Here is a 72,089-nt window from a genome sequence, read left to right as displayed (position 1 = left end):
ATTAATCTAGGACTTATTGGCAGCTATGGGCTGCCAATAACTCCTTATTACCCCGATTTGCCAACGCACCAGGGCAAATCGGGAAGAGCCGGGTACAGTCCCAGAACTGTCGCATATAATGTATGCGGCAATTCTGGGCGGCTGTTGGCTGATATTGTTAGGCTGGGGGGCTCCCCATAACGTGGAGCTCCCCATCCTGAGAATACCAGCCTTCAGCCGTATGGCTTTATCTGGCTGGTTTTAAAATTGGGGGGGACCGCACGCCGTTTTTTTAAATTATTTATTTATTTATTTCACTACACAGTATAGACACGCCCACCGGCTGCTGTGATTGGGTGCAGTGTGACACCTGTCACTCAGCGTGGGGGCGTGTCTCACTGTAACCAATCATAGGCGCCGGTGGGCGGGGTAAGCAGGGAATACGAGATTGTTTAATGGGCGGCCGGCTTTTTCAAAACAGTAAAAGCCGCCGGAACAGTGTGAACGCCGTACAGCGCCGGGGATCGGGGATCGGTGAGTATATGAGAGAGGGCTGCTCAATTCAGTCACTTAGGAGATTAGCGGTCACCGGTGAGTCCTTCACTGGTGACCGCTAATCAGGGCGCGACACAGACAGAGCCGCAGCATGACCATGAAGTCGGGTGAAGTTCACCCGAGTTCATTCTGACAGTGCGGCTCTGTCTGTGTCTGCTGTCATCTGCCATTCACCGCTGCTACATGGCTGTCTGTGTCTGCTGTCAGCGGCCATGTAGCAACGCTGAATGGCAGATGACATAGTAAAACCGCATCCCTACACATTACACACGCTTGGCAAGTCAATAAATAAAAAAAAAAAGGGTGCTCAATGCATACGTCACAGAACACATGATCTAAAGGATCGCACACAAAATTGATCAATTTAACATAGACTGCTAACGCTCGTGTGACAGCAAATGAACGACCTACGTGCAATCTCATTCAATCGCATATGCGACCTGGGCGTGTCACATCGCATACGAGATCGCATACCTAATTGTAAGGTGTAAAGCTGGCTTAAGACTATTAGTTAGAAGAAAGGAATAAAATATATATAAAAAAAATGTTTATATTTAAACAAAGAATGTGCACGTTTGCTATAATGAGTAAGTGAAAATGTTCAAAATCAGTGATCCCAAGGTGTGTAAAAAACAATAAAATATATTATATATGGTACCAATAAAAATGTCACTTTTTCCTGCAAAGAATGCGGCCCCCCAAATTATTTTTTTTCCTCTGTGCGGCCCATACACCCAGCCAAGTTTGAGACCCCTGGTCTAGATAATGATTGTGCTTGGTGTGCTCCTGCAGCAGGCCCAGTTTGCCTTGTCCCATGGTCTCTGCATGCAGCAACATCAGCAGAACGTTCACTTTCCTGTCCCTTAATGCATGCTTTGTATATTTTAAATTTGGTACACAGCTAAGAATGGCATTATTAGGGAATATAATCTAAATTGGCCCTAAATGGACTTTTGGTTGTATGTAGTAGCAGCAATGTACGGACAGGCAATATTCTCTAATTGGATGACTCTAAAACTCTATCACTTCTCCAGAAGCTAACCATACACCAGTTGCAGACTAATATTAATATTATACCTTATGTACTTTAATCCTTGTTCACTACAAATCTGTATGCACCTCACCACCGCCACTCCAGCTATCTAGAATTCTGAGAAGGGAGGGAGGAATAAAGATCCATCATTCAGGAGCAGGATTTGGATCGCTTTGCAAACGTTTTCAGCTAAATGAAAAAGTTACAGTCACTTTGCAGCAGCAAAAAAAATATTCAATGCTGTAGATGAGCCACCCACGTTCGAGTTCGGTTCGATTCGTCGACGAACCACTCGAACACCATTGAAAACAATGGGAGGCAAACACAAACACATATAAACACATTATAAGTAAATGCAAAAAGAAAGGAAAGGATCCGGCACAAACTCCTCTGGATAAAATGTCAAAGCTTTATTAGCAAATATTAAAAAGGTTCCATCCGTGTAAAGAAAAGGAGGGAGTTATCCCATGGAAACTTTACGCGTTTCGGACTTCCATATTAAAAGCAAAGAGTCCTTAATCATAAGTAATCCATGTACACCACAGCAGGGTGTGGTGTACATGGATTACTTATGATTAAAGACTCTTTGCTTTTAATATGTAAGTCCGAAACGCGTAAAGTTTCCATGGGATAACTCCCTCCTTTTGTTTACACGGATGGAACCTTTTTAATATTTGCTAATAAAGCTTTGACATTTTATCCAGAGGAGTTTGTGCCGGATCCTTTCCTTTCTTTTTCCATTTACTTCTAAACCGGCTGGGACTTGCCGGGGGATCCCTGGCACCCGCAAGGGCTGGCAGCCCGAGGAACAGGTGAGCTGAGGATACCCTTATATAAACACATTATACATGTACACATACAGTTATTAAACATTGCCATAACACTTACAGGTCCCCCCACTGCTTTTCCTTCGATAATCACTGCATCCTCCCGGTAACCAGCACTGATGATAGGACCTATCGTGATGTCAAAATAGCATGCGACCAGTCACGTGTCTATTATCTCATTGGCTACAGACTGGTCACATGGCTAGACAGCATGCTAGGTCCTGTCAGTGCATCTCTCCGGTACGTGGTGATCGTTCCAGCATCTCCGTGTACCAGCGAAATGCTCTGGCTCATGGTCGGCTTCCCCGTTCCTGCATGTGTGTGCTCTTTACAGAGTCAGCCCACATGCAAGGACTGGTTGCCACAGCTGGTGAATAACGGAGATCACCGTTGCTATAGCAACCCGCCTGTCAGCGGTGACATCACCGCTTACAGCCCGCAGCTTCTACTCACTCACTGAGTGATTAGACTGCACGGAGCAGCAGCGTTCTTCCTCCCATGCTGTGCTGTCTGATGTAGCAGAGCTGCATGGGTTGAAGGAAAAAGAAGACAGAAGACCATGGATCGTGGAGGGATGATAGGGAGTAATAAACATGGAGCATCTAATGTGTCTGTGTATTAATTTCTATTAAGGTATTTTTTCTCTGTGTTTTGTCTTTTTTTAACACTTTATTGGAGATTCTTAATGGCCGGGTCAAACTTGCCTGACATTAAGAATCTCTTGCTTAATACTAGCTAGTAAAACAAAGCTAGTATTAACTCATTATTACCCAGCAAGCCACCCGGCTTCAGGGCTACTGGAAGAGTTGGATACAGCGCCAGATGATGGCGCCTCTATGAAAGCGCCATTTTCTGGGGCGGCTGCGGCTGTGCCATCTTCTGGCGCTGTATCCAACTCTTCCAGCTGCCCTGGTGATGGGTGGCTCGCTGGGTAATAATGGGGTTAGGGCTACCTTTATATTATCAACTGCCCTAAGCCCGAAATTCATGGTGTCATGCCAATATTAGACATGGCCACCATGAATTTCTAGTACAGATAAAAAAAAACACAACACACAGAAAAATATTTTTATTAGAAATAAAACACAACACATTTAGTGACTCCATATTTATTGAAATAAAGAACCCCCCTCCGCAGTAATCCTGGGTCAAGGGTCCCCCTCTGTCCAATACAGATCCAATATCATTTGATCGGTTTGCTGGAAGGCAATGCGATCAGATGATGTGTCAGGTTCAAGGGCCTGAATCACATGTCACATGTGATTGTATAAACGGCTTTTATACAATCAGCTGATGCATCAGTGCAAAAAAATAAAACAAACTACACACTTCTGTGCAGACTCCTGTCTGACAGCAGCAGCTGATAGTTTAGCCGGCTGGGCGGTAAAAAGCCGGCCTCACCGCTCGACTTATAGTGTCAGCTGATTCCGTCAGGTGACTGCATCAGCTGATCATCACCAGGTCTGAGAAAGAGAGAGAGAGAAAGAAAGAAGAGAGAGAGAAGATAGAGAAAAGAGAGCGAAGAGAGAGAGAAAAGAGAGAGAAAAGAGAGGAGAGAGAGGGAGCGAGAGAGAAGAGAGAGAGAGAAAAGAGGAGAGAGAGAGAGAAGAGAGAGAGAAGAGAAAGAAGAGAGAGAGGAGAGAAAGAGAGGAGAGAGAAGAGAGAGAGAAGAGTAGAGAAGAGGAGAGAAGAGAGAGGAGACAGAGAGAGAGAAGAGAGAGAAAAGAGAGAGGAGAGAGAAGAGAGAAGAGATTGAGAGAGAGGGAAAAAGAGAAAAAGAGAGAGAGAGAAAAAGAGAGAGAGAGAGAAAGGGCGAAAAAGAGAGAGGGGAGAGTGAGAGAGAGGGAGAGAGAAAGGGAGAGAGAAAAAACAGAGAAAAAGTGAGAGAGAAAAAGAGAGTGAGAGAAAAAGAGAGAGAGGGAGAGAGAGAGATAGCGAGAAGAGAGAGAGGAGAGAGCAATGCAGCCTCATTCCGTGAACTGCTCCGATTTTAGAGGTGTGTCCCGCGGCTCACAGCTGATGTCCGGCTCCTCCCCTCAGTGCATAATTAAATTAAATTATAATTATAAATAAATAATTATAATTTAAAACTAATTAAATTCTTTACCGGGACGGCCGGGAATCGAACTCGCGAACTTAGGCGAGAGCTCTAACCATTGAGCCACTGGGTCTAATAAGAAACATAGGCAGATTTGGTAATCTTTAGCTCTATACTGCAGTTGAGAATCTAGAAGCAGATTTTTCAGCTGCAAGGATGGATGGATGGATGGGCGGGCAAGCACAGGCAGTCAACCACCATCATCACCGCAAGCACTACAACCCCCATCATCCTCCCCTCAGTGCAAAATTAAATTAAATTATAATTATAAATAAATAATTATAATTTAAAATAAATTAACTTTTTTCCCGGGACGGCAGGGACTTAAACTCATGAACTAATGCTACTTAGGCGAGAGCTCTAACCATTGAGCCACTACCTGTTATGAGAAACATAGGCAGATTTGGTAATCTTGACGTCTGCATTGCAGACTGAAGTCTCTGGTGATTCACTTCAGGTGGAGAGGACACAGCGCTCGTGTTCTTCGGTGCTCCCTGTGTCATCTTCATGTAGCAGAGCTGACAGTGTCGTGTGGATTACTTCGGACCTGGAGGGGTATTTGGGGATTTTAATAAAATGGTGAAAGAGGGTGTTTTTTTGTCTTTTATTCCAAATAAAGGATTTTTCGTTGTGTGTGTTTATTTACTTTCACTTACAGTTTAATCATGGAAGGTATCTCGGAGAGACGCCTGCCATGATTAACTCCTTATTACCCTGATTGTCACCGCACCAGGGCAATTCGGGATGAGCTAGGTAGAGTCCCGGGACTGCCGCATCTAATGGATGCGGCAATTCTGGGCGGCTGCCTGCTGATATTGTTAGGGTGGTGGGCTCCCCATGACGTGGCACTCTCCATCCTGACAATACCAGCCTCCAGCTGTGTGGCTTTATCCTGGCTGGTATCAAATATGGGGGGAACCGCATTTTTTTTTTATTATTATTTATTTTACTGCACGATATAGAGCCGCCCACCGGCGGCTGTGATTGGTTGCAGTGAGACAGCTGTCACTCATCGTGGTGGCGTGCCTGACTGCAACCAATCATGGGCACCGGTTGTCGGGGAAAGCACGGAATAACAAATTGAATAATGAAGCGGCAGCCTTTTTCAAAAGAGGAAATGCCGCTGGAGATTTGTGACAGCCATGCAGCGAGGCGCCCGTGATCGGTGAGTAGGAAAGAGAGAGGGATTGTGCTGGGGACGCAGGACGCATGCAGATGCGAAAGGTGCACACATACTTACTGTGAAAAGCCACGCTTTTGGTGCTCGAACCGTTCTCGAACGTAACTCAAACTGCTGAACTTTTAGCAAATTGTTCGAGTTCGTCGAACGACTCGAACACCCCCAAAATCACCCGAACATGAAATTGTCGAACCTCGAACATCGCTTATCTCTACTGTACATAGACATAAAAAAATAATAAAACCTAAACCTGTTTACACATGGGAGAAGGTTTGTCACTTGACACTTTTTGGAAGGCAGCAGAAAACTTCTACCACTACGCTGTTTCCAATGTAAAACAAGCTATGTCAACTACTCCATTTTAGCTAAGCCACACCACGTTCAAAATTCCAGCCAAACGTTGAGAGAGTCAGAAAGTGAAGAACTATTGTTATCTGTTTTCTCTTTTTCTAATTATTTTATAGGCTTTGTATCCATTTAATTTTAATATTTGAAGCTAGTAATTTCTTGATCTCATAATATCAAAGAGGTTATTTGATTTAAGCATTCCTTTTATTGGTTTGACGGCATCTTGTCACCTCCAAAAACAGAATTTACCTGCACATATAATATTAATATGTATAGTGTTTAAATCCTGCCTGGCTTTCTTACTGTGGCAGCAGCTACAGGGCGAAAATGAAGTCATATTCTTCCTTCAGCCACTCTCTTTGGTCATAGGGGCAAAGAGCCCCTTTTACAGTAACCAATACAGTAAGAGCTTTTACAGTAACCGATCACTATACAGTGACTGTCCTGTACTCACTCCTGTGAGCATTGACTGACAGTCTTCACCGCACACATGCTGAAAGCACACTGCAAAGCAGGCTGTCAATTAAGGTGCAGGGAAAGTGATTACAGTACTCAATGTGTTGTGAGAAGTGACCATTACGGCTCACTGCACATCCTAATCACTGGAACCAAGTGCCTACAGGAAGAATATAACTTCATTTTCTACCTGCAGCTGCGGCTCCAACAAGCTGGCCAGGCATCATTTAAACACTATTTACCTACTGATTATCCCTATATTTGCAGATAAATGAGGTAGCATTTTTGGAGGTGCTAATCAGAGGGCATCCATCTTGTCGAAGCCTCAGTATTAAAGAGAAACTGCCAATTCCACAATGGTATTAACATGCTAATATGGGGTGAATCAGCAGGTATATAGTGTTCTGAAGCTGTGATGATGCCGCATTGAAAGGCCACCTAGCAGGAGAAAATTAACTTTATTCCCCCGGGCAGCTTCTGGCTTTCAGTCATTGAGGCACGGCTGATGCAACTTAAGTCTACACTCAGTATATAGGGAGCGAAAGTAGTAACTACTGATAGCCGACTCTGTACCGATATGCTGCAGAGATAGCTGTTAGTCAATGTGCCACTTATAACACATCTGAGAAAGCTCTTGCTAACTACAAAGACTTTGTACATGGACAGCTAGCAATATAATGTAAAAGTCTAATAATGGAGGTTAAATTAGCTTTGGAAATTAAAGCATTGCTTGTGTAACGCCCTGGCAAAACCAGGTAGTAACACAGTAAGGCCCCCGCATAACATCATCCCACACAGGGTTACATACAGCCGACCTGAAACCCTAGTCACCTCCCCCAGGAAAGGAAAAACACACCAGGGGGCGGAACCAGGCGGATGGAGAACGCCCACCGAGGAGTCTAGAGAGCCCAGGGCGGGAAAAGCAATAGTTGGGAGTTAAGCTTTGGAAGCCTAAGTTGAAAGTCAAGTGGAGTGGAGGAGTGAAGGATGAGACAGAAAGGAGAGGCGTCGGGGTTGGAGCCCCGGCGTACTGGCTAGGTGGCAGACGGTGGTCTGTATCTGTCAGGAGATGGGAAGACGGCTGCCGGGGACCCGAGGTGGACCGGGACAGGGTTGGAGACAATGGGTACCGACATCGGAGAACCGACCCAGAAACCATGCACAGAGGGGGTACTTGGACCCTAGCCAGGACCGGAACCAACGACCTAGCTAATTAACCAATTGAGGGCAGTGTAGCGCCCTGGAAAACCAGGTAGATGTACATTTAGGCCCCCGCACAACACCAATCCCAGGAAGGGTTAAATCAGTCGATCTGAAACCCTAGTCACCCCCCCTCAGGGAAGGACAGACACACCAGTGGGCAGGACCAGGCGGATAAGAAATGCCCACCTAGGGGTCTGGAGAGCCCGAGGCAGGAAAACAGTCAGATTAAGTTTGGAGTGAAAAGCAGGAGGTCAAGTCAACTGACAGGTACCAGAGTCGGAGCCCTGACACCTTGGCTAGGTGGCAGACGGTAGCCAGAGTCTGCAGGAGATGGGAAGATGGCTGTGGAGATCCGAGGTGGACCGGGACAGGGTTGGAGCCCGCCGGTACCGACACCGGAGAACCGATTCCAAAACTGTGTGCACAGAGGGGGTACTTGGACCCTGAAGCCAGGACCGGCACCGACGGCCTAGCTAATTAACCTATTGAGGGCAGGATTTTAGGTCCTGTCCCAACCTAAGTCCCGAAAAGTAGAGAACCACCCACAGAGAGGGATAGGGCAACTGCCAGGGCCCGTACGTAGATTCCAAGGGTCAGCGTCAGACGGGCACGGCTCCCAACCAAAGGACCGGGAGCGGACTCCCGCGTTTCGCACTCGGAAGTCCTACCTACAACACACTGAGTGCAGAGGAGAGACACTTTGACTACCAGCCCGGGTGTGGGATCAGATACACCTGTCTGCGGCAGCCGGCCACCATCACCTTGGTTTACCACAAGATTTGTGTGCTTTATTTGACCGTGAGTAACATCCCTGGCCTGGCTGGGTGCGCTGGCCCCTGCAATCACCCTCCTCAGCAGGAGGAGGACATTGGGCCCCGGGACATCCATCCCTACCCACAGAGGGGTTAATATCCAGCTGCCAGCCCAGCGTCCCCGGGAGCCCCGCAACGGCAGCGGTGGTGTTACATCTCACCACACACCGTGGGTGGCATCACAAACATTTTCCAACCAATCCCGTATAAATATGTCCCCTTTTATTCGGAGTGCCCGCGCGACCCCCGGGTCCGGAGAACCCCTTGAGCCGCACCGTAGATCCAGATCCGAGCAGCATCGGCTGCTGGCATGGGGTCGGCACAGCAGGATTATAGGTCCTCCCAACCAAAGTCCCAAAAGCAGACAACAGCCCACTGCAGGGGGGATAAAGGGCATCCGCCAGGGCCCGGTAGATCCCACGGGCCAGCGTCAGCGGGCAGGCTCCCAACAAAAGGGCCGGGAGCGGACTCCCGTGTTTCACACCGGGAAGTCCACCACACCAAACACTGAGTGCAGAGGAAAGTGATACAGACAACCAGCCCGGGTGTGGGATCAGATACACCCGACCGCGACGGCCGGCCATCAGCACCTTGGTTTACCATTTGACTTGCATGATTAATTTAATCGTGAGTAAACTAACATCCCCTGGTTTCACCGGGCGCACCGGCCCCTGCAGTCACCATCCTCAGCATAAGAGACACTGGGCCCCGGGGCATCCATCCCTACCAACGGAGGAGTTAACATCCAGCTGCCATCCCATCGTCCCCCAGGTGTCTCACAAGATTAGCGGTGGTGCCACATTTCACCACACACCGTGGGTGGCGTCACAGGCAGTTTACGGCAATTCCCGTACAAATTTGTCCCCTTTTATTTGAAGTGTCTGCACGACCCCCGGGTCCGGTAGAATCCCTCGAGCCATACTGCGGATCCGGATCCGAGCAGCCCGGCTGCTAGCACGGGGGCGGCACACTTGCAAATTTAATCAATATGCTATAAATCTCTAAAGATCCTAAAAACTCCTCATCAAAGGACTCAGATTTAGTGTAGAGTGATCCTTTTATTCATTCCATACCACAAAAAAATAAACATCTTCGATAAAGGGGTATTTGTTAAGCCCAATCAACCAGTATTCTAAATATTTTATTCATGCCAATTGAAGGTGGTATCCTGGGCCATATTTGCATGAGTTATCTCATGGGTGGTGCTAGAGGATGTTTGGCCAAATTCAGTTCTTTTTCAACTATTGTTGAAAAATGTCCTTAAATTTGCAATTTTAAGTAAACTCAAACAATTGGCGATTCAGTTCGCCCAGGCCAGAAAAAAAAATTGCGACATACGGTTAAAACCTGGTCGTGGCCTACTGTCTTGGTTTATAGTAAAGAACAGGTAGATGAGTAAGGCAATGGCTGAAAGAGGAGTTCCTAAGGGCAGAACAATGGCGTTGAGCAGCAGGGCGGCCAGAGAGGTTAGTGGTGAGGTCAATATTAGGTTTATTTTCTTTGCTTTTTGGGGGGATTTGGAAAGACCCCCAATCAAAATAAGGAACATTCAGTTTGTGACAAAAAAGTTTGCTGCGAATCAACTTTCCTAGGAAAATGTCACAAGCTAGCAAATTTGAATTTCAAACGATCCACTCATCACTGGGTCCAGACCTTGTTTTCCATTACTTTCATAGAAGATATGTAGGAAATGGCCAGGTTATCCCACTCCTACAGTGTACATATAATGTTTTATATAATGTTTTATATTGTGTCTGCTACAGGGAAGAGGTCCGGCCCCCTAAGACGGCTGCAGTAATGACTCCGAGACCACCTGTTAGTCGGGGGAGAGAGTCCATTGATTTAAAGAGACCTGGCCCAGACAGAGGCCTGGAGCATCTGAGTTACTGGTTTGTCCCCGGACACCGAGCCGTCTCCATCACCCAAGGTTGCCATAAGTGGGTCTATGATCCTGAAGTCTTTACTCTGATACCCTCTGGTAGAGAACCCCCTGGATGAGGTGCAGTGGGTCTCCCTGGTCATCAAAGGAAAGAAGATAGAGGCTTGGGTGTGAGCACAGCTGGCACCGTTGATGGCCGGGTGATCTATGGGGTGATCCATCACCTTGATCACAAGCATGGCTATGGGTTCCTCCAGGAGGACAGACCTGGATAGAAGATGTACATCAATGCCAGCTCAGTGTGCGACGGTCCTGCAATTTCCTGGTGAGACCGGGTATCCTTCATCAAAGAGGATGGCCCCCATGAGTGGTTTGCGGTAGCTGTGATCCACCAGATGGCTGACGGAGCATTCTGGAAGGCACTTCAGGCAGAAGACACGTGCCCCAACGTGAATTAGCCGGCCAGACCCAATATCCCAGTTGCGCGTCGAAGGTAAGCCTTTCAGGAGTGGCTCCGAAAGTCTGCCTGAGATCGAGAGGCTCAGCAAACCCTCCATGTGTAGTGAATGTGGCCCAAGGGGCACACTCGGCTGGGACCATGAAAGTGACAGAGTCCCAGAGCACCTGGCAGTAGAAGAATGGCCGCAAGTCTGGCGGTGTAAGGGGAAAAAACAGACTCAGATGATTTCCCTCAGTTGTGCCTGTAGCATCTCCAAACAGAACTGTGACTGTTCCACATCCCATGGGGACAGGTCTGGAGATCCAGTCCCTGAAGATAGCCTGAGCAGCCAGGTACTTTTCGTTTGTTTCTTCCCCCTCCTTATCTTTTGCTGTGCATGTTGCACTCCCCTCTGTTGGAATGTCGAATGGGATAGTGGGTGCTTAACCCATTTGCCCTTGCCCCATGCACACTGTTACTTGTCCCAAGGACCTTGCCTTTTGTCCCATGGATTTAGCTGCTTGGCCCAAGGACATTGCCCCTTTGTCTTAAAGACTTTACCCTCTTTTTCCCAATGACTTTTTCCCATTGATCTTTACTTCCCCTTGGTGCTTCGGGACATTGTTGTTTACGTTGCATTGGCATCCACAGAGAGAGGAGGAGGTGAAGGAGATTTTTGGACCCTGAAGAGTGGGTCCAGGACTGTCATGCATCCCTGCTGGAAATAAATAAAAAAATTGGTCTGCACTCAGACAAGTGGGTGGTGGTGCAAGTGGAAAATGGATCCAATCCAAGATAATAAATAAATTCACTGCACTCATAGATTGTGATGCAAAAAAAAATTAAATTTATCGAGGCGACTGTGAAGTCATTCGACGTTTCGACCCCGCCTGGGTCTGTGGCTGGTGATACAGTGTATCACCAGACACAGCGCTGCTGCACTGGCTAAACCCAGGACCTTTATCCTCAAAGTATTTTCTACCAACGCTATAATCCGCTCAAATATCCATATCCCAGTCACCCATCTTTAGGCGACTCTTGACTAAGACCTAGGCGGGGTCGAAACACCTCATGACTTCACAGTCGCCTCAATGAATTTAAATATTTTTTTGCATCACAATCTATGAGTGCAGTGAATTTATTTATTATCTCCCTTCTCGAAATAGCAGGCGTGCGGAACATGCCATTGCCAGCAAATCAGAGACTGTTGCCTGCAGGCTGCCTGTTTATTAATCTGTGTGTCCTCATTCAGTACCCAGATGGAGGAAAATGGACTCTAGCCTATGGCCATATAGACTCTTAAGTAAATAAGTGAATATTGCAAAGTATAGTGAGTATAGTAAAGTCCTGGCCGAGGACAGCCAGATGTAAGAAGGGAGGCATGTAGGAGGTGGCCATATTACCCCACTCCTACAGTGTACATATAAGTTTTTATATTGTGTCTGTCTAAGTGCTGCTGCTGGAGAATTTGGTCTGGCAATGTAGCAGACCCGGAGCAGTACAGCGGTCGGCGCCAGCAAGCAGCCGAGAGTTCCCCATCCCTGTATTAGAGTAAGAGAAGGTTTCAGTAGGAACAGTGTAACACATGCTTCCTGATTACTGAGGGAACTAGATCCAGGATGGCAGGAGTGACAGAGGGTCAGATGATTGGCTGGAGAGACAGGCCTGAGGAGAATTAGTTCTGCTGAGAATTTACACGAGTGCAGACGGGTCTTGGGAACTTGGCCAGTCAGAGAACCAGGAGGTATCCTTCGTTGTGTCTGGAGCCTACGGATGGGCAACGCATAGCTGTTCGAGGCAGCACTTGGACACAGGAAGCTGCTGAGAAAAGGAACTGTAAAGAGTAGAGGTTTTGACTGGAAGGCTAATACCCAGGGCAAAGGCTAGCCAGAAGAAATACCCAAGAGAACAGTGTCAGCAGAATGGGATAGTAATGGCCATGTCTGTCAAGATGGTTGAAGAATGAATAAAACCAGTTGTTGTTTTGACAGACTGTCTATTTGATGTGTTGCACTGCCATGTCTACAATGGTGACTGACTGCGGGGAGGTGGATGCACCCCTGAAGACCTAAGTAAGTGTCGCACCCCACAGGTTCAGTCTGGTGAAGTAGAGCGGAGCCCTGTCAGCCTGGCATTTGCTCCCCTCTACAGTTAAATAATGAGGTATGCTCAACAACCACTGTAATCAAATTCTTCCCTGAGTGGCTATGTTGGATGGGAATGATCAACGGATTTCTCAGCAATCATTGCTCCCAGAGGATAAGAGTTTATTATGCATGACTAGGATACTTATTTAATGTGGACTCTCTGGGAATCTCTTATTTATGAGATTTGTATAGATTTCTAAGTATCCATTGCAAAAAGCAAAGTGAAAAACATTTCTTTCCCATAGAAAGATGTAGAACAGCAATCAATATGCTCAACAGTGAGCAACAATTACTTTTGGGCTAAATGACAGCTCATCCAGGAAGTCGTAACGTCCCAGAGGAATGTACAAACCTGTGGGACTTTCTTTCCTCCGTGTTCATGACTTCACAAAAAGAAAAACTGGGACCTAAGCCAGTGTGATGAGTCAGAAACCATTTCTATCCAAGACGAACTTCATTACGTATCTCCCATTTTCAAAGCAATCTCTCAATTATTGCCAAACATAAAAGGTAAAAGACGAGTCACATGTAAAATTCTCTGGAGAACAATGATCCTAACGTGTGGTGTAAGGTAAATTCAGGCATCCAGAGTAGGACCGTCATACTCATACTCACTTTTATTGTATTACTAGTGTGATAGCGTTGGGATCATTTACTACATCAAGACCAGGAAAACTATGTCACTTATCCAAAACAAAAAGACTTCAATATATCTAACTGGGTGAGGACACGCTCATTATTTGCTTTGGCGTATTCAAAGTCCTTACTAACCCAAAATTAAAGCAAGAACCAAAACAGTTTCCATGAGTGAAATCAAAACGTCAGAATTCAACCAATTCTGTAAAAAAAAAGCTTGTTCTAAAAATGACCAATAATAATGTGACATACACACGCGAAATTATAGTAAGAATATAGACACAAAAATTGCTACTAAATGTGGTTAAAAACACAGCTTTTGTGTTAAAACAAAAATAAATAAAGAAACATTCACATAAGTTATTACCACATCCAGAATTACCTGATCTTAAAAATTAATATGCTACTTTTTCTATATGACAATTACCGTAAAAATAATGTATAAAAAACTCACACCAATAATGTATTTTTTTCATCTCACTTACACACAAAAAAAGTGAATAAAAAGCAATCAAAAATTCATATCTAAAATAAATGATAAAAAAGCGCCAAACCGCCTTGCAAAAATCAAGCCCTAATGTGGGCTGCAGAAAAGAAATAAGAAATATACAGCTCAAAACAAATACAGTTTTGTAAAAAATTGTCAGTGTATAAAAGTAGCAAAGCTTAAAAAATACAATAAAAATATGGTATAACTGTAACAGCATACTGCCCCGAAGATCGGTCTTATCACTTTTACCACACAATGAAGTGCAGGAAAAAAAAACAATAAGTGAATTGCTTGTTTTTGTTCACTCTTCATCTGCAAAATGTGAATAAAAAGTGATAAAAAAATGTTATGTTCACCAAAACGCTACAAAAAAAATCTCCAACTGATCATATTAAAAATAAGCTCTTATACAACCCTGATTGCCATAAAATAAAAAAGTTACAGCTCTCAAAATATTGCGATGGAAAAACTAATTATTATAAAAAAGCATTTTTACTGTGTGATAGAAGTAAAACATAAAAAACTATATATATCCGGTATCGCTATAATCATACCGACCCGCAAAATAAATTGTCCTATCACTAATACAGCACAGTGAACCATGAAAATAAAAAATATTCTTATACCGCTGTCTATTTCTTCATTCTACCTTTCAAAAATTGGAATAAGGCTTTGCTGACAATTATCGGTCGCTGTCCGCTGAGCACTTACGTTAGTGCTTCTGTGTAAATCCCAAAAACCGCAATTCAGACAAAACCCCTGTTGGAACCACTTACTCTAATGAAGTAGATGCAGACATGTGACACCCTGACCGGGCCAGGTAGTCACAAATAGGGCCCTGCATTACACCTGTCCCTCATAGGTAACACACAGCCAACCATTTAAACCCTAGTCACCCCCCTCAGGGCTTGATGGACACACCAGGGGGCGGAACCAGGCGGTTGGAAGACGCCCACCGAGAAGTTTCAGATAGCCTGAAGCGGGAAAGTAAAGAGAACAAGTTGAGAGTTCAAGTTGGAGAGTTGTGTGGGCTGTGTGTAGCTCCAGCATAGGAGAGAACCCAATTTGAGCAGGTGCCGGAGTAGGACCCCTGGTACCTTTGGCTAGGAGGCAGACGGCGGTCTTCGTCTGCAGGAGCCGGAAAGACGGCTCGGTGGAACCGAATTGGACTGGGACAGGGTTGTAGCCCGCCGGTACCGACCCGGGGAACCAACTTGGAAACCGGAGCACAAAGGGGGGGGTACTCAGACCCTGAAGCTAGGACCAGAAGCTACTGGGGGCTAGTTAGTTAACTGATTGCGGCCAGGACTAGAGGTCCTGTCCCACCTAAAGTCCCGACTGAAGGCAACAGCCCAACGAGGGGGATAAGCAGCCACCGCCACGGCTCAGAGATCCCACGTGCCAGCTCTGCGGGCAAAGGGCTCCTTAGGCTCCTTAGGTGGACTCCTGAAGTTGCAAGCACAGGCAGTCCACCATCCAACACAGGTGCGGGAGAAAGACAGAGACCACCAGCCAGGTGGGGGACCAGACTGCAGCTGGCTGCGGGCACCGACCACCATCACCTTGGATTACCAGAGACTCGTGTGTTTACTAATAGTGAGTACAACAGCCCCCACCGGTCGCCCATCTCCCTGCACCGCCAAACACCCCTGACGGGTCCCGGGGCCACCATCGCTGCCCACGGAGGGGTTAAAAACTTGCTGCCAAACATCTCCCCCGGGTGCCCCGTAACTGCAGCGGTGGTGTCCACCTTCACCACATCCCGTGGGTGGCGTCACGAACTTAACACGGCTCCGGCCGTACATCTACATCCCCAAACCACAACCCCCCTTTCAGTTGAAGTGACCGCGAGACCCCCGGGTCCGAAGACCCTCGAGCCACCCACTGAAGGTCCGGATTCGAGCGGCTCGGCTGCCGAGCATGGGGCGGAACAGACACGTTGGACTCTATCTAGTCTCTGTTCCGGCTCGGCAATGTGGACACCTAAAAAAGATGGACACCAACAAAACAGATGCCAATCAGAGTCCAAAGTGTCTCCATCGGTCTCATTAGGGTGAGTGGTTTCAACAGGGATTTATGCGACTTGATGCCCCAAAATCTATTTCAGCCAAATTTGTTTTCCAAAATTCAAATATTGCTCCTTCTGTCTCAAACCCTCCCGTTTGTCCAAACAAAACTTTTTGACTACATATGGAATATCCCCACGATCATAAGAAAGTGGGTAACAAACCGTGGGGTCCAATTTTTGGTAGTACCTCTTGTAAATGTGAGACATTTGAAGTGAAAGCAACATTTTTGTGAAATTTTTTTTTTTTTTTCGGTATGACGGTCTAATATTTTTAAATTCTGTGACGTACCTGTGGGTTCAAAATGCTCTCTATACCCCTCCATAAAATCTTTGAGGGGTCTAGTTTCCAAAGTAGGGTCATGTGTTGGGGTTTTCTGCTGTTCAGGTACCTTAGGGCCTCTGCAATGGTGCATGAAATCTATATGAGTCAAATTCGCTATTTCTTATAAATAAACTAGCTGTAGTATCTGGGCGTTGCCCGGGATAGAAACTGTTTCTCTGGCTCTCTCCAAGTTTTTGTTTGTCTGTCTCTGATGTCTGTCTCTGTGTCTCTTTCTGTCTGTATCAGTTTCTCTGTCTGTCTCTGTATCAGTCTCTCTGTCTTTCTCTGTATCAGTCTCTGTCTGTGTCTTGCTATCTCTGTCTGTCTCTATCTCTGTGTCTGTCTGTCTCTCTCTGTCTGTCAGTCTCTTTCCCAATATGTCTTGTTCCAGGTCTGTGTCGTTCCAGGTCTGTCTCATTCCAGGTCTGTCTCATTCCAGTTCTGTCTCTTTCCCTGTCTGTCTCTTTTCCGTCTTTCTTTCCCCGTCTGTCTCTTTCCCCATCTGTCTCTTTCCCCATTTGTCTCTTTCCCCATCTGTCTCATTCCCCGTCTGTCTCGTTCCAGGTCTGTCTCGTTCCAGGTTCTGTCTTATTCCCAGTCTGTCTCTTTCTCCGTCTGTCTCTTTCTCCGCCTGTCTCTTTCCAGGTCTGTCTCATTCCAGGTCTGTCTCATTTCAGGTCTTTCTCATTCCAGCTCTGTCTCTTTCCCTGTCTGTCTCTTTCCTCATCTGTCTCTTTCCCCATCTGTCTCTTTCCTCATCTGTCTCTTTCCCCGTCTGTCTCATTCCCCGTCTGTCTCGTTCCAGGTCTGTCTCGCTCCATGTTCTGTCTCATTCCCAGTCTGTCTCTTTCCCCGTCTGTCTCTTTACTCGTCTGTCTCTTTCTCTGTTTGTCTCTTTCTCCGCCTGTCTCGTTCCAGGTCTCTTTCCCCATCTGTCTGTTTCTCCATCTGTCTCTGTCTCTTTCCCTGTCTCTTTACTTGTCTCTGTCTCTTTCCTTGTCTCTTTACTTGCCTCTGTCTCTTTCCTTGTCTCTATCTCTTTTCCCGTCTGTCTCTTTCCCCGTCTGTCTCTTTCCTCGTCTGTTCTGTCTCTTTCCCTGTTTCTTTACTTGTCTCTGTTTCTTTCTCTGTCTCTTTCTTTGTCTTTGCCTCTTTCCCTTTCTGTCTCTGTCTGTTTCTTTCCCTGTCTGCCTGTCACTTTTCCTGTCTGTCTCGGTCTGTCTCTTTCCCTGTTTGCCTGTCTCTTTCTCTGTCTGTGTCTTTTCCTGTCTGTCTCTCTTTCTCTGTCTTTTTCCCTGTCTGTCTCTGTCTCTCTCTATCCATCTCACCACCGACATCATATTACCTCACACATAAGCTTCTTACACTAACAATTTATTTTGTTTCTATAGCAACCAATCATAGCTCCTATTAATAACCTAATAGCTCGCAGCTCCATTGACTTTAATGGAGGCAGGTTTTTTGGAGAGTAACTGTAAAGCGCAAGGTTAAATTTTCCCATCAAAACATAGTCTATGACGTTCCCTCGGTCACATGGGGTGTATGTGCATAATTTCGTGATTGTAAATGCGACGGTGCAAATTCCTTTAGCGGATATACATACACACACATACACACACACAAACACAAACACACACACACACATACATAACATACATACGTTCAGCTTTATATATCAGACTAGCTGTAGTACCCGGGCGTTGCCCGGGATAGTAACTGTCTCTCTGTCTGTGTCTTTCTTTGTCTGTCTGTGTCTATGTCTCTGTCTGTCTGTTTCTATCTCTCTGTCTGTATTTGTATCAGTCTATCTGTCTCCATCTCTGTATCTGTCTGTCTCTCTCTATCTCTGTGTCTGTCTCTATGTATGTGTCTGTCTGTCTCTCTTTTTCCCCGTCTATCTCTTTCCCGGTCTGTCTCTTTCCAGGTCTGTCTCTTTCCAAGTCTGTCTATTTCCAGGTCTGTCTCTTTCCAGGTCTGTCTCTTTGCCCGTCTGTCTCTTTGCCCGTCTGTCTCTCTTTCCATCTGTCTCTTTGCCCGGCTGTCTCTTTGCCTTGCTCTCTCTTTCCAGGGCTTTCTCTTTCCAGGGCTTTCTCTTTCCAGGGCTGTCTCTTTCCAGGGCTGTCTCTTTCCCAGACTGTCTCTTTCCAGGGCTGTGTCTTTCCAGGGCTGTCCCTTTTCAGGGCTGCCTCTTTGCCGATCTGTCTTTTTCAAGGGCGGTCTCTTTTCAGGGTTGTCTCTTTGCCCGTCTATCTCTTTGCCCGTCTGTCTCTTTGCTGGTCTGTCTCTTTGCCCATCCGTCTCTTTGTCCGGCTATCTTTTTGCAGGGCTGTCTCTTTCCAAGGCTTTCTCTTTGCAAGGCTTTCTCTTTCCAGGGCTGTCTTTTTGCCCATCTGTCTCTTTGCCCGTCTGTCTCTTTGACCGTCTGTCTCTTTCCCCATCTGTCTTTTTCCAGGTCTGTCTCTTTGCCCATCTGTCTCTTTGTTCATCTGTCTCTTTCCCCATCTGTCTCTTTCCAGGTCTGTCTCTTTCCAGGTCTGTCTCTTTCCAGGTCTGTCTCTTTGCCCATCTGCCTCTTTGTCCAGCTGTCTCTTTGCCCGGCTGTCTCTTTGCCCAGCTGTCTCTGTCTGTCTCTTTCCCCGTCTGTCTCTGTCTGTGTCTCTCTATCCGTCTCCCCACCGACATCTTATTACCTCACACATAAGCTTCTTATACTAACAGTTTATTTTGATTTTGTTCCTATAGCAACCACTGACAGTTGCTATTAATAGCCAGTAGCTCCCACCTCCATTCAGTTAAATGGAGGCAGGATTTTGTTGAATAATTGTAAAGCGCGGGTTTAAATTTTCCTGTCAAAACATAGTCTATGACGTTTCCTGGGTCACATGGGGCGTATGTGCAAAATTTCGTGATTGTGAATGCGACGGTGCGGATTCCTTTGGCGGACATACACACATATATACACACATACATACATACACTGAGCTTTATATATTAGATTGGAGCTAACATAAGGTTAAAATGTACTGTAATGCACCTGATGGGTTAATAAACTTCTTAGTTGTGATTTTGAGCAGTTTTTAGAATGATATCGCTTTTGGGGATTTTCTGTCACCTAGGCCCCTCAAAGTTACTTCAAATGTGATGTGGTCCCTATAAAAATGGTTTTGTAAACTTTGTTGGATAAGAAATTGATGATAAACGTTTAACACTTCTAACAATGAAAAAAAATGTTTAAAATGTGGTGCTGATGTAACGTAGACATGTGGGAAATGTTATTTATTAACTAATTTATTTGAGAACTCTCTGGTTTAAAGGCACAAAAATTCAAAGTTTAAAAATTGCAAAATTTTGAAAATTTTTGCCAAATTTCTATTTTTTTTGACTGTTAAATACAACAAAAAAACCATCCTATATTGAAGTACAATAAGTCATGAAAAAGCAAACTCAAACACTAGGATGCATAGATGCGTTCCAGAGTTATTATCTCATAAAGGGACACCGGTCAGATTTCCAAAATTAGGCTTAAGCGGGCTTTACACGCTGCGACATCGCTAATGCGGAGTCGTTGGGGTCACGGAATTAGTGACGCACATCCGGCCGCATTAGCGATGCCGTTGCGTGTTACACCGATAAGCGATTTTGCATCGTTGCAAAAACGTGCAAAATCGCTAATCGGCGACACGGGGGTCCATTCTTAAAAATCGTTACTGCAGCAGTAACGAAGTTGTTCCTCGTTCCTGCGGCAGCACACATCGCTGCGTGTGACGCCGCAGGAACGAGGAAGCTCCCCTTACCTGCCTCCCGGCCGCTATGCGGAAGGAAGGAGGTGGGCGGGATGTTACGTCCCGCTCATCTCCGCCCCTCCGCTGCTATTGGGCGGCGGTTCAGTGACGTTTCAGTGACGTCGCTGTGACGCCGCACGGACCGCCCCCTTAGAAAGGAGGCAGTTCGCCGGTCACAGCGACGTCGCCGGACAGGTAAGTATGTGTGACGGCTCTGGGCGATGTTGTGCGGCACGGGCAGCGATATGCCCGTGTCGCGCAACAGATGGGGGCGGGTACCCACACTAGCGATATCGGGACCGATATCGCAGTGTGTAAAGTAGCCTTTAGTTATTAAGATCAAAATTGACAATGTCTCTAAGGGGTTGTGTTATGCTCGCTGGGCGAGCAGAGATGTTAGGGAATCCACTGGGCCGCAGCGCACAGAAAACCCAGAGGGGCTTAACTACGAAACCACACCTGATTTTCTCCAGAACCCCTAAAAGTGAGGGTGTTACACTGCAGGCATGAGTCCGGGTGCCACTCGGGAAGACAGGTGCTGCGTCGGATGGCCCCAGGGGTACGGGAGCGACAGTCTCCAGCCATAGCTTGTGGCAGTAGCAGGTGTCGAGAATCCATCCAGCAGAAGCACCTGGCGTGGATACTTGTAAAGACTGCTATTGTGTAAGCCAACCGGCGTGGATACTTGCGGCAGCAGGGAACGATAATTCGAGGTAGCGGGTATCGTGGTAGGTGGCCGGGATAGAGGCTCGCAGCAGCAGGTAGGGATTCAGCGGCAGCACTCTTTAATGCAAACAGGTATCAGCAAACAGAACTAGCACAATATATCAGCGGCAGCAGCACAGTGCTAGGGGACCTGATAACTAGCAATGCATTATTAGACTTGTTTCCCAGGCACCACTGATAGGGCAGAAGTGCCATAAGTACCAGCGGCCTGCCAGCTGACCTGGGAGGGGCTTCCGAGATAGGAGCATGCTGACTCTTTAAGAAAGTTGGCGTGGCTGCTGGCATGCCCTACAGGCAGAGGCCTGGAGCCTGAAAGGTGTACAAATGTTCTGTGAAGCTGAAGAATGGGATGGGGACAGGACCACCGCCGCAGGACGCCTGGACATGTGAGGAAACCGACGTCCTCACTGGTGTAGGGAAGCAGGAGAGTTTAAGGATGCCGGCATGGGCATTACAGGGTTGAATCTTTTATCCAGAACATAACAATCTGTAAACTAGGTACATGATCCCTGGTTTTTTTTTTACTTTTTATTGGCTCTTTAGCTTCTTGCTGCATTTTTTCCTACAGAAACCCTTACTTCAGTTGTTTCCAATTAAAAAAAAAAAAACAGAAAAAATTGACTGGGAAAACCTCAACAAAACGTTTTCATCACCTTTGTCTAAGACTATTAATAAACTAAAGATTTGATAGAAAGGCCATGACATTTTAATACGGGATAAAGCAATGAAGCTGACTCCGTATCTTGACGTTCTTGCACTTTTCCTGTTTGGCTGCATTGAAAATTCAGATTTGAAAGAAGGAATTGGAAGCAGAAGGTTTGGCGAAACATCAACATCTTGTCCACCAACTTCGTATGTGTGTATGTTATTAACACGTGGCTAATAGCACCGCAAACTTCAACATATCCAAATTATGGAGGAGAGAGAGAGAGACCCCCTTGAAGAAAGTCAGCAATATGTGAGGTCACCCCAGCGTCTTGGGGTGCCATGGTGTGAAATTCACACTACACATTGCTGTTCGCTGCTCCATGTTGAAAATGACCTCCCCAGAGGTGCTGTCATCCTTAATAAAAGTGTGTGAACCGCTCCTCCAGCTGTTGACTACAGATTGTTTTTTCTATATATTGCTGCGTTTGTTCCAAGTGAAATTCCAGGGCCTTAAATATATTTACTCAAGACTACAATTGCCTGACATCTGCATTAGGAACGCTGATTTTCGTACTATATTTTGCACTTAAACGACATGTACCCATGCAGCCAAACATGACATTTAAGTACCAACATATGGAACAGAAGGTTTTATGGGAATAAATTATATCTGACACGCCGAGCACATGCAATATAATGCCTTCTTTATCCCCCAGCCTTGCACAAGAGATTTCCAACTTCTGTGCTCTTCGGTGAACGAGTGTATCTTATTATGAAGAACAGATGCCGGTTCACTAATATAATTGTACTCATAAGGCTGTTTTAGGTGATTATGGGCAGGTATAATAAACTACATGGGACGAGGGCAACATGTTACATCTGTCCGTGACAGTAAATAGCTTAATATATATTACTTTTATTTTTATTTCTTGACTTGCGGGCCGATTTATAGCACAACTGTGAAAGATTAATGAGTAAGAACATTATCTGACAGAGAAGAAGATTTGACATCTAAGATAAAAAAAAAATGAGTTGGAGAATCTGCTAGCTCGTTTGTGCCATCTAGTGGTGTTCTAGGGGAAAAAAAACCCTAAAATATTCTACTAATCAACATTGCAAAAGTTTTTTGAAAATATTATTTTTTTTAAATAATTTTCCAGAAATCTTACTATAGAGCATTCTGCTTAAATTGTTATCAACTGACATACCGGTGTTGAAACAATTGAACCATGCAAATATGCAGGAAATATAAACTCTGTGAAGATGTAAGAATAACCTAATATGTATATGATCAATATAATTTTTTAATCAATTCATTCAGGTTTTCAGCTTCTCTGCAGCCCTTCAATAGGAACCATTATAATGAACCACCCTGGAATTAAGCAAAAAGTAGAGGTTGCTTCTAACACAAAACTCTCTCTGTCTCTCTTTATATATACAGTTGTGCTCAAAAGTTTACATACCCCGGCACATTTTTTGCTTTCTTGGCCTTTTTTCAGAGAATATGAATGATAACGCAAAAACTTTTTTTCCACTCATGGTTAGTGGTTGGGTGAAGCCATTTAAAGTCAAACTACTGTGTTTTCTCTTTTTAAATCATAATGACAACCAAAAACATCCAAATGACCCTGATCAAAAGTTCACATAGCCCAGTTCTTAATATCATCTATTGCCCCCTCTAACATGTGTCCTCGGCGTTTTACATCATATCCTGTCCGTCACACGTCAATCAATAACCAATCGCAAGATATCTCCCCACAGATCCTGAAATTATCCCCAACATAGAAATTCAAACATATAAATGTATTAAAAACATATTATATTATTAATTCAATCATATTGGAGTATAATGTCAAGTCTCTTATTCAATCCCTGTGGTATCCTGCTTTGTAAGCTGTAAATCCACCAAGACTCACGATTAAGCAAAATCCTGCCAAAATCTCCACCCCGTACCGGCACTTCAGCCATTTCAATTCCCTGAATTTTGCACATGCTGGTATCCCCACCACGATGCCAGATCTTTCCTTCTCCTATGTCATTTCCCAGCTGATACGGCTGTTATCTGCTGCACAGTTCCATGAATGGGTGGGTGAACTGACTTAAAGCTTTTGCATTGAAATATATAATAATGTTTATAACCGAAACCTACATATAGTTAACAAAAATCATGAATATAAACCAAAAGTAGAGAAGATATAAAAGTATTTAAGATATAGCTACGCAAAACAAGTTGAACATAAGTTACACAGTATAAAGACAAAACACACAGTGAGAGAAGAGACAGTGAACTGCTGAACATAGAAATCACAGAGTCGCAAAAACACTATACAATAGTATGGCCAAGCAATGATTGTGTAAGACATCCAAGAGAGTACTTAGCACTCATAATTACTCTTTTTTGGGTGGCTCCATGAGAACATTTGAGGCATGGAGTGCTTTATGTGGAGGAACAGATTCGGGCCCACCTTCTGACTCCGCGGGAGGTGGGGACTCAACTTCTCTAGGCTTAGTGAGTACTACAGACAGGGGCATAACGACCGCGGTCGCAAAGGTCGCCACTGTGAACAGGCCCAGAAATGCAGGGCGCCTGGGCCTGCCCCAGCCCCTGATTCAGATAGAAGTGTGTAGATTGCTGGTTGCAGCCAGTTAAAACCCTGAATAATACCAACACCTGATAAACAAAAATTATCCTCCCACTATATCAGGAACTCTTGTGCAAATACATTTAAATAGAATATGCAAATATAATAGAAAAGATCATAACTACAAAAACACATGAGATACAAAAATACAAAACCCATGATCAAACAGAGAGTAAAAACTCCCTTTCTTGCTGGGAATAAATTGCCCTCCAAAAATAGTGCAGGAAGAGCATTTATTCACTTGCAAGAAACAAAAGGGAATATTCTCAAACACTGATTTAGAAAAAGACATAGATTAAGCAGAAACACCCTTCAGTGCAAATTCAGCCTTTAACCAAACCCAGACTAAAGGCCCCGTCACACACAAAGATACATTTTTGGCAGATCTGTGGTTGCAGTGAAATCATGGACATATTGTTCCATTTGTACACAGCCACAAACCTGGCACTGATTGTCCACAATTTCACTGCAACCACAGATCTGCCGCAGATTTATCTCTGTGTGTGACAGGGCCTTAAGAGTACAAAATATGTATCAGGCATAGCTGCAGACTCAGGATGACATGGGAACAAAACGTATGCAAAGGAACGAAAAACCGCTGTAGAAATAATTCCTGGAGAATCCAAAACGTAGCAAAAAAGGCAAAACAAAAACCTAAAGGGAAAGGCAAAAGCCTAAAGGCTGGAGGACAAAGTTCAGGACATCTTCACATGAAGCAGAAACTATTATCCCCGCAAAAGGATAGACAGAGACTGCCTTCCTATATCCCTCCAGGCTGGAGTCCATAGGCTTCCTGAAACAGCAATAATCTCCAACACCTGTCTAAGCGACAGATGCAGAATCAGAATCACTAGCAGCACTAGCCACCAGAGGGAGTCCAGAAACACTCCCAAGAACAGCACCATCTCTGATGATATACACAACAGGGGACATATACCAGAATGGGACCATATATACCAGGATATAGGCATGATGGGGGTCCTATACCATGATGGGGTAATAATAGAGATATATATATACCAGGATGGGGCCATGATAGTGGAAATATATACCAGAATGGGACCATATATACCAGGATATAGCCATGATGGGGTTATACATTAGGATGGGGCCATGATGTGGACATATTTACCAGGATGCGGGACATATTTACCAGGAAATGGTCCAGGATGAGGGGCCCAGGCTCAAACTCTGCATCGCAGCCCATCAGACTGTAGTTACGCCACTGACTACAGATGACTCATTCTCTTGACCTGCAGACATTTACATACAGTATTCCACTTTTCCTTTTAGAAGTCGATTGCAGGGTTCTCTCATTTAGAGGTGCAGGCAGTACCTGACTTTGCGCCCTCAGGTCAGAATTCATAGATTGAGATGTTGGTGAATTCTTCTTGTCATCATTTGAGGGGTCAACTCACAGCAATAGTCCAACTTGTTCTTGGACCAGCACCTGATCAATTGGTTGAAGGGGAACTTCTTGCACTGGAGTTGTATCCAAATTTCAATTTCCCAAAATTTATTCTCCACCAACCTTTTCAATATTTGTATTCGGTAGAGATGTTCTCGCACCCAGGCACTAACGTTGGCTCTCTTGCAATCCTCCCCAGGGTCGAGTTCTAGTTTACTGATTTTCCGGCCATTCCGACTGAACAACAGCATGTAGGGGATATATCAACTGGTGGTGGGGAATCAGTTGTTGTACACCTACACTTGTTCTGAGATGAATTCAAGCCATCTCATCTTCTTGTCTACCGCTAAGGTTCTCAACATCTGCAGCAGTGTCCTGTTACAATGCTCAGAAGCTCCATTACCTTAGGGGTGGTAAGGCATTGTTAAGAACTTATTAATGCCATAATGTCGATGTAATTCATCCACGACCTTCCTTTGGAATCAGGCCCCTTGGTCAAAGTGAATCTCTTCTTCCCAGTAGATAGCCAAAGCTGCTGACTCAGCCAACTGGTTATTGGTCGGAGTCATAACTATAAATTTGATGAAGTGGTCAGTCATTACCAAGTAATACTTGTAGCCATTATGGGATGAAGCAATCATGAGGTAGTCAGGTAGTCACCTTTGATTGGTTCAGATATCCTAATCACCTTGTTGGGGGCCCTCTGTCTGGGCAGCTTGGTTGGTTCACACTGTCAACATCTTTGGGAGGATTCTTTCACTACTCAACAAAATTGAGGTCAAAACAGAAGTCACTGCAAATCAAAACGTTCTATCCACCTCAAAGTGTTCACCTCTTTCATGTGTCTTTTTTGTTGGGATCACCATCATCCCTACCGGTATTTCCACCTGACATGTAGTCCTGAATTCTTTGGACAGCTGTATTCTTTGGTACAATAAGCCATTCTTCGTGCAAAACACTCCCACTGACCAAGTATCTGAAGAGCACTGGCTGATAGGGTTATTCTCTCTTCTTTGTTAGGCTTCTGACCATCGGTCCCAGTGCTCTTGATGATTGGACTTCCTATTTTGACTCTTGGGTGGCTACCAGGGCCGTGGGGAAGAGTCTGAAGTCTGAGATCTCATCTCCCTTGAGCTCTTCGTCCCCATTACGAGTTAATCACTCTTGATTTACTCTGGACAGGGCGTCCGCATGGGTTTTCTCAGCCTTTAATCTGTAGGATATTCTATACCAAAATTTGAACATCTTTGTAACCAACCACTGCTCCAGAGCCCCCAACTTTTCATTTTCCATGTGGGCAAGGGCATTGTTATGGGTCAACACATGGACTGCTAACCCCAACAAGTATTCTGAAAACTTTTCCATCATAGTTCACACCAGGGCTAACAGCTCTAGCATGAAGTTGCTGTAGTTATGGGGGTTCATCTCGGATTCCCTCAGAGACCAACCAGAATTGGCGATAACCCGCTTTTTCCCCTCCTGAACCTGGGCCAACACTACCCGGAAACAGTAGAGACTCCCCTCCATATACAGGATAAAGGTTTGAGAAAAATCTGCATGTACCAAAAATGGGGGTGTCAGACAGTATGATCTTCAGGGCCCAGAAAGGTCTCCTCCTGTCTCAGGCCAAACTGAATTGACCAATCCTAGGCATTTCCGGCTGTCCCCCACAGTAGTTCTTGCAAAGGAGCTGCAGTCTTGGCAAAGTCTTTAATAAACTGGCGATATCCTCTGTACAGGCCCATTGTAAGCGTAGGCTATTTTTGCAAAGCAGCCACCTTTTTCTTTATGGGATACACTCCCTTGCTGGAGACAGCATGCCTCAAGTACTCAATTTTTTTCTGGAACAGATGACATTTTGGAGCTTAGTATTCAGCCCGTGTTTCTGAAGCCACTTTAGTAAATGTCCAAGTCTGCTGAAGTGCTCCTTGTAGAAGACAACAAAGGTGAAAATGTCGTAGATATACATTATTAAGGTTGCTTTGAAATTCAAATCTTCCAGACATCTTTCCATTAGGTGTTGGAACGTCTCGTGGGTGTTGGGGAGCCCAAACAGCATCCCATTGAACTCATATAACTCCATGGGGAGTATGAAAGTTGCCTATGGCCAGATCAGGAGAGGAGAAGTGTTTAGGGTTTCCCCAGGGCAGATAGTGACTCTTCGATCCTTGGCAAGGGCTATTAGTTCCAAACCGTGCAGGCATTCAACACAAAATCTCAGAATTCTTCCCTTCTTCTGGACCAACACAATATTTGCAGCCCAGGGGCTCTGACTCTCCAAATCATCACATTCCGCAGCATATGAGATAATAGGTCTTGCAAATCTTGGTAATTCTGAGACATGATTTGCTGACACCTTTCCCATATGGGGATGGTATTCCCAGTTGGAATTTTGTGTTGCATGGCCCTGGTACAGCCGAAGTCATCATCAAGCTGGACAAACACCTCCTGATACTGTCTCAGCAGCACTTCAACCTTACCCACTTGTTGTGGAGAGAACTCCATGAGATAGGCTTCTATCTGCTCTAGGATGTTCAGGCCAGTTGTTGCTTTGCCCCCTGATGTTTCTGGTCAAGGGACAATGCAAGAGTACATGGATCTCATGCCACTGCTGGCAACTGTATAGCATCTGGCCTGGTAAGATGTTCTGGCATTACATAAACTCAGGCCACATCCTTTCTAGGGGTTAGCTGCAAGCTTGTTACATTCAGGTTCAAGCACCTCACCAGCACTTGTCGTTGACTCACAGTGGCCAGCGTGTGGGCAACCAAGAGTACAGGAGAATTTTTTCCTCCTTTTGGAGGCTTGAACTGTACCTCCACTCCAGGGCCGTATATACCCTTAGGCACCCATGGTCCAGTGCCTGGGGCGGCGGGTTTCGGGAAGCGGCACCTTCTGGGTGCAAAAAAGAAAAATTATTTTTTTTACATCCTCCTCCCCCTCCGTTAGACAGTCTATTAAATCCGCTCTGTTTTCGGAGGGGAGGAGTGAGAGGCGCACCTCCATCTATCTGTATCTGCGTCTTTAAGATGCGCATACAAATAGACTGTGGGCACCGTACACAGGGAGCTGATTGACCCCGGAAGTGCCGGCACCTGCACTTCCGGGGTCAGAGGCGCGCCAATCGGCTCCGTGCTGTGGCGGCCAAAACTGTAGATGCCGCGGAGGAAGAGAACTCACCGGAGCCAGCAGCAGGAGGAGGATGACAGATACCGGAGGAGGATCTGCAGCTCCGGCAAGAGGAACAGGAGGAGGAGGAGAGGGGCGGTGGCACAGGAGCAGGTAATCACTCGCAGAGCTCCTAATACTGTGATGTGAAGGGAGGTCAGGGGGAGGCAGGCAGGCAGGCAGGGGCTATAAAGTTAGAATTGTGGGAGAGGGGCAGCAGAGGCTATAGTCTGGGGATTGCGGGGGAGGGGCCGGCAAAGGCTATAGACTGGGGATTAGGAGGCCTATTATTGTAGTCTGGAGGTTAGGGGGTCTATGACTCGACAGTGTTTAGGGGGGCTGGGGCTATTAGTATAGTCTTAGGGTTAGGGGGCCTATTAAAGAAGATGGTGGTCAAGGGGGCCTATTGCTGTAGAGGGAAAGGTTTAGGGAGGCTGTTGCTGTAGGAGGGAGGGTTAATGGAGCCTGTTGCTGTAGGAGGGAGGGTTAATGGAGCCTATTGCTGTAGAGGGGGAGGTTTAGGGAGCCTGTTGCTGTACAAGGGGGAGTTAATGGACCCTGTTGCTGTAGGAGGAGGGTTAATGGAGTTGTTTGCGGTAGGACGAGGGTTAATGGAGCCTGTTGCGGTAGGAGGAGGGTTAATGGAGTCGGTTGCGGTAGGAGGAGGGTTAATGGAGCCTGTTGCCATAGGAGGAGGGTTAATGGAGCCTGTTGCGGTAGGAGGAGGGTTAAAGGAGCCTGTTGCCGTAGGAGGAGGATTAATGGAGCCTGTTGCGGTAGGAGGAGGGTTAATGGAGCCTGTTGCGGTAGGAGGAGGGTTAATGGAGCCTGTTGTGGTAGGAAGAGGGTTAATGGAGCCTGTTGCGGTAGGAGGAGGGTTAATAGAGCCTGTTGAGGTAGGATGAGGGTTAATGGAGCATGTTGCGGTAGGAGGAGGGTTAATGGCGCCTGTTGCGGTAGGAGTAGGGTTAATGGAGCCTGTTGCGGTAGGAGGAGGGTTAATGGAGCCTGTTGCTGTTGGGGGGTTAATGGAGCCTATTGCAGTAGGAGGAGGGTTAATGGAGCCTGTTACGGTAGGAGGAGGGTTAATGAAGCCTGTTGCGGTAGGAGGAGGGTTAATGGAGCCTGTTGCTGTTGGGGGGGTTAATGGAGCCTGTTCGATAGGAGGAACGTTAATGCAGCCTGTTGCGGTAGGAGGAGGGTAAATGGAGCCTGTTGCGGTAGGAGGAGGGTTAATGGAGCCTGTTGCAGTAGGAGGGGGTTAATGGAGCCTGTTGCTGTAGGAGGGGGTTAATGGAGCCTGTTACTGTAGGTGGGGATTAATGGAGCCTGTTGCTGTGGGGGGGTTAATGGAGCCTGTTGCTGTTGGGGGGGGGGGGTTAATGGAGCCTGTTGCTGCTGGGGAGGTTAATGGAGCCTTGTTCTGTTGGGGGGGGTTAATGGAGCCTGTTGCTGTTGGAGGGGTTAATGGAGCCTGATGCTGTTGGGGGGGGAGGTTAATGGAGCCTGTTGCTACTGGGGGGGTTAATGGAGCCTGTTGCTGTTGGGGGGGGGTTAATGGAGCCTGTTGCTGTTGGAGGGGTTATTGGAGCCTGTTGCTGTTGGCGGGGGGTGTTAATGGAGCCTGTTGCTGTTGGAGGGGGTTAATGGAGCCTGTTGCTGTTGGGGGGGGTTTAGGGGGCCGGTTGCTGTTGATGGGTTTAGGGGGCCTGTTGCTGTAGGAGGGGGGTTTAGGGGCACCTTTGCTGTAGGAGGGGGGTTTAGGGGGCCTTTTGCTGTAGGAGGGGGGGTTTAGGGGACCTTCTACTGTAGGAGGGGGGTTTAGGGGACCTTTTGCTATAGGAGGGGGGGTTAGGGGACCTGTTGCTGTAGGAGGGGGTTTTAGGGAGACTTTTGCTGTAGGAGGGGGGTCTAGGGGGACCTTTTGCTGTAGGAGGGGGGTTTAGGGGGACCTTTTGCTATAGGAGGGGGGTTTTAGGGGACCTTTTACTGTAGAAGGGGGTTTAGGGGGCCTATTGCTGTAGGAGGGGGGGTTTAGGGGGCCTATTGTTGTAGGGGGCCTAATGCTGTAGATGGGGGGTGGGTTAGGGGGGCTTACAGAGGGAGGGATAGTGCAAGGGACAAAATCGATGGGGAAAAGTATAAGGACTCGGTATGTTGGAGGTCTCAGTATGGAGAGGGGTAGATGTAGAAACTTGGCACCCAAGATCAATGTGAACAGTTTTTATTGTGTTTTTATTGTGAAGAACTTGTAGGACCAGCACAAGCACAGATGTTTCGGTCAAAAGACCTTCATCAGTGCGTGCAGAGGGTCCTCAGAAGGTATAGTAACATGGCGAGCGGTGTAGCTGGGAATGACGTGGTGTCCACCGCTGTCTATGTGGCAATGATGGGCTTCTGCTGGTCCTACAAGTTCTTCACAATAAAAACCACTATTCACATTGATCGAGCGCCAGGTTTCTACATCTACTTGAGGCGGTTCTGGACCCTCCTTCTGCACCCCCAGAAGTGCCGTGTATCAACTCACTAAGTATGGAGAGGGGGAAGCATTGGGAGCCCATTATGGAAAAGGGGTAGCATGGGGGTTCAATATGGGGGGGGGTCATTATGGGGGGTTCAATATGGAGTGGATCAATGTAGGGGACTCAGTATGAAATGTGAGGTAGTGCGGGGGTCTCTGTATGCTGAGTGGGGCAGCATGGTGGTCTCTGTATGCTGAGTGGGGCAGCATGGTGGTCTCTGTATACTGAGTGGGGCAGCATAGTGGTCTCTGTATGCTGAGTGGGGCAGCATGGTGGTCTCTTTATGCTGAGTGGGGCAGCATGGTGGTCTCTGTATACTGAGTGGGGCAGCATGGTGGTCTTTGTATGCTACGTGGGGCAGCATGGTGGTCTCTGTATGCTGAGTGGGGCAGCATGGTGGTCTCTGTATGCTGAGTGGTGCGACATGGTGGTCTCTGTATGCTGAGTGGGGCGGCATGGTGGTCTCTGTATGCTGAGTGGGGTGGCATGGTGGTCTCTGTATGCTGAGTGGGGCGGCATAGTGGTCTCTGTATGCTGAGTGGGGCGGCATGGTGGTCTCTGTATGCTGAGTGGGGCGGCATGGTGGTCTCTGTAGGCTGAGTGGGGCAGCATGGTGGTCTCTGTAGGCTGAGTGGGGCGGCATGGTGGTCTCTGTATGCTGAGTGGGGCGGCATGGTGATCTCTGTAGGCTGAGTGGGGCGGCATGGTGGTCTCTGTAGGCTGAGTGGGGTGGCATGGTGGTCTCTGTATGCTGAGTGGGGCAGCATGGTGGTCTCTGTATGCTGAGTGGGGCAGCACGGTGGTCTCTGTATGGAAAAGGGGCAGGCAGCATTTGGAGTACATTAAGAAGGGGCAGCATGGGAGGCTCAGTATGGAGAGGGGCAGCATACATGGGACATTGTGAGGAGGGGGCAGCATGGGAGGCTCAGTATGGAGAGGGGCAGTATGAGGGCTCCGTATGGAGAGGGACATTGTGAGGAGGTGGCAGCATGATGTGAGGACAGTGTGCAGATCATATTTCATAATTGAGGAAGGTGTGGTGGTTATAGTATATAAGGGGGGACGGTGTGGTGGGTGTGGCGCCCTGGACAAGCCAGGGGCCACAGGTAACAACACACCAACACACCCCACACTCCCGGTCAGGCACACCTAAGTCAGACAAAAGCCCTTGTTGCCTTCCTTCAGGGGCTGATGTCCACACCAGGGGGTGGGCCAGGCGGTTGGTCCCGCCCACCAAGGAGTTCACAGTCCTGGAGGCAGGAAGAGTAAGGAGTTGAGTTTTGGAAGTGAAAGTGAGAGGAAGGAAAGTGGTAGAGGAGCAGACAGAAGTGGTCTGGGTGTGTGGCCCGGACGGATCAGCAAGGTTGGCAGACGGTGGTGACCGTCTGCAGGAGAGGCCTATTGGAGCTAGCCGTGAGGACCAAAGAGAAGCCAGCACCATCCGGCAGGGGATTACGGACCCCGACAAGGCTAGGAGTCGCCGTGCAAGTTGTCAAATCCATTAGCGAAGGGAACCTCCTGGGTTTCCCAGCAGCCAAGTCCCGACAGAAGGCAACAGTCCAACCGAGAGAGGGAAACACAGTCACCGCCAAGGCTAAAGTTCCCAGGGCCAGAGCCTGCGGGCAAAAGGGGCTCCTTAAGCATCCTTCAAGCTGGGGAGCGGGTTACCGGTGGGAACCCATCGGAACCGTACACACTACACAGGTGCAGGCAAAGGTAGTCACCATCAACCTGCCGGGAGAAGAAACACCGCAGCCATCTGTGGGACACATCCATCCAGCCGTTTGTTTTACCGGAGACTTTGTGTGCATCTTTGGCTGAGTGAGTACCACCGTGCCGTGCGGCACAGCGGTGCCCGCGCGACCCTGCACCTGGCCAGGCCTCGTAATCCGCCTGCAATCCATCCCTACCCCTTCACCGGGCCCCGGGACAACCAACCCCCCTACCCACGGAGGGGAGAACTAACATCCAGGCTGCTCCCTGTCATCGCTCCCGGGATCCCCGTCCAGAGCAGCGGTGGTGTCCTCAATCTCACCACAACCGTGGGTGGCGTCACGGACAATACCAAATCCCCACAATCAATCCCCACCCTTTTCACTCACGGGCGAGGAACGCCGCTCGAGTCCCCGGGATCCGGCCCACCGCTTGAGCCACCAGCGAGCTGCAGCCGCAGCAGCAGCGGCCGGACCCGAGCAGTTGGAGAGCACCGCGTCCCCTCCTCCGCCCGCGACAGTGTGAATATTTTATAGGAGAGGACAGTGTGGAGGCCATGTACATTAAGAGGTATTGTGTGGAGTAATATTCTTTTGCGGGGAGCGCAGTGAGGAGCAGTTTTTTTTTTTCACCGCATAGGGCTTATTTATAGCACAGCGTTTGTGGTTATTGTAATTCGGGAACATTATAATGGCACTGTTATTTTTCAGGGCACCATGGTGAGGTGTGCTGCAGAAGAACAGAGAAGAGGGAAGTCTGCAGAGATGAGCTGTGGATGTGAAGTCATCATGGAGGCGGGACATGAGAACAGCGATCGGTGAGTGAATTATCACAGACCGTAAACTACACTAACATTTACACAGGTTTAGGGGAAAAAATGACCGGAGTGCTTCTTTAAAGTAAACCTGTCACCAGATTTGGGGCCTATAAGCTGCGGCCACCACCAGTGGGCTCTTATATACAACATTCTAACATTCTGTATATAAGAGCCCAGGCTGCTGTGTAGAACATAAAAATCACTTTATACTCACTAAAGGGCGGTGCGGTGCAGACTAGTCGAATGGGTGTCTTCGTTCTCTGGTACCGGCGCCTCCTCTTTCGGCCATCTTTGTCCTTCTTCTTCTGAAGCGTGGGTGCATGACGTGTTCTATGTCATCCACACTAGCCGACATTGAGGTCCTGTACAGGTGCACTACAATGCACTCAGGGCAGATCAAAGTGCGACTGCGCAGGACCACAGTGCCGGCGAGTGTGGATAACTTAGGACGCGTCATGCACCCAGGCTTCAGAAGTAGGAGGACAAAGATGGCCAAAGGATTGGGTGCCGGTACCGGAGAACGGAGACACCCATTCGACCAGTCTGCACCGCACCGCCCCCTAGGTGAGTATTATAAAGGGATTTTTATGTTCTACACAGCGTCCTGGGCTCTTATATACAGCATGTTAAAATGCCATATATAAGAGCTCAGTGGTGGTGGCCGCAGCTTATAGACTTAAAAACTGGTGACAGGTTCCCTTTAATATTTGCAGAAAAATCTACTTTTATTTAATATGCAAATTAGGGCATTTTAGTGCACCAATGGAGTGGTTTTTGCTTTGGTGCACCGTTGTTGTGGTCTTTGTGTCGGTGCACCGTTGGTGTGGTCTTTGTGTCGGTGCACCATTGGTGTAGTCTTTGCTTTGGTGCACCAATGGGGTGGTTTTTGCTTTGGTGCACCAATGGGGTAGTTTTTGCTCTGGTGAATCATTGGTGTGGTCTTTGTGTCGGTGCACCATTGGTGTGGTCTTTGTGTCGGTGCACCGTTGGTATTTTTTTTTTTTTTTTGGTGCACCATTGGGGTTGTCTTTGCTTTGGTGAACCATTGGTGTGGTCTTTGCTTTGGTGCACCAATGGGGTGTTTTTTGCTTTGGTGCGCCATTGGGGTGGTTTTTGCTTTGGTGAACCATTGGTGTGGTCTTTGCTTTGGTGCACCAATGGGGTGTTTTTTGCTTTGGTGCGCCATTGGGGTGGTTTTTGCTTTGGTGGACCATTGGGGTGGTCTTTTCTTTGGTGAACCATTGGTGTGGTCTTTGCTTTGGTGCACCATTGGTGTGGTCTTTGTGTCGGTGCACAGTTGGTGTGGTCTTTTTTTTTTTTTTTTTGGTGCACCATTAGGGTTGTCTTTGCTTTGGTGCACCGTTGGTGTGGTCTTTGTATTGGTGCACCGTTGGGGTGGTGTTTGATTTGGTGCACCGTTGGGGTGATGTTTGTGTTGGTGCATCCTTGGGGTGGTGTTTGCTTTGGTGCACCCTTGGGGTGATGTTTGCTTTGGTGCACCGTTGGGGTGGTGTTTGCTTTGGTGCACCGTTAGGGTGGTGTTTGCTTTGGTGAACCGTTGGGGTGGTGTTTGCTTTGATGCACCGTTGGGGTGGTGTTTGCTTTGGAGCACCGTTGGTGTGGTTTTTGTGTCGGTCCACCGTTGGGGTGGTCTTTGTGTTGGTGCACCATTGGGGTGGGCTTTGTCTCGGTGCTCCGTTACGCTCTCATATTTGTATTTTAAAGTCTTTTGTTTTTATTGACAGTGCTCCATTAGTAAAAGTGAGTGCTGTCTAATATCAGCTTGTATGTCTGATTTTACCTATCTTACTAAGTGAGCGCTATCAATCAACACAAGGGACTGGCTTCATATTCAAATATAAGAGTGCACCAAGGCATAGGCCACGCCAAGGGTGCACCAATGCCCCTCATTTGCATTTTAAAAAATAGATTTTGAAGCAAATATTAAAGGGGTTGTCCAGTCTAGAATGACAAGTCTGCAGTCACTCTGTGTCACTCTATGTCACTCTGTGTCACTCTGTGTGACTGCAGATTTGTGAATCCTCCAGTGCACTCACTGTGCGCTACGAGGATTCTCTGGTGTCTGTGTCGGGAATGGCGGTCAAGTATGCGATATGCAGAGTCCCAGCTAGAACCCGTCTAGGGGACGCCACCTCGCTCAATACAAGTGGATTAAGTGAGGCTGTACCCACTAAATGAGTTCTTACTAGGAGTCTGCATATCACATACTTGACCACCATGAGTGCGCTGGAGGATTCACAGGTCTGCAGTCATAGAGGGACACATAGTCGGACTACAGACTTGTCATTCTAGACCAGACAACCCCTTTTAAGCTAAACTATATGTGACTTTTGTAGGGGAATCGTCCCTTATATAAATGTTTATTTATGTAAATGGAAAAATCACTTCGCCCGACAAACAAACCTTTTGCTTGTGCGTTTGGTGATGTGACAACCGGTTTTAGATAGATCAATCGGTTTCTGATTATTGCCAGCGTTGTAAATGCACCTCAAAGAGTAACTGAACTTTTTGTTTTTTTATATTTTATGCCCAATAATTCTGAGCAGATTGGTGAGAAATCTGGTCCAGAGACCCCCAACCACAGCTGAAAAGCTCTTTTAGAAGAGCGCGCAGAGCGGATCCTGTAGAAAGTCATAGTCCTGTCTCCTGAGCTGTGCACTTCTAAGGGGTCTTTTGAACAATTTACGGGGGTCTCCGCACCCAGACCCACACCAATGTGCTCAGAATTAATGGACCTAAAACATATAAGATATCGCCCAAAAAATAAGGTATTTTTTAAATGTTTAATATCCGCAGGTACAAAGTCCCGTGGACACATAGCCTTAAGGCCGCTTTACACGCAACAACATCGCTAGAGATGTCATTGGGGTCACGGAATTCGTGACGCACATCCGTTCTCGTTAGCGACGTTGTTGCGTGTGACACGTACGAGCGACCGCTATCTATCAAAAATACTCACCTTATCGTTGATCGTTGACATGCTGTCCATTTCCCAAATATCGTTGCTGTTGCAGGACGCAGGTTGTTCGTCATTCCTGCGGCACCACACATCGCTATGTGTGACACCGCAGGAACGAGGAACCTCACCTTACCTTCGACCCGCCCGCAATGAGGAAGAAAGGAGGTGGGAGGGATGTTACGTCCCGCTCATCTCCGCCCCTCCGCTTCTATTGGGCGGCCGCTTAGTGACGTCGCTGTGACGCCGTACAAACTGCCCCCTTAGAAAGGAGGCGGTTCGCCGGTCACAGCGACGTCGCTAGGCAGGTAAGTAGTGTGACGGGTCCGAGCGATGTTGTGCGCCACGGGCAGCAATTTGCCCATGACGCGCAACCGAAGGGGGCGGGTAAGCAGCGTGTAAAGCAGTCTTTAGTGTCTTTGAAAATCTGAAGCTGTTACAATAAGCTAAATAAAACTGAATGTGTGCGCAGCAAGTGCAGATCTTCATTCTTATAGCGTTTAGCACATTTTCAAGTGTGTTACAGAGTAGATCCACCTTAAATAGATGTCGTGTGCCCAAAATCATAGTTTTACGTTATCAGTAAGGGGCGCGACCACTTAAAGTGCCTAGGGCAGCACGAAGGCCAAATACAGCCCTGCTCCACTCTTTCCAGCGGTATCAGACACCAGACTAACATAGCAAGCACTGTCTATCCCAGGGGCAGTATAAAAGTGGAAATGGGGGGCACCACCACTTTATCTAGAGGTTTGGAGACAGGGAGTAACTTTTGGATCTGGCTGCCCTGGATAAGCGGCTGGAACAGTTTTCTACTTGTGTGACATTGTGCCACTTGGGTCCAACCATGCCTTCATCGTCTGTTTGACAGAAACTGTTCCACCTCTCTCAAAATGTTCATTCCAAGGTTTGTGGTAGGTACTTGCCCACCAGAGTGTTTTATCAGGAATATCCCTTTTCATTCAGGGCTCTTTCCTCAGACCCGTATCTTTATCCACACTACCCCCACGGCGGGGATAGGCAACTAATTAGCAGCCATCAGTCCTATGGCTGGCTTTTTTCTGGAATGGGCAAACTCTGGAAAATGCCGATGGAAGTATTCTTCAGACATGGTTGTCACCTGTATCTATCAAACACCAGATATTTGTGTCCATTAAATTTGGCCCATGTTGTAGGTCTCTTACACACTATATCTTTGGAGTCTTCATCTCTCTCCCCAGAAGTGTTGAACTCCATGGTGTGTTCCTTGACTGTGGGGTGCGTTAGTTTAATGACCGCCCCCTCTGCTGGTTTTCTCAGGTTAGGCAGTTCCTGCCGATATGCCCTCTTCCTTTGCAAGTCCAACATTCAATTGCATGTTCCTGGGGTCTGCTGCGCTGCCGATACTACTGACCTTTAGAGGAAGAATAGTCCCGATCTGTTCTCACTTTGTATTGAGATATGGCAATTGACTCTGCCGGTTTTGCAGAGATTTTTCTGACACCAAGCAAAATTTCTCTGAACTCTTGCCACAACTCTCAAGAGTGGTAGAGCTCCACACGAGGCAACTCAGATGTGGCTACTCCGTGGCCTGGACTGGTGCCTCCCATTCTCGGACCCTGGCTTCAGCTCCAAATTCTAGAAAGCTCATGCTGGGATTATACCGTAAATGTTTTTTTTAAAGGCTGCCTCAAGTAGAGATCCCTCAAACTGGCAATCAACTGATCTCGTAATACTTCTTTCAATGGTCCCAGTCCCTGCTACTCTTCTTAAGTTTTCCTAACTACTTTTTACTGACTTACTAAAGCACTAAATTGGTTTTGTAACCTCATTGAGCTTTGAACTTCATAGGCAGGTGTATCCAATCATGAGAAAAGGAGAAGCTGTATGGGAGAGTGATGCGAAAGAAGCCGTTTCTGCAAGCACGCCACAAACAGAGTCGCCAGAGGTATGCAAAAGCACATTTGGACAAGCCAGTTACATTTTGGAAGAAGGTCATGTGGACTGATGAAACAAAGATTGAGTTGTTTGGTCATACAAAAAGGCGTTATACATGGAGGCAAAAAAACACGGCATTCCAAGAAAAGCACTTGCTACCCACAGTAAAATTTGGTGGAGGTTCCATCATGCTTTGGGGCTGTGTGGCCAATGCCGGCACTGGGAATCTTGTTAAAGTTGAGGGTCGCATGGATTCAACTCAGTATCAGCAGATTCTTGACAATAATGTGCAAGAATCAGTGACGAAGTTGAAGTTACGCAGGGGATGGATATTTCAGCAAGACAAGGATCCAAAACACCGCTCCAAATCTACTCAGGCATTCATGCAGAGGAACAATTACAATGTTCTGGAATAGCCATCCCAGTCCCCAGACCTGAATATCATTGAACATCTGTGGGATGATTTGAAGCATGCTGTCCATGCTCGGCGACCATCAAACTTAACTGAACTGGAATTGTTTTGTAAACAGGAATGGTCAAATATACCTTCATCCAGGATCCAGGAACTCACTAAAAGCTACAGGAAGCGACTAGAGGCTGTTATTTTTGCAAAAGGAGGATCTACAAATTAGTAATGTCACTTTTATGTTGAGGTGCCCATAATTTTGCACCGGTCAAATTTTGTTTAAATGCAGATTGCACATTTTCTGTTAGTACCATAAACCTCATTTCAATCCAGAAATATTACTCAGTCCATCAGTTATTAGATATATGAAACTGAAATAGCTGTTGCAAAAATCCAATTTGTTATAAACAAAAAAGGTTAACATTAATAGGGGTGCCCAAACTTTTTCATATGACTGTATGTGCCATCACTGCCTGCAACTTGTTCACATACTGTGCACGGTTTTCCCTTCCCTCTGAACCTGATGGAATAGACATATATACTGATTATGTAATTCATTGGTATTGCTTCTAAAACATGAATTATTTTATCCACCATATTACAGTCTCTCGGTTGTCGAAACATTACCATCTGTCGGGCCTCTTTTGTCTAGGGTTAGCAGGGCTATTTCTGCCTGCAAGGCAATGGTCATGGGATCCATGCATAGCATGCTGTTCAGTCGTTCTACTCCCACAGCAGCAGATTGCACCTATAAATTTTGTTTTATACATATATATGTTTGCCTAAAAAATAAAGGAAATGTGTCATCTTAAACTTTATGCCTTCTGGAATTCATTTCATCTTCAATTTTCTTAACTGTTCACAATATTAGTTACTTTGACCTGGGATGCCCAAACTTTTGCATGCCACTGTATACTCGACTGCTCAGGTGCATACAATCACTGGAGATAATTTTCAACAAATTCCTTTAACATTAACTCAATCCGGGTCTTTCCATCAGGGGAACATCAGTGCTGTGATACTTATGGTCACAATATAAAATTAAGCAAGAATACTAAAAGTGTTACATAAATCTATCAATGTCAGCTGTACACTAAACTTGAGTTGCAATTCATTACACTAAAGCCAGCTTTACACCTTACAATTAGGTGTGCGATCTCGTGTGCGATGTGACACGCCCAGGTTGCATACGGGATCTTATGAGATTGCACGTAGGTCGTTCATTTGCTGTCACACGAGCGTTAGTATTCTATGTTAAATTGATCAATTTTGTGTGCGATCCTTTAGATCATGTGTTCTGTGACGTATGCATTGGGCACCTTTTTTTATTTTTTTTTTTTATTTATTGACTTGCCAAGCGTGTGTAATGTGTAGAGATGCATTTTTACTATGTCATCTGCCATTCAGCTCTGCTACATGGCCGCTGACAGCAGACACAGACAGCCATGTAGCAGAGCTGAATGGCAGATGACAGCAGACACAGACAGAGCCGCACTGTCAGAATGAACTCGGGTGAACTTCACCCGACTTCATTGTCATGCTGCGGCTCTGTCTGTGTCGCGCCCTGATTAGCGGTCACCTGTGAAGGACTCACCAGTGACCGCTAAACTCCTGAGTGACTGAATTGAGCAGCCCTCTCTCCTATACTCACCGATCCCCGATCACCGGTGCTGCACGGCGTTCACACTGCTCCGGTGGCTTTTACTATTTTGAAAAAGCCGGCCGCCCATTAAACAATCTCGTATTCCCTGCTTTCCCCACCCACCGGCGCCTATGATTGGTTACAGTGAGACACGCCCCCACGCTGAGTGACAGGTGTCACACTGCACCCAATCACAGCAGCCGGTGGGCGTGTCTATACTGTGCAGTGAAATAAATAATTAAATAATTCAAAAAAACGGCGTGCGGTCCCCCCCAATTTTAAAACCAGCCAGATAAAGCCATACGGCTGAAGGCTGGTATTCTCAGGATGGGGAGCTCCACGTTATGGGGAGCCCCCCCAGCCTAACAATATCAGTCAGCAGCCGCCCAGAATTGCCGCATACATTAGATGCGACAGTTCTGGGACTGTACCCGGCTCTTCCCGATTTGCCCTGGTGCGTTGGCAAATCGGGGTAATAAGGAGTTATTGGCAGCCCAAAGCTGCCAATAAGTCCTAGATTAATCATGTCAGGCGTCTATGAGACACCCTCCATGATTAATCTGTAAATTACAGTAATTAAACACACACACCCGAAAAATCATTTATTAGAAATAAAAACACAAACATATACCCTGTTTAACCACTTTAATCAGCCCAAAAAAGCCCTCCATGTCCGGCGTAATCCAGGATGCTCCAGCGTCACTTCCAGCGCTGCTGCATGGAGGTGACCGGAGCTGCAGAATACACAGCCGCTCCGGTCAGCTCCACGCGGCAAATGAAGACAGCCACGCGATCACCTGAGCTGTCACTGAGGTTACCCGCTGTCACTGGATGCAGTCACTGGATGCCGGATGTGCGTCACTTACAACTTGACCCCAACGACGGATTGTGAGATATATTGAAGCGTGTGTAGCGGGCTTAACAGTCAGCTCTGTTAATTAGCTATACTCTATCTAAGTACCATATGTCCCAATGGGAAGTAACGACCCAGCTCACTTGGATGCTGCAATGGAACAAATGTTTGTTTCTCAGTCTCTAGTTCTTGATGTCCAATATTTGGTGTTTGACCTCATACTATGGTCTTCTTCTGGTGGCGTGGCGGTATTTGATGTTCATTCTGAGAGGTTCCTCTAGTTATGATTTTTTTTCTTTGGGTTGCTCTGATGATAGTTTTTGGACTTTGGGTTCCCCTGGCGACAATATTTGGTCTTCAGCTTCTTCTGGAGGTGGAACTCAGTTACTGGATTTCTCTGCCAATGGTATTCGGTCTTTGGGTTCCTCTGTGGTCAGTACACTTCCCAATGATTTCAGTGCAGATGACTAACTCTGCTTTATTGATGCCATCACAATCTTTTATATTGTATATCTGCATCACAGTTGTCACCTGACTCTGCGTCCCCTTCAAACTCTTCCCTCGAGGAAACATACTCATAACACATAACAGTTCAGTTCCTGGTAAACCTGGTCCACTTGTAGATGGCAATGTTGGTGTCCAAATGCCGTGGAGCACTGAATATGAGTATTTTCTTGACACTCCTTGCAGATCACGAGAACAGGGTCCTGATTCCCTATTTTTCTTTAACTACAGTGAGTAGGAACGTGACGTATGCAGTGATCGCACATGCGCTCTGCCCCTCCATTCATTGTTTATATGAATAACGGCAATACCCAAGTACAGCTCTCAAGTATTCTATGAAGATTCCTACTTTAGTCTTTGATCAAGGTTCCAGCAGTAGAATAGATGGATGGGTGATAAATGTTCTTTGTGGGACAACCCCTGTAACCTCTCAAAATCAAACATATTGAATGATTTGTAAAATAACCAAGAGCAATTTTTCATCAATCAGCATTTACTAAAATAAATAACAGAATAGTAATAAGCCCCATGTGATGATGAAATATGCGCGTTACGACTATTCGGACATGAAGCCACAAGAAAGAAAACGTTCTTTAGTAAATAGTTATAAATAAGCAGTTCACCTTCAGGCTGTTTCTAGTTAACCCACAATATTTCCACCCTATGATTTTCCACTTTGTCAGTAAATTATATGTGACCAAATAACTCCCTCTGGGCCGCTCAGTTTCTGTCTCTTACTTTGAAACTTTCAACACAATTGCAGAAGATGGGAGAAGGGGAAATGGCTTGTGAACAGATGCAGAGGCATTGTAATGATTTTGTTTGTGAGAAAGCCCCTGAGATTAGCGCTTGTCCGGGACTATTTTTGAGCAAATTTTAGATAGACGTGGGGTCTTTAATACTATTAGCTTCTCGCTTCTCCTGGGGTAAGCTGACACCTTTTCTGCTGCCCATTTTTGGCAAGTGCTGACAGCTTTGAAAAAAACCTCTGTAAATAAAAGAAATTATCTGAATATAAATACATAATTTTTTGTAAAGAGAAAAACATCTGCAGTACATTCTGGATATGTGTATACACAGTGGGTTAAATAATTATTGAACACGTGACCAATTTTCTAAGTAAATATATTTCTAAACCTACTATTGACATGAATTTTTCACCAGATATTGGTAACAACCCAGCCAATCCACACAGGCAAAGAAATCAACCCATAGATGTCCATAAATTATTTATGTGTAATAATAAGAAATGACATAAGGAAAAAGTATTGTACACATAAAGAAAGAGAGGTGCAAAAAGCCATGGAAAGTGATAATACCAGCTGAAATGTAGCAGTAATTAGAAAACAATCCTGCCACTCAGTGAAAAATAATATGAGCTGGTTAAACTGATGGCCTATAAAAAGGTGTCTCATTATCAAGGTGCCACACAAGAAACATCTCATGATGGGTAATACCAGTGAGCTGCTTCAAGAGATTTGCAACCTTATTTTTGTAAAACATACTGATGGCATTGGTTACATAAAAAATTCTAAACTATTGAAGGTCCCAGTGAGGGCTGTTGGGGGCCACAGTTTGTAAGTGAAAATAACATCATTCCACAATAAAATGGCCACAACCAAGTGCTTTCAGAAAGATTTCAGGCATAGTAGTGAAAATAATTATCAGAAGAGTGGTCCAAGAGCCAATAACTATTTGTGAAAAGCTACAGAAAGACCTTGAATCAGCAGGATCAATTGTTTCAAAGAAAACAATAAGTAATGCACTCAACCTCCATGGCCTGTATGCACGCTCACCACACAAGACGCGATTTGTGAACAAAAGGTATGTGCATTTAATGTTTGCTCAACCACATGTAGACAAACTTGTGAAATACAAGAATATCATGTGGTCAAATGAGCCAAAATTCAACCCCAAACACCCTGTTTAGAGGCCAAAAGGTACTGCATATTACTCCAAAAACACCATACCAACAGTGAAATTTGGAGGTAGTAACATCACATTGTGGTGCTTTTATTCAGCATTGGGCACTAGCAAACTTCATATAAGTGAAGTAAAGATGAATGGACAAATGTACGGAGACATTCCATCCTGATGAACATCTGCTGCCAGGATGATTAACTTGAAATAAAGGTGGACATTTCATCAAGACAAAGATCCCAAACTCACAGCCAGGGAAACTCTCTTTTAGTTTCAGAGAAAGAAAAGAAAGCTGCTAGAAGCACCTGACCTGAATCCAATAGAAAATTTATGGAAGTAACTAAAGCTCAGAGTTCATAAAAGGAGCCCACAGAACCTTCAGGATTTGAAAAATGTTTCTGCGAAAGAATGGACCAAAATCATACCTGAGCAATGCATGCCACTAGTTTTTCCATACAAGAGGCGTCTTTAAGCTGTTATCACCAAAAAAGGCTTTTATCCTAGTGATCCTGTCACACCCTGTGAAAGTCACTTCAGAGAAAACACCAGAGGTATATTTTTAAACTGTCTTCTGCTTCAAAATTGATGGACATATCCTAAAAGATGCTGTTTGCATATACCCAAAAAAGGTTTTCCAGACTTAAGATATTGTTCACCTATGCTATGGATAGGTCATCATTATCAGAAAGGTGCAGGGCCGACAACTAAGATTCAATAGGCGCTGAGCTGTAGCACTGAAGAATGTGTGTGTTTTGGGGTGGCTGCAGACTGGTATTTTTAGGCTGGGAAGAGCCCAATAACCATGGTTCTTCGCAGCCTGGTAATGCTAGCCCCCAGCTGTTTGCTTACCTTTGCTGGATTTGAAAAATAAAGAGAAATTCACGTCGTATTTTTTAATTAATTATTTATTAAGTTAAAAAAGGCTAAAGACGCCCGTTAATGCCACATGAAAGGTACTAAATTATGCAGTCCTATAATATGTAGGAGGTAGGACATTACTTTGCTTTGGTCAACTGCCTGTCTATTCAGCTTCCTGTCTTTCAACCAACCTTAGTGATACCTCAAATATTTGTATAGATATGTTAATGTGATGCCCTGGACTATCCAGGTCGTCCCAGGTAGTCACACACAACACCACACCCCCCTTCCCAGTTAGGTAACATCAGTCAAACTTAAAAGCCTTGTCACCACCCTCCAGGTTTGATGTCCACACCAGGGGGGTGGAGCCAGGTGGTTGGCTCCACCCACCGAGGAGTTCACAGGCCTGGAGGCGAGAACCCAAGTAGCCTGGTCTAGCTCAGGCTCTGGAAGAGTCAAGTTCAAGTTCACGGGCAGTCCTGTGTCCAGGCTGCCCAGAGACTACAAGGTGGCTGGGTCGTAGCCCAATCGCCACTGGCAAGGAGGCAGACGGTAGTGGCCGCCTGCAGGAGTCCGGGAAAACGACCGGTGGAACCGTAATGGACCGGGACAGGGTAGTGGCCCGCCGGGACCAAACTGGGGAGCCAACTGGATACCGGAGCATCAGGCAGGGTACTCAGACCCCGAACTAGGCTAGAAGCCACCACCATAGTCAAATTAACTGATTGCGGTCTGGACCTCAGGGGTTCATTCCCACCTAAGTCCCGATTGAAGGCAACAGCCCAACCATTCCGGATAAGTGCCACCGCCAAGGGCAAGAGATCCAAAGGGCCAGCGTCTGCGGGCAAATGGGCTCCTACGACAGACACACGTCGGGGAGCGGACTACCGGTGTCTAGGCACAGGAGTCAAGATTCACACACAGAGGTGCAGGAGAAAGGCGGGCACCACCAACCTAATCTGGGAAAAGCTGCACCCGGCTGCGGGCCCCGTTCATTACTCCGTTTGGTTTACCAGTGACTCCAGTGTCTTGTGTCAGATTGAGTACACCAGTGCCATCAGGCACCGCGCTGCACCGCAACACTATACCCTGCACCCGGGCCCCGACCCGCCGGACCCCGGGACCAACATCCCCTACCCACGAAGGGGTCAACACCTAGCTGCTCTACTACACCGCTCCCGGGGGCCCCCATGCCTTCACCGCAGTGGTGGTGTCCACAATCACCACAACCCGTGGGTGGCTTCACGAACTATCATTTCAAACCAAACACCCAAATCCCAGCGTGTAGCGCCAACTCCCTTGCAGAGCGACGTGACCCCCGGGTCCGTGAGAGGCTCGAGCCACCACCCGCAGTATGAGCATGGATCCGAGTGGCTCGGCGGTCGCAGCCGACCCCGATGGGTGGTACATTAACGCTATGCAAGCGCACTACAACACTTGTTTTTTTGTAAGCTGTAGATTTACAGAATCTAATGCAAGTATATGGGGAAAATACGCACAGAAGACTCAGCAACTCTGCAAGAGAAACTGATATGCTGCGGCTCAAAAACATGCACCACAGGTGAGTTTACACAGCGCAAAAAAGAAGCACAGTATGCATGAGATTTCTATAAATCCCATGCACTGTGCTTGTACTGTACAGCGTAGCGTTTTGGAAGCAGTAAAAATACACTGCGTCCAGAATGCTAGTAATCCTGATAGTGGGCACGCAGCCTTATATCATATCAACATGTTCTGCTTTCACATACACAACATTGTGACACAAACAACACTATAAGGTCCTGGAGGGACGAGTGGAAAATGGGTCTTAACAGCGGTATATGTTTTACTGGTGGCCCCCATTGATTAGAGATTTAGCACTTATCCCGCTTCCACTTACAATCTTGTTCAAATCTCTTTAATTGATTTTTTGTTTAAATAACGAACTAACGAACAAGGGTTATTTTATAGTGAAGATAAATAAATTATTCAGTGTGAAATGAGAAAATCATAAACTACTCAATATACTAACTTAAGGTACCTTCACACATAACGACTTACCTGCGACCCCGAAAACGATGCGACCTGATAGGGATCACAGGTAAGTCGCTGGGAGATCGCAGGTGAGATGTCACACAGTGAGATCTTACCAGCGTTGCAGAACAATACAGATCGCAGTAGCGACCTGTATAACGATCTCAGCAGTCACTGTGACCCTGTCACACAGTGTCAAACACAGCGATGTGTCCTGCCCAGCAAAACATCGCCTTTGAAGAAAATGGCCTGGACCATTCTGCAACGACCGGCGACCTCACAGCAGGGGCCTGATCGCTGGTAGGTGTCACACATAACGAGATCGCTAACGGGATCGCTACTGCGTCACCAAACGGTGACTCAGCTGCGATCTCGCTAGCGATCTCGTTATGTGTGACGGTACCTTTATACTTATACAATTCTTCACTACTGAGGTCCTCTCCGTTATATCTATTTACACTGCTGTGTGATGACTAGAGATGAGCAGACCTTCTGAAATTCAAGTTCATCGACTTAGCCTTCTTTTCATTTGCACAATTTTAAATACTTGCAATTGCTTGGAAAATACACGTAGGGAGAGGAAACAAAAAGAACCCTGCTGACCATAAGAGCTTACAATCTACAGGAGAGAGAGACAGCGGACTTGCTCACATTGCCATAAATTCTCTTGCATACAGGAAACGGAGCACAGGTGAGGAGGAGACAAAGAACTTAATTTCTCCATCTTCTCCATTGTCTGTGCCAGTGTATATCAGAGTGCACTCGTCTCGGATGATATTTCAGTGCAAAATGATGTTTTGCCTGCACCCATTGACTTGAATGGATGTGTGCCATCCAACATACGCTGCCAATCGCAGCATGTAGCAATTTTTTTCTCATGTCAAATCTTAGCAAAAATTGCTGGCTGGCACTGGCAGTCAATAGTATAATACTGGGCTAATTGCTATCCGATAAAATACAATTAACCCCTTAACAACCGCGGGCAGTAATATTATGTCCCTGCGGTCATAGTGTTCCTATCCTAATTCCTCCAGCCGGGGAAGATCCGCGCACCCATCAGCTGATTTGTATAGCTGACATGTGTGCCTTGCAGGCACGAGTGGAATCACTATCCACCTGTACCTGTTAATCCCTTAAATGGCGCTGTCAAAATATGACTGCGCCATATTCATGGCACTCACGGTAATCGCATACTCACCGGCTTCCACGGGACGTCACGTGACGTGAACACATGGATATGATGGTTATCATGGTAGCACAGAGTCATGTGATGACTCCTGTAGCTCACATGACTAAAGTCATGTAACAAGCAGCCAAGTACCACAAGTTACAAGAGATGATCTTTTATCCCGATCTGAGCGGTGCAGCTCTGATCGGGAGAAATGAATGAGCAATCAGACAGCTGATCCTTATAGCCCCCTAGGGAAACTAGTAAAATAAAAAAAAGTATAAAAAAACCTAAAAGTTCAAATCACCCCCTATTCACTCCATTGAAAATTAAAGGGTTAAAAAAAATAAAATATACACACAATTGTTATCGCCGCATTCATAAATGCCCGATCTATCAAAATATAAAATCAATTAATCTGATCAATAAATGGCGTAGCAGCAAAAAAATCCAAACAACAAAATAAAATTTTTGGTTGACGCAATTTTTGTGCAAAATGCAATAACAGGCAATCAAAACATAGTATCTGTGCAAAAATGGAACCATTAGAAACGTCAGCTCGAGATGCAAAAGATAAGCTATTACTGAGCCATAGATCCCGAAAAATGAGAATGCTATGGGTTGCGGAAAATGGTGCAAAACGTGCACCACTTTTTTTGGACAAACTTCTGATTTTTTTTAACCCCTCAGATAAAATTAAACCTATACATGATTGGTGTCTACAAACTTGTACCAACCTTTGGTATCATACTGACACATCAATTTTATCATATAGCGAACCCGGTGAATAAAATATCTCAAAAACAATCATGCTATCACATTTTTTTTTTTGCAAATTTTCCGCAGTTGGAATTTTTTTTGCTATTTTCCAGTACACTATATGGTAAAACTTATGATTTAATTTAAAAGTACAACTTGTCCCGCAAAAAACAAGCCCGCATATGGCAAGATTGACAGAAAAAAAAAAAAGCTCTTGAAAGAAGGGCAGCAAAAAAATACAAAAAAAATGGAAAATGGATTGAGTTAGGCTAGGTTCACACACTGTGTTTTTTTGACGTTGCGTTTTTGTGCGTTTTTTGCGGCAAAAAACGCACAAAAACGCACCCGCGTCAAAAAAACGCGGACAAAAATGCACGCGTTTATGCCGCGATTTGTTGCGTTTTTTGCTGCGTTTTGCAGCGTTTTTGCTCACTGCGTCTTTACGCGTTTTTTATCAGTGAACAAAAAAAAAAGGTCTGATGTCATTTCCTTCTTCAATATGTTCTTCATTCTCCACTAGTGTATGCAGGAGAGCAGACAGCTGCAGAACTACAAGGCTCAGCATACTCCATCCAATAGTGTATGCAGGAGAGCAGACAGCAGCTGCAGAACTACAAGGCTCAGAATGCTCTATACAGGACTGTATGCTGGAGGGAGAGTCAGGGGGAGAAGACCTACAAGGCTCAGCATCCTCCATCCAATAGTGTATGCAGAAGAGCAGACAGCAGCTGTCGAACTACAAGGCTCAGCATCCTCCATCCAATAGTGTATGCAGGAGAGCAGACAGCAGCTGTCGAACTACAAGGCTCAGCATCCTCCTTCTAGGACTGTATGCAGGATTTCTTTGCCCCCCCAAACAAAAAAAATTACGTGAGCTTCGCCATATTTTTGTATGCTAGCCGGGTACAGCAGGCAGGTACGGGCTGCCCCCAACCCCCAGCTGCCTATTTGTACCCGGCTGGGAACCAAAAATATAGAGAAGCCCTTTTTTTTTAATTATTTGATGAATTTCATGAAATAATTAAAAAAAAAAATGACATGAGCTTTGTCTAATTTTTGTGTCCAGCCGGGTACAACTAGGCAGCTGGGGATTGGAATCCGCAGTGCAGGGTGCCCATGCTTTCTGGGCACCCCCGTTGCGAATTGCAGTCCGCAGCCACCCCAGAAAATGGCGCTTTCAAAAAAGCGCCATCTTCTGGCGCTGTATCCAACTCTTCCAGCTGCCCTGATGCCGGGTGGCTCACTGGGTAATAATGGGGTTAGGGCTAGCTGTATATTATCAGCTGGCCCTAAGCCCGAAATTCATGGTGTCACGCCAATATTAGACATGGCCACCATGAATTTCTAGTAAAGATAAAAAAAACAACAACACACAGAAAAATATTTTTATTAGAAATAAAACACAACACAATTAGTGACTCTATCTTTATTGAAATAAAGAACCCCCCTCCACAGTAATCCTGGGTCAAGGGTCCCGCGGCGTCCAATCCGGATCCAATATCATCTGATCGGTTTGCTGGAAGGCAAAGTGATCAGATGATGTGTCAGGATCAAGTGCCTGAATCACATCACACATCAGCTGATTGTATAAAAGCCGTTTATACAATCAGCAGATACATCGGTGCAAAAAAAAATACTCACTTATGTGCTGATTACCGGCAGCTCCTAGAGCGATTGGAGGAGTCTGATCCCATCCGATCGCTGCAGGAGCTGCCGGTAATCAGGGATGAAGTCTCCTGACGCATCCGCTGATAGGTTAAACCGACCTGCCGCTGGCGTCAACCCGAGACTTACGATCAGCTGATGCGTCAGGTGACTGCATCAGGTGATCCATCGCCAGGTCCTGCATCCTGCAGGCATACGTACCCGGGGAGACTGCACACACCCGGAGCAGCGGGACCGGGAGGAGGATCTGGGAGCGGGCATGGCACCGGGAGTCTGCAGACAGGTGAGTATGACTTTTTTTTTTCTACAGTTCACTTTTGATTTCGCAGCTGCCTCCACCTCCCGCCCAGACATGGCGCCGCACGGCAGCATACATGCACAGGATTGGAGGTGGATGCAGCGGTGACGGTACCGGGAGGATTCACGCTTCTGTGTTTACTGACAGAAGGAATCCTCTTCCTGTACATGTCACTTTACTACCCACCTCCTGCGTTTATAGCTGCGCTTTTGGTCTTAGAAACGCACCAAAACGCAGCTATAATAACAATTTGCGTTTCTCATTGCGTCTTTCAACATCCCATTGCACTCAATGGATGAAAAGTGCAGTGAAAAACGCGGGAATAATTGACATGCTGCGTTTTTGTGGCACCACAAAAACGCAGCTGAAAAAAAACGCTGTGTGCAGACAGCAAAAATGAAAACTCATAGACTTTGCTGGGGAAGCAAAGTCATGCAGTTTTCTGAGCAAAAACACACCCGAAAACTGCGCAAAAACGCCGCGAAAAACGCACTGTGTGAACTTACCCTTAAATGGTCTCAAATCTGTGGCTTTAGAGAGTTTATATATGGTGGTCTTCATTGCAAACACATGAGCAAGAGAGTTAAGCTGGTGTCACACACAGCGACAACGACAACGACGTCGCTGCTACGTCACCATTTTCTGTGACGTTGCAGCGACGTCCCGTCGCTGTCGCTGTGTGTGACATCCAGCAACGACCTGGCCCCTGCTGTGAGGTCGCCGGTCGTTGCTGAATGTCCAGCTTCATTTTTTGGTCGTCACTCTCCCGCTGTGACACACACATCGCTGTGTGTGACAGCGAGAGAGCGACGAAATGAAGCGAGCAGGAGCCGGCACTGGCAGCTGCGGTAAGCTGTAACCAGCGTAAACATCGGGTAACCAAGGGAAGACCTTTCCCTGGTTACCCGATGTTTACGCTGGTTACCAGCCTCCGCTCTTGCTGCCAGCGCCGGCTCCTGCACTGTGACATGTGGCTGCAGTACGCATCGGGTAATTAACCCGATGTATACAGTAGCAAGGAGAGCAAGGAGCCAGCGCTAAGCAGTGTGCGTGGCTCACTGCTCTCTGAACTGTGACATGTAGCTGCAGCACACATCGGGTTAATTAACCCGATGTGTACTGTAGGAGAGCTAGGAGCCAGCGCTAAGCGCGGTTCCCTGCTCTCTGAACATGTAGCACAGCGACGTTATGATCGCTGCTTCTGCTGTGTTTGCCAGCTAAGCAGCGATCATAACAGCGACTTACAAGGTCGCTGTTACGTCACCGAAAATGGTGACGTAACAGCGACGTCGTTGTCGCTGTCGTTTAGTGTGAACCCAGCTTAAAATGTACACACAGGGTCTTTCTTAATCATGAAAGGCTTAAGTTTATTTAGAGTTGGGTTAATTAGTGACAAAGTTGTTACCAGAACCAGTCATTTCCCCAGCATTGCTGTCACAGGCGTGCTCCAGAGTCCTTTGTTCCCGATGACCAACAAGGCAGTTTCTACAATAGTATTGTGTTATTAACTTTCCTCCTATTTTGTTACCGTCTTGTTACGACTTGCATTTAGTTGGATTCTGCTAAGGTCTTAGATAAAAGCTGTAATATCCCCTTAAGTACAATAGAACATATTCCATTTCCATTGGAGGGTCTCATTAAAGTTAGTAATTAAGCAATTAGGGTAGTGTTCATTGTTGCTGGGTTTCACTCACCTGAGTTGTGTCTTTGTCCTCCAGGCATGATTAATCTAATTATCTTGTACTCTTCTTGTTTCACTAATGTATACACTCCCAATTACAAAGGGTGCACCTATGTGTTTTTTTAGATGGATGCTAGATGTTAGAGATAAGCAAATACATTTAAGTGGAAATGAATTCTGCTCAAATTTTACAAAATTCCACTTTTGCCAAAATGTGAATTTTTAGTAATTTGCTTCCACGCAAATTTCACACAAACTATTTTTTGTCCTAGAGTTGCCCATTAAAAAGTAATAAAAATGAAAAATACTTGGATTAATCATATCCTGACCTCTCCGGGCCCTCTGTTCTTCACAGTCACCAATTTGGTCCTCGTCACATCTTCTCATCCCCACCACTCGCATTGAAATTCCCTCTCTGAATGTCTGCACTTGTAAGCCCAATGTCATGGCGCATGTTGTGAAGTCATGACATCGTGATTAGGGATGATCGAATACTGCAAATATTCGGCAACGCCCATATTCGCCGAATAGGTTGCCGCTATTCGACTATTTGCGAATATTCGATGCGCAATGTAAGTCTGTGACACCCTGGCAAAACCAGGTAGTCACAGAAAGAGTTAAACTTCCCTGGTACCACCTGATCCCACACTGGTACAATGAAGCAGCCGCCCCCCTGCCCCCCTGCCCCCCAGTGTAACTAAAGGAGCAGGAGGGGAGTAGTTGAGTCAGTCGGTGGAAGGAGAGAGAGGAGTGCAGACAGGGGTTGTAGCTCCTGTGCTGCAGGGGAAGTGAAGCAAAGAAAAAGCAGAATTCTTGGAGCTGAAGTGGAGAGTAGGCTCAGGGGAACCCATAGTTGACCAGGGCAGGGTAGTGGCCCGCCGGTAGTGTGCACGGTACCCCGGACTTGTGCAAAGAGAGGACTTCCCCCGTCCGAAACAGAGAAGGTGACTCTTAGCTGGAGTGCAGGAGAGAGAGAGGGTCCTGCTTCTTGTACCGGGTGTGGGATCCGAACACCCCCGTACCAAAGGCCTACGGACACCGGCAATTTCTAGTTAAGCACTGGACTCTGTGTTTCCTGACCCTCCACACCAATACAGCCTCATCCAACACCAGGACAACCGAACTTGGAGTTTCCTGCTCCCTGCAGTCCCTCTCACACCACACTGGGCCCCGGGGCATCCATCCCTACCCACGGAGGGTTAACAACATCCAGCTGCCAGCCCAACGCCTCTGGGAGTCCCCTTAATGGCAGCGGTGGTACCCCATTTACCACATACCGCGGGTGGCGTCACGTACAAACTTTGAAAAAATTCCATACACCATAACCCCCTTTTCAATTGAAGTGACCGCGAGACCCCCGGGTCCGGAGACCCTCGAGCCACCCACAGAAGGACCGGATCCGAGCAGCTCAGCTGCTGAGAGCGGGGCGGTACAAGTCTATGGGAAACCCGAATAGTTGCCGAATAGCAAGTATTCGGGCTTCCCATAGACTTACATTGTGCATAGAATATTCGCATAGCGGGGAACTATTCGGCAGATATGCGCGACGCCGAATATTGCCGAATATTTGTGATATTCGATCATCCCTAATCGTGATTCTTAGCATGTTTGCAAAAAACCATCCTAGGCCTCATCAGGGCCCAAGTCCTGGCTTAGAGTAAAAGGCCAAAGAATTTCAGCCCAAGCATCAGGGGTCAGCATTTGTTATGAGAACCACAGAGGTGCTTGTGAGAAACAGAGAGACCAGTGAGGATAAGTTTTTACAATTTTTTACACATTACATTTATTTTGTTCTGGGGTTTGGGAAGACCCCAAAGAATAATGAAGGAGAGTAAATTTGCAGAGAATAACTCCATAAATTGAATTTCCAGAGAAAAACTGTATGAAGAAATGAACTTGAATTTTGCTTGATCTGCTCATCTCTACTAAAGTGTAATTTTTTCAGTATAACTAGCATAGTTGGCACATTCTTTAATTTGATATATATGCTTCATTATAGGTATTCTGCCACAATATAAAAAGAAAATGAAGCCAGCTAACCTGCGCAGGTGCACGGACCAAAAAACCCTCAATGGCATGAAGAAAACAGAAAAGAGGTCTATCACTCCAAAAATTCATCTTAATTTCATATACTTTATAATAAATAAACTCATATACTTTATATGAAATAAAAATTATACTATATATATATATACTTTTCATGAAATAAGAAATAACTTTATATGAAATAAAAATTAATCTTTATTTCATATAACGGAAAAAAAACTGTGAACATGGATGAGACAGACATATACTGGTTTATGCGTTTCGCTGAAAAAAAAGTCTTAATCATAGCCTGGTTCTGGCATGACAAACAATCCAATTTGAAAAAGCACCCTTGGTTGTAGGGAGGGGAGACACCCCTCACCAAGTGATTAATTAAAAAACGTTAACTCTTAACATGCCAAAAAAAATTCTCTCAATACACAGAAAAAAGGAAATTAAAAAAACATTAATTTTCACACAAATGTGCAAAATCAATTCCCTTCTTCTATCTCATCCGTTAAGACAGGGGTGGGGTACCATTTTACTGCTGGGGGCCATTTGGAATTTTCTACCAACCTTCAGTGGCTGCACAAAACTATCAAGTTAAAAATTACCCTGCTATACTTGGTCAAACAATTAACTCACCGTTGCGGCTGAAGCTTCTTGTTTTGTTTTTCGTGCAGCTATGTTATAAGGCGATATTGATTTTGTTGCTTCTCACAACTGCTTTTCCACATTTGTGTCAGTTTGGACTGCTGTATATACATCACAAAGGAGACGCTGAGGGCATATACATCACAGGAGATGCTGAGGACATATACATCACAGGAGATGCTGATGGCATATACATCACAGGAGATGCTGAGGGCATATATATCACAGGAGATGCTGAGAGCATATACATCACAGGAGATGCTGAGGACATACATCACAGGAGACATTGAAGGTATACACATCACTGGGGGGTTGGGAGGAATATACATTGCTGGGAGGACTAGACATCACTGGAGAGGGCTGGGAGGACTAGACATCACTGGGGAGGGATGGGAGGACTAGACATCACTGGGAGGGCTGGAAGGATTAGACATCACTGGGGAAGGCTGGGAGGACTAGACATTACTGGGGAGGACTGGGAGGACTAGACATCATTGGGGAGGGCTGGGAGGAATAGACATCATTGGAGAGGGCTGGGAGGACTAGATATCCCTGGGGAGGGCAGGGAGGACTAGACAATACTGGGGAGGGCTGGGAGGACTAGACAATACTGGAGAGGGCTGGGGGGACTAGACAATACTGGGGAGGGCTGGGAGGACTTTACATCATTGGGGAGGGCTGGGAGGACTATACAATACTGGAGGGCTGGGAGGACTTACAATACTGGGGAGGTATGGGAGGACTATACAATACTGGGGAGGACTGGGAGGACTATAGATCACTGGGAAGTGGGGAGGGCTGGGAGGACTATACATCACTAGGGAAGGCTGGGAGGAATATACATTGCTGGGAGGATTATATATCACTTGGGAGGGCTTGGAGAAATGTATGGACATCTCTGGGGGTACAGACATATTAGTGGGTCACAGGCAGCCCTGGGGGGGCACATGCAGCCCTGGGGAAGCCGCAGGAAAGCAGGCAGCCCTGAGGGGCAAAGGCAGCAGTGTGGAGGCTGGAGGGGCACAGGTAACAGTGTGGAGACCGTAGGGGCACAGGCAGCAGTGTGGAGGCTGCAGGGGCACAGGCAGCAGTGTGGAGGCTGCAGGGGCACAGGCAGCAGTGTGAAGGCCGCAGGGGCACAGGCAGCAGTGTGGAGGCCGAAGGGACACAGGCAGCAGTGTGGAGGCCCAAGGAGCATAGGCTGCTGTCGGGAGGCCCGAAGAGCACAGGCTGCCGTGGGGAGGCCCGAGGAACACAGGCTGCCGTGGGGAGGCCCAAGGAGCACAGGCTGCCATGGGAAGGCCCGAGGAGCAGAGGCTGCCGTGGGGATGCACGAGGAGGACGAGACGCTGCACAGGGCACAGGCTGCCGTGGGGTTGTGTAGGGGCACACACAGGCCTTTGGGTGCTGGAGGGGCACACAGGCATGGCGGCACAAACAAACCTGTTGGACGCTGAGGCAGTAGCTCCTCTTCTGTGGAATGAGAGCGAAATGAACACTTACTCCACTCACGCTAGCCAATGCTAGTGTGAGGACGTAAGCCTCACAGGGTTTAAAGGGCCAGCAGCAAGCAAGACGCGGCTGCTGCCCAAGCACTGAGGTCTCTGGAATGTACCCGGGGGCCGCAGAAAAGGTTTCGATCCCCTCCTCTCCTTTGTACTGGAATTTATTTCAGACCAAAAAATTGGAAATTTTCCAAATTTCCTCCATGATTACTCAAAAAATGTTTCATTACATTAGATGGATTTGGTGCATCATTATTTAAAGAGTCTTGTAGATGTTCCCCTTATCCTCTGTCGTAACTGTCTTGTTGTACAGCCCACGTATCGAAGTTCCCAAATTTTACAGTAAATGCAATATACCACATAATTGGTTCCACAATTAATTCATTGTTTAATACTATAGTTTTGTTCATCAATTTTATAAGTTTTTCTTGCATATTTGCATAAACCAAATTTATCAACTTCGCATTTGTGAAACCCGACAGCTGTAATTTCTATTAAAGGTTCTATTAAAGCTCTGTGATTCTTCGCACACCAAACTTGGGGCTAAAATACCTGATAAAGTAGGGGATTTTTTAGCAGATAAAAATACATCCTTTTCCTATAATATTCTCTATCTAAACATCATTATTGGTAAATGTTTTTTTTAATTATGTTAGTAATCTTATCAAACTATAGGTAGAAATTTTCTTGAGAAAAATCACTTTTCTAGTGCGCACGTAGCCTAAGAATAGTATTGCCTACAGTAGCTTTTCGGTATGTATTTGTGACAATTTTACCATTAGCGTTTAAAGTCAAATCAAGAAAATTAACTGAAAATCAATCCCAATTAAAAGTGACAAACAAATTATACAGATTATTGTTAAAATAATGGGTAAGGGCAGGTATGGACGACCAAATGGTTAAAATATCATCCATATATCTGCCATACTATAATATTGATCGAAAAAAAGGATTTGAATTAGAGAAAATGTGTTAATTTTCCCACCACAAAAAAAAAAAACAAATTTCAAAAGACGGAGAAAATTTTGCCCCCATAGAAGCTCCTTTTTGTTGTAAAAACAAAATATTATTAAACATAACAAAATATGTTTTAATAAATAATCCAGAGTCAACAAAATAAACAAGCCCAAATCACAACTATACTGTGTATTTCTTTAACAGAAGCGATCAGACAGTGCAGGCATAAAGATCTCTAAGAGAAGTAATACGATTAAAAAAATGTAAAAAAGTGTTAAAATAAATGAAAAAAACTCCTAAAGTTCAAATACCCCCATTTGTCCCATTGAAAATAAAGTAATAAAAAAACCCATATATTTTGTATCAGAAATGCCCGATCTATGGAAATATAAAATCAATCTGATGCTTATAGGGCTTAGTGATAAAAAAAAAAAACAAAGCACCAGAATTACATTTTTTTTTGTTGCCGCAACAATGCAAAATCCAGCATCTCTACTTAATTGTCTTTGAACCATTTCTTCACCAATCTTGAAGTATCATTCAGGTCGTTGTCCTGCTGGAACACTATGTCGTCCTTTTCATACCCATAGTACTCCAGTGTATGAAGTAACTTATCTTATAGGATACTCGCATTTAGCTCAACATTGAGACCTTCATCAATCCTAATCAAGTATTCAATGCCTTTGGCTCTGCAACAACCCCATATCATCAGGCTTCCTCCAATTCCTTCCTTCAATTTCTTAACCCATTAGCCTGTTTTTCCTTTGTTTCCTCCACACGTTTGCAAATATCAGAGCCTAGTCTATTGACCTTCATCTCATGGCTCCCCGTCACTCGTTTCCAATCTTCCACTGTCCACTTTTCGTACTTGTACTGCAAACTTGAGCTGACGCTTATCATGACGATATTGTAGTCGTTGCTTCATTCACCTTTTTCAGGCCACCATTCCAGATGTGTATCACACAGCGCTTGCATGGACGTCTGTGAGCTCACTATTATGAAGCATACGAGCCGCCTCCACTGCCATATTTGTTGAATGAGAACTGATAGACCTTGTGATGAGCCGACTTGTCAACCTAGATTTCCACCTCTTGGCTTTTAAATGGATTGATGGACTTCATTTCATTTTCTTCCAACTATCATGGCACTCACGTGATGCAATTTTCTCAGCCAAGTGACCACTATTGATGAGCTGGAGGATGCTGTTTCTCTTTTCTTGGAAAATCTTCTTCATGGCTGCTTCTCGATTTAAACCAGTGAAATTGCGCTTGGAAATCAACCTAATAACACACTGAGATATTAGGGAATGTGAGAACAGGTTGTAATTTGTAGTGTACAGGGAGAAAAAGATTTATCAAACTCCAGGAGCAAAACAGTAACAATGCACAGACATGACAGGAATCTGCATAACTAATCATATGCTAAATAGTTGCAAGTCAAATTTATGTATGAGATAGCCAAGATGAATGACTATAAAATGAAGGTCGTCTCATGCTCAAAGCTGTACTGGATGGTGAGATTTTGCTCTTCAGTGTATGTGAGAAAAAGATTTTCGATCTGGTAAATCATAAAATCATCTTTATTATAGTCCATTACAACAAGGATAAGGACAATTTTACTAATTTCTGGTGCGCTAGGCATTAAACATAGGGATTAAGGGGGTTTAGTGAGCCAGAAACACTCCAGTTTTTTAATCTTCCCTGTTCCCACATCTTTGTTTTAATGAACTAAAATAAAGATAATTTTATGATTCACTGAATGGAAGCCCTGAAAATGTTCTCTCACACTCCAGCTCTTCACCATCCATTTTCGAGCACTCTCCGTCAATATCTTCACCTAGCTCCTCAACGGGCATGGTGAGCTTCGTTTTTCCTGTTTCTTTGCTGATTAAAATGTACTATGTTCATTCACATTAGACTGATGGGCCAACCTGTCAATTTAGTGAATTGCTTTAGCATATTTTGTCCTTTATAAGCAAACATAATAAATAGTAAAATATGGGGGCTTTAGCATTACAGCTATCAAGCTTTATTATTAAATATAATATTTGAATTAAAGGATTTTTTTGTGTTTTTGATCAGATTTTACAGGCATTATTTAAAATGCAACTCTGTTATAAACGAAAACTTTCTAATGCTCCTAATGCCGGCGTCACATGGTACGATATATCGGGTGATATGTCGTCGGGGTCACGTCGTTAGTGACGCACATCCGGCATCGTCAGAGATATCGTACCGTGTGACACCTCCGAACGACTGTGAACGAGCAAAAATACTCACCTTATCGTTGCTCGTTGACACGTTGTTCATTTTCAAAATGTCGGTCCTCCTTCTGTTTGCCGGTTGTTCATCTTTCCCGTGGCAGCACACGTCGCTCCGTGTGACACCTGGGGAACAATGAACACAGCTTACCTGTGTCCCGCCAGCAATGTGGAGGGAAGGAGGTGGGCGGGATGTTACGTTCCGCTCATCTCCGCCCCTCCGCTTCTATTGGCTGGCTGCTGTGTTTCGTCGCTGTGACGCCGAACGTCCCTCCCCCTTCAGGAAGAGGATGTTCGCCGCCCACAGCGACATCGCCCGGGAGGTAAGTGCATGTGACGGGGGTTAACAATTTTGTGCGCCACCGGCAACTAATTGCCCGTGACGCACAAACGACGGGGGTGGGTACGATCGCTCGTGCGATCGCACGATAGATCATCCCATGTGACGCCGGCATAAGAGTCAGCACACACGGCGAGTAATACAGAGCGAGTGGAATGCGGTAAAAAAATCGCATTCCCCTTGGAACAATATTACTCTATGGGGCAGTACCCATGAGCGATTGTTTTCTCAGCCCTAATTGGACCAAGAAAATAGTCGCAGCACGCTGCAGGTGGAATGTGATCCTGTTTCACTCGCACCCATTCAAGACTATGGGGCGAGATATACATCGCATTGCTCTCGCGTTACACTGGTGTAATGCGAGTGCAGTGCGATTCTCACATCACCCGGCAATGGAGGAGATAGGGAGATAAATTACTCCCTCCCCTATGCAGTGCCGGCCCTTTCCTCCGCAGAGCCGGCTCTCCTCCACAGCTGTGGTCTGATCGCACGATCGGACCACAGTCACATGACACTCGCTTGACACTCGGCTCCCGCTGTGCTGCGATCGTGTGCCAAGTGTCATGCGAGGACTCACAGTAATCCCCGTGTGGCCTCAGCTTAAATCTCCTCTGCCATAACAGTGTGAAGTCCCTTTATTCCAAGCTTACTCATGGACAGACTGCACACTAAGGCCTTGTTTCCACATATCCAGCTATTATACTTTTTTCCCGGCAGCATGTCAATGACAAACTGATGCAAGAACTGATCTCACAGTTTGCCATAGCATCCTCCACCTCCATCAGTTGTTGCACTGGACTCTTTAAGGTTTTAGGTTCTGAATATGATATGCTGTTGTGTCGCCCTGGGCAAGCCAGGGGACACAGGTCACAACACCACCACACCCCACACTCCAGGTAGGCACATCACAGCTAACCAAAAATCCTTGTTGCCTTCCTCCAGAGGCTGATGATTCACACCAGGGGGTGGGCCAGGCGGTTGGCTCCGCCCACCAAGGAGATCACAGCTCTGGAGGCGGGAAGAACCAGGCAGTCTAGTCAGGGAGGAGGAAGTGGAAGGAGTGGAGGAGTAGCCCAGGCAGGGCTAAAGTAAACAACAGAGAAGTGAAAGTGGAGGAAAGAAGAGTAGTAAAGGAGGAAAGCAAGAAGTGGTGACAGAGCAGAGAGTGTGCAAAGCCTGAAGGGTCCAGCTTTGTGCGGGCCAGAACAGCAAGGTCAGCGACGGCGGTGACTGTCTGGAGGGGGACCGTTTGGAAGTTCCTGGAAGGACCCCGTTGGCTGTGTGCCCGGTGGTCTGGAGCAGTGTTCCGAAGGACAGTCAGCACCAGGGCAGGGGCCTCTCGGACCCCGGCAAGGCTAGGAGTCGCCAAATTTGCCGAATCCGTCAGTGAAGGGGACGTAGATCCCCCAGCAACCAAGTCCCGATTGACGGCAACAGCCCAACCTGAAGCAGAGAGACACCGCCACCGCCAAGGCACCAGTTTCTCAGGGCCAGCGCCTGCGGGCAAAGTGTAGAGCTCCTCCGGCCCAGATTGCAGCCGGGGAGCGGGTAACCGGAGGGAATCCACCGCTACCATCAGTCAAACTTAGGTGCAAGGAAGAGGGACATCACCGTCACCTACTGGGAGTGCAGGTGCAGCCGTCTGTGGGACCGTCCTACCAGCCGTTTGGTTTACCGTACAAACTGTGTCCATGTCTCAAGCTGAGTGAGTACCACAGTGCCGCAAGGCACAGCGCCGCCCCCGCGTCCCTGCGCCCACCAGGCCCCGCACCTCACAAACCATCACCGGGCCCCGGGATCACCAACCCCTACCCACGGAGGGGCAACACAACACCTGGCTGCTCCCCATCACCATCCCCGGGATCCCCACTCAGAGCAGCGGTGGTGCAATCACCACAACCGTGGGTGGCGTCACGAACTATAACAATCCCCCACACCCAACAACAATCCCCTTTCACTCACGGGCGAGGAGTGTCGCTCGAGGAACCCCGGGATCCGGCCCACAGCTCGAGCCACCACTGAGCAGCTGCCGGACCCGAGCAGAAGGGGTGAGCGTAGTGTGCTGACACCCTCCTCCCCGCCCGCGACAACTTGGCGTCATGAACAGGATCTTACCGCTCTGCCGTCTGGTAGAGGTGCGCCTTGTTACCGCCGGAGGTATCCGGCAGAAAAATTTCAGAAGCCGCCATCTTTGGCGCGAAGAGTTCCCGCTCGAGCGTCTTCTCGAGCAGTAGAGGCGCGAAGGCCAAAACCCCGCCCCGAGAGAGGAGGGGCCGGAAAGAGCTAAGGGGGACGCGATGGCGGCTGGCCGCATGTAGCTACGGCTATAAAAGCAGGGACGCCAGGACTCTGCAGCGATATTGGGTTCCTGGAAAAACCTCGTTACCAAGATGCAAGATCCAACTCGCAACGAGGAAGCCCCCGCGCCCGGCACGGCGACGTGGTTGAGGGACCGGACTGTCCCGCTGAGTAACCGTCTGCAGGCCCATATGCAACTCCTCCTGGAGGAGTGGGAGACCGACATGGCGGACGTGGTGGCTGCTATGTGGAGACGCGAGGCAGAAGAGGATTTGGAGGAGCGGGTAAGCGACCCACGCCCCTGTATTCCTGAAGGATCGGCCGTTGGGGCTGAGGGGCCCGGCCGGCTTCCGCTCACCCTGCCTCTCTCCCCGCTACCCGCGATAGTTGCTGCCGCCCCGCCATTAGGCCCGCTACCTGCCCAACCGGTAGCGATACCCTGCCCGGCCGCTCCGGCAGACCAGCCGGCTGCAGACGTCCAGGACGGCCCTGAAATGCACCAAGGGGAACCGCTAGAACCGCGGCCCCTTAATAGCGTGGTGCCAGAAGTCCCAGTAGAGACTGTGCCAGACCCTGAGCCCGGGACCGTGGCTTGGATGAAGGCCCGGGTGATACAATTCCACCAACGTCAGCAGGATCAGATCTTCCGGATGCTGGAGCAGTGGACCAACGAGGTGGAGGAGCTGATTACAACTGCCCCGATGTGCGAAAGGGGAATAGAAGATGTAGCAGAACCGACTGGTGACCCACGTCCCTATGTCCTATCTGGACCGGCCGCTGCGGCTGAGGGGCCCGGCCTAGTTTCGGCCTATGCATCGCCCTTGCCGTCACTTATGGGGCGCCTCAGTATAAGCTCGCCTACTCTGCTGCTCCATGCTACCGCAGAAGGGGCTGAAGTGTTGGATGCTGGAGGCCGGGAGGCTGCGGCAGCTGGCGGCAACCCGCCTGACGCAGGAATAAGAGAGGATGACTCCTGCCCCAGCTCCGAGTCCACTGTTGCGGCTGAAGGAGCAATTGAGCGTTCCCGCTATGTGGGGGACCCTGTGGTTTATCATACCCCGCGTACCGGTGGAAATGGGTACCGGGTACCCCTGTCACAGCAGGCATGTCAGTGCATGTTTGATGTGCTGGTGGCAGAGGATGGGTCCGCCTTAGTAGAGGAACCGGAGTAGGGCAGCGGATGCCCGCAGCACTGTCCCCGTTGGGACCACCATTGTTTGTTTGAAAAGATGAAAGTTTGAAAGTCCTGCCAATGAAGAAAATGATCCGAAGTTCACCTGATTTGCTTTTGTGATTGAACCGGCCGGAGCCGGCACCGTTGTCCCCGTGGGGACCGTTTAAAAAGTTATTTTGCATGGGAACTATCCATGGACAAGCCCGTGAACTTGCAGGGCAACCACAGACGTTAGTGGCTTGTAAATATGTTGGTTACCGTTACCGTTTTCCGCAATGCCGCCTCCGGAGAGGCAGGTTGGAGGGAGGGCCCTCAGCAGAGCAGGCCAGGGCCCAGCCACCAAAGGAACCGGTGGCTACCCTCTGGAGGGAAGGACAGATCCCGCTCGGGTACCGTGTGCTGGACTGTGGGTCAAGGGGTGCTGCCTGGGTTTTAGGGGCAGCATCAGGGCCAGGTTACTTGGGTGGGAGAGAGCGGAAACCGTAACCGTAAACCGTTGCAACGTTAAAAGTAAATGTGCCTCCCGTCTTGGGAAGAAGTTATTAAAAATGTTATTTATGTTATGTTTAACCCTGTTATCCCCTTTTTACAGAAAAATAAAACCGGTGTAGGACGGCAGCCCGCGGACGGTCTGCATTTTGCTAAGGGGGAATGTGTCGCCCTGGGCAAGCCAGGGGACACAGGTCACAACACCACCACACCCCACACTCCAGGTAGGCACATCACAGCTAACCAAAAATCCTTGTTGCCTTCCTCCAGAGGCTGATGATTCACACCAGGGGGTGGGCCAGGCGGTTGGCTCCGCCCACCAAGGAGATCACAGCTCTGGAGGCGGGAAGAACCAGGCAGTCTAGTCAGGGAGGAGGAAGTGGAAGGAGTGGAGGAGTAGCCCAGGCAGGGCTAAAGTAAACAACAGAGAAGTGAAAGTGGAGGAAAGAAGAGTAGTAAAGGAGGAAAGCAAGAAGTGGTGAGAGACCAGAGAGTGTGCAAAGCCTGAAGGGTCCAGCTTTGTGCGGGCCAGAACAGCAAGGTCAGCGACGGCGGTGACTGTCTGGAGGGGGACCGTTTGGAAGTTCCTGGAAGGACCCCGTTGGCTGTGTGCCCGGTGGTCTGGAGCAGTGTTCCGAAGGACAGTCAGCACCAGGGCAGGGGCCTCTCGGACCCCGGCAAGGCTAGGAGTCGCCAAATTTGCCGAATCCGTCAGTGAAGGGGACGTAGATCCCCCAGCAACCAAGTCCCGATTGACGGCAACAGCCCAACCTGAAGCAGAGAGACACCGCCACCGCCAAGGCACCAGTTTCTCAGGGCCAACGCCTGCGGGCAAAGTGTAGAGCTCCTCCGGCCCAGATTGCAGCCGGGGAGCGGGTAACCAGAGGGAATCCACCGCTACCATCAGTCAAACTTAGGTGCAAGGAAGAGGGACATCACCGTCACCTACCGGGAGTGCAGGTGCAGCCGTCTGTGGGACCGTCCTACCAGCCGTTTGGTTTACCGTACAAACTGTGTCCATGTCTCAGGCTGAGTGAGTACCACAGTGCCGCAAGGCACAGCGCCGCCCCCGCGTCCCTGCGCCCACCAGGCCCCGCACCTCACAAACCATCACCGGGCCCCGGGATCACCAACCCCTACCCACGGAGGGGCAACACAACACCTGGCTGCTCCCCATCACCATCCCCGGGATCCCCACTCAGAGCAGCGGTGGTGCAATCACCACAACCGTGGGTGGCGTCACGAACTATAACAATCCCCCACACCCAACAACAATCCCCTTTCACTCACGGGCGAGGAGTGTCGCTCGAGGAACCCCGGGATCCGGCCCACAGCTCGAGCCACCACTGAGCAGCTGCCGGACCCGAGCAGAAGGGGTGAGCGTAGTGTGCTGACACCCTCCTCCCCGCCCGCGACACTGTATTTTTTGATCCAGTTCATCAGTATTGCAGTAGAAATAAGTAGTAATAAGTAATAGTAATAATAGTAATAAGACCTAATTGTCATGCAGCGACATCTGTGGTTCCGCCAGGTATAAGGAAACTCCCGGCAAGTGCAACAACATACGGGGTACACCGGTAACACAAAATAATGGTAGGCCCTGGCGCTAGGGAGAGGAAAGCGAGGTCACCTCCTGTACTTGCATTCCTATATGCAGACCAAAAGGCAAAAACCCTCTTTTAAAAATGTAACCTTTAATAGTATATTTAAAAGATAGAAACAAACAAAAACCCTTCAATAGTGAAAGTGAAGTAGTAGGGAAGAAGTAATAATAGTATTATATACAATAGTAATAGAATACAATAAGCATAGGTAGGAGATAAGGTCACCCTAATGGGACCTGAGTATATCCCTACCTAGCAATGGCGGGTATGATGACCTAGAGTTGTGGCGCTCCTATTCACTGACGGGAAACCCTAACAATCTCTAAATCACCATACACTAAACAAATAGTGCACAAACCTAAAACAAAATGAAAACAATTATCAAAGGATAAAAAGACAGATGGTACCAACTAAGCACCAGTATGCCACATACATAATTATTTTTACTTATCTGGTGAAGAGGTCCAATAATTAAGTTCCTCTGAATGTGGTTCCAATGTGTTTCCCCCCGGGGGGTACACAGGGTCCATCAAGGGAGATAACAGTAGAGGTCCAGGGTGGTGGATATCACATCCCGGTAACCATCAGGATCAGTGTGCTTGAGAGAAATATCTCTGCACTCCCTAACATCCCTAAACGGGTCCTCAACTTGTCACTGATCACGTGCGTAGTCACTTGCTGACCCTAAACTCACCCTGGCTAGAGGGCCAGTGAGACGCTAGTCTCGTTACTACAATAAGACAATACGAGGTAGAAAAGACAAGCATGGGAGAAAGACAAAACAAATAAAACTCCAGCAGAAATTTCTCAGCTGCAACTGAAGTGACACCTCAGCTTTCTAAAGAGACTGTTTCTTTCCAAGTGGACAACAAAAGGAATGAGCTATAGCCAACATGGAGTGGCGTGATGAGTGGATACCTGTAGTAGAAGTGAGTGGCTGCAGCGACAACTACCTGTTAGATCACTGCAGGATAGATATGAACCTTAACCACTTCAATGCCGGCTGGCATTAAATATGTTTCAACTCAGGGTAAATGGCAAGCGGGCACTAAAGCGGATCTGTGATCCACAATGCGATATGACCTTTTGGTCCCAGATCGCCCCAAGATCACATCACACTCATGGCACTGATGATGCCTGATGCCATATTGACAGAGTTGTGATCAGTATAGACACAAGAAAACATTCTTTTGTCACGAATAGAAAAAAAATATCAGCTTAACTAGTCTCTAGGACTAGTCCTTGTGACGCCTGCCTGGAGCCACAGACTCAAGATCGGTGAAGCACGTGAATAGAGGCAACCGCTCATAAAACAGAAACCTGGACCCCGCAACCGTTTAACCCCCTATACAGGGTTTGGAATTGCCACAGGGCCCAGGCGATCGCTGTCCGCAGAAGACTGCTGTCCTGATAAGAGCAGTAACCAGGCAGGGTCAAATCCAGAAAGTAGAACAGGGAAAAAAATCGTCAGCAGGGAAAGTGGTCAGATATCAGGCTAAGGGTCAAAACCAGAACTAGCAGAGAAGTACAGAAATGGCAGGCAGAAGAGTGGTCAGGAAGTCAAGCTAAGGTCAATATACAGAAATATAAATAAACAGCAAGGTACCAGAGACTAGTGTGGCGCCCCTGAGGCTTCCGTCGCCACAGGTCATTGCACCCCATCAGCGGTGTGATGCCCCATTCTGGGAGAGGAAGAGAGTGAACTCCGGTCCCCTGGTAAATCCACACTACACCCATTGCTAGGGACACACAGGACCAGGGAAAGTGGCAGGCAACCCTCCCATGCTGCATGCTGAGAGGGGCTGTAAGACCCATCCCTGCTCCCATAGGGTGGTAGCTTAGCAACTGGGGAGGTGGGAGGAGACCAGAGAGCAGATAGAGAAAGGAAGGTCAAGTTAGTTTCAGTTTACCTCAGGGAGTGAGAGAAGCAGCATGTAGTTGGAGGAGAAGAACGAGAGAAAGGAGGGAGGAGGAGGCCTGCTGAGGCAGGCAAGGAGGAGAAAGAAGAGAAGGAAAGAAAGGGTCGCAGGGCCGCGGGTAGTCCTGTAGGTACCACGAGCTGTCCTTGTTGGGTACCGAAGCCGAGGGCCCAGAGGCGCTACGGGTAGCTGCAGGCTGCGGTGGCCCGTTCCACGGTGACATCGGTGGAGTGATTAGCTGCGACAGGGGACGGTCCCTAGAAACTGGAGGAGTGAAAAGACAGTCTCCAGACAGTAAAAACCGAGGCCCAGGGAATTGCAAGCTCCCAGGGCCAGAACCCAGAGCAGACCTTCAGAAAAGGGGTAATCAGCCGACAGGTGACCCCCCAGCCTGGAGGCTGTAATGGAGGCCAAGCCAAGTCCATCTTAACAAAGGCAAGGCTAGTGAAGACAGCAGAGAAAGAGACACTAAGAGAGAGGGTACCGGATTTCACACTCTGAATCACCCAGAAGACGGAGGTCCCTGACAGCGGTCCCAGCAGTCCAAGGGTTCTGCCTGCCCTGACAAGAACTGTGAGTAAAAGAACTTGAACTGCACCTCTGAAGTTGCCTCAGTTATTTCATCTGCATAGACATTTACAAGCACCAACTGTGCCCCGGGCATTGCTCCACCTGTGGGGAGCAGTACTACCATTGCTGCCATAATATCATCCCGGAGGCCTCACACAGCAGCGGCGGCTTATTAGCCGCATACCACAGGTGGCGTCACGAACACAAACTTTAACTTAAGCCACTTATTCTACTGACACCCACCAGGGCCACGGAGCCGGGCCCAGCCACCACTGACTACCACCGGACTAGTCCAGCCCGGCACCGGGTGTCCCATAGCCCTGGGGTGGGCGAGTCAACTTTTGGCGTCACGAACAGGATTTCGTGCCCGGTCACACCGGGTACTGTGCGCCTGAAGAACCGTGTGACAGACTGTGTACTTTATTGAGAAACCGCCGCCATTAGCGCTGCTGAGAGCGGGAAGAAGGGGGGCGTGCAAGAAGAAAGGGCGCGAAGAGAAGCCCCGCCCCCTTGTCCAAGAAAAGCGCGCGAAGCGGTGCCCGCCATAGAAAGCGGAAGAAAAAGAAATGGCGACTAGATAAGCTGGCAGGCTGGCAGAGAGAGTCTAAATGCCAGACCAGCAGATAAAGAAAATGTACCTTATCGCAGCGAAGGTGATGCAGCAGATCCGGCAAGCGACGCGCGGAGCAGCGACCGCCAGAACACCGGAGATGCTACTGAGGGGTGAGTCATTTAATGCCCCTGCCGGCGCGGGTGCCCCAACCCCCGCTGCCATGCCCGCGGTCCCTGGAGAGACGCCCGGCACGGCGACGCCGATCCAGGCCGCAGCCACGCCAGGTGCGGCCCGCCAAGATTTTGCCGCCGGAGCGGCGCCCATCCACACCGCAGCAGCGACTCCAATACAGGCCGCCGCCATGCCAGGCGCGGCCCGCCAAGACCAGCAGACGCAGACTGTGCTGACCGCTGTCTACCTGCTGCCAGGTGGGGAGCCAGAGAAGAATCCCTACATGTAAAGAAGTAAGAAGCAGCTGAACTGTACATAGCCCCTAATTCTTTTTGAAGAAGTCTCTCGTGTTTTGCCCCTTATTCTTTTCGAAGACGACACCCTTTCCTGCTGTGTTTTGCCCCTTATTCTTTTTGAAGACGTCACCCCCCATGTTATGTGCTACCGGGCCACTGAACTGGAATGTGGGCCCCGGTGGAAGTGTATGTGGCATGTCATACCAGGCCACTGGACTTAGTGGCTGGTATGTTGTTTATGTGTCCTATGTAACCAGGCCATTGGACTTAATGGCTGGTTGATTGTGTCATTTTGTTTGATTGAAAGAAACGAACTGCCGGGCTACTGGACTTGTTGTAGCCAAAAATGTAATTAGTTGCACCTGTTGTGCCCCCTACCAGAATTATGGGGGATTTGCCAAACCGTGCAATGGACTGGAAGTGCACACATAGTTTCTTTATAAGAAGTTTGCAACGTTCATGATATGTGCCTCCCATAAAGGGAAGAAATGTTTTACAGTTTATGTTATTGCATACCAAAAATGTTTTGCAGTTCTCCATATGTTTTTGTTGTTTTTCAGCCCGAGGACGTGCTGGGATTTGCTGTGGGGGAGTGTGGCGCCCCTGAGGCTTCCGTCGCCACAGGTCATTGCACCCCATCAGCGGTGTGATGCCCCATTCTGGGAGAGGAAGAGAGTGAACTCCGGTCCCCTGGTAAATCCACACTACACCCATTGCTAGGGACACACAGGACCAGGGAAAGTGGCAGGCAACCCTCCCATGCTGCATGCTGAGAGGGGCTGTAAGACCCATCCCTGCTCCCATAGGGTGGTAGCTTAGCAACTGGGGAGGTGGGAGGAGACCAGAGAGCAGATAGAGAAAGGAAGGTCAAGTTAGTTTCAGTTTACCTCAGGGAGTGAGAGAAGCAGCATGTAGTTGGAGGAGAAGAACGAGAGAAAGGAGGGAGGAGGAGGCCTGCTGAGGCAGGCAAGGAGGAGAAAGAAGAGAAGGAAAGAAAGGGTCGCAGGGCCGCGGGTAGTCCTGTAGGTACCACGAGCTGTCCTTGTTGGGTACCGAAGCCGAGGGCCCAGAGGCGCTACGGGTAGCTGCAGGCTGCGGTGGCCCGTTCCACGGTGACATCGGTGGAGTGATTAGCTGCGACAGGGGACGGTCCCTAGAAACTGGAGGAGTGAAAAGACAGTCTCCAGACAGTAAAAACCGAGGCCCAGGGAATTGCAAGCTCCCAGGGCCAGAACCCAGAGCAGACCTTCAGAAAAGGGGTAATCAGCCGACAGGTGACCCCCCAGCCTGGAGGCTGTAATGGAGGCCAAGCCAAGTCCATCTTAACAAAGGCAAGGCTAGTGAAGACAGCAGAGAAAGAGACACTAAGAGAGAGGGTACCGGATTTCACACTCTGAATCACCCAGAAGACGGAGGTCCCTGACAGCGGTCCCAGCAGTCCAAGGGTTCTGCCTGCCCTGACAAGAACTGTGAGTAAAAGAACTTGAACTGCACCTCTGAAGTTGCCTCAGTTATTTCATCTGCATAGACATTTACAAGCACCAACTGTGCCCCGGGCATTGCTCCACCTGTGGGGAGCAGTACTACCATTGCTGCCATAATATCATCCCGGAGGCCTCACACAGCAGCGGCGGCTTATTAGCCGCATACCACAGGTGGCGTCACGAACACAAACTTTAACTTAAGCCACTTATTCTACTGACACCCACCAGGGCCACGGAGCCGGGCCCAGCCACCACTGACTACCACCGGACTAGTCCAGCCCGGCACCGGGTGTCCCATAGCCCTGGGGTGGGCGAGTCACTAGCAGGGAATTACAGGACTATATCTGGCACCTGCCAGTATAAGGGAAAAAGCATAAGAGGGGTGTGGTGCCTTCCCATTGGCCCCAGCTGAAAAGTAGCTACTCCAGCCGGAAAGCATACATCACCACAGTCAACAAGGGGTACTGCAGGTCCTAGTGAAACCCAGCCTAATAGATGAGCGGAGCCTGCGCCCAGCAGAGCCACTGACTGCCCCCTCGTCCCCCGCTCCGTCCACAGTGGTGACGCGTCGTCACCTGGTAATTGAAGCAGAAGTTGACTCCGGTGGAGACGTGACAGTCCTACGAGCTTTTCCTCTCACTGTCAGTCATGGTGAGTTGCTTCTGTTGTATCCCAAAGCCAATGAATGGGTAAATAATGAATCACTGTATGAAAGATCCCAGTAGGACTATAGTGAAGCTTCTATTTCAGTGACATCAGAAATTGATGGATCACAGGAGATTAAGTAGAGTCACTCAGAAGTACAGTAGTTAAAAAAAGTCAATGTGGCATATATTCTTTTATAATCTCAACTGATAGTGTGCTTTACATAAGCAGCCAAATTATTGTTAAAAATATGTTTAGCCAAAAAGTCCAGACTTATATTTAGCCTGAGTTAAATTGCTTATACAATTATGCATTACATAAATGTGGTGTATAATGTGTGTGTAAAAATATTTTTGCCTAATTAACGTATTTTCCCCCAAAAATGTAGTGCAAAGTGATGCTGCTGTGTAAATCGTAATTCTTCTCTGAAAGTACTTTCATCAGGCTTCACGTATTTCAACAGAAATTACCATTAGGTTCTTTCAAAGGCATGCCTGTGGTTTTCGCTAACTCCTTGTTACACAACCATTCTCTTCTAATGTAAACCGCTGACTGTGTGATCGAGTACTCCGGCTACAAATGTAAACAG

Source organism: Anomaloglossus baeobatrachus, chromosome 6 (genome assembly GCF_048569485.1).
Source record: "Anomaloglossus baeobatrachus isolate aAnoBae1 chromosome 6, aAnoBae1.hap1, whole genome shotgun sequence".
Classification (NCBI taxonomy): Eukaryota; Metazoa; Chordata; class Amphibia; order Anura; family Aromobatidae; genus Anomaloglossus; species Anomaloglossus baeobatrachus.
Note: the sequence above shows the minus strand (reverse complement) of the source record.